Source organism: Scylla paramamosain, unplaced genomic scaffold, assembly GCF_035594125.1.
Source record: "Scylla paramamosain isolate STU-SP2022 unplaced genomic scaffold, ASM3559412v1 Contig74, whole genome shotgun sequence".
NCBI classification, from domain to species: domain Eukaryota; kingdom Metazoa; phylum Arthropoda; class Malacostraca; order Decapoda; family Portunidae; genus Scylla; species Scylla paramamosain.
In genome coordinates, this window is record NW_026973739.1 from 366,744 (window position 1) to 438,832 (window position 72,089).

At 39.2% G+C, this 72,089-nt stretch overlaps 1 pseudogene; it reads right to left on the bottom strand.

Moving 5' to 3' along the window:
* Nucleotides 1-18,822: 18,822 nt before the first annotated feature.
* On the bottom strand, nucleotides 18,823-51,084 carry LOC135098696 (alpha-(1,3)-fucosyltransferase C-like; annotated as a pseudogene).
* Between the last annotated feature and the right edge of the window lie 21,005 nt (nucleotides 51,085-72,089).

Genomic DNA, 72,089 nt, shown 5'->3' on the forward strand with positions numbered 1-72,089 from the left:
AAAACTTTAGATAAGCAGGAAATTAAAGCAATAGGACGGTAGTTTGAGGGATTAGAGCGGTCACCCTTTTTAGGAACAGGTTGAATGTTCTCCTTAGCTGCCTTCCAGGCTTTCTGTTGGGTCTCCTGGAGTTTCCTAACCCAGTGATGGTGGGTAATAGCAGTCTCGTCCGTACCAACTGTGAACCGGTCCTATGGTAGATAAGGCTCCACCCCAAACACCAGATAGTGCGGTGAGAACCCAGTCACAGCATGTGGTGTGCTGTTGTAGATGGCAGTCAGGCTAGATAAATACCTAGGCCACTGCTCCCTTTGCTCTTTACACAAAGTAGCCAAGATACTACTTTGGTACGATTGAACCGTTCACATACCCCATTACCCTGAGGATGATATGGGGAAGTCCGGGAATTTTCACTTGATAGTGCATGGACAGCTCTTGCACTAGCTGCCCTTCAAAATTCCTACCTTGATCACTATGAATTTGCTCTGGGCACCGAAACCGGTTAAAAATTTCCTCTACTAAGATTTTACCTACGGTGGTTGCCTTCTGATTCTTGGTAGAAAAAGCTAAAGCAAACTTGCTGAACACATCTGTTATTACCAGTACATTCTCCTTCCCATCTGTAGCAGGCTCAAGCACTGTAAAATCCATGGCCAAGACTTCCCAGGGTCGACTAGCCTCATTCGTTCCCAGGCGAGTCTTTGCCATGGGCCACTCCTCTTTTGCCATGGCACATGTCTTACACCCAACCACATACTTTTTTACATCCTCATGTAATCCTGGCCAAGCAAATTTCCTGTTGATTAAGGCAGTAGTTCTAGCTACCCCCTGATGGCCCCATTCGTCATGAGCTCCCCTCATCACCTCCTTTCTCTGTCCCTTAGGTAAAACTTCTCTCCATTTGCTGCGGTTCTTCTTATTTCCTGCCCAATAAATCATTCCATCCCTCATAAACAACTTCTGCCTCACTCTCCACAACTGTCTGAATTCTTCTGATTGCAGCAAATTTCTTATTTCCCTCACATGCAGCCTGCCAGCCATTTGTATCTATAGTTTGCCCAGCACAGGACAAGCCTTCTGTGCATCCCTCATCTGTTCTACCTGTACCTTGTCCCACACCTTCATTACTGCTACTCTTGCTGATGGAGCACTCTCCCACACCTCCCTTAACTCTTCGTCTTTTCTCCTTTCCACTTCATGTGGTCTCCTTGACAGCCCATCTGCATTGCTATTTTACTTTCCTGGCCGATACCTCACATTAAAGTCAAACCTCTCCAAATCTCCCAACCATCTGCTCTCCACTTCCCCGAGCTTTGCTGTCTTCTAATGCACCAAAGGATTGTTATCTCTTAGCATCACAAATTTTCCCCAACCAAATAGTTCTTAAACTTCTCCATCGCCGCCCACTTCAAAGCTAGCACCTCTAACTTCCGTGAGCTGTAGTTACTAAAGCTCCTTTCCGATTTTCTGAGGCCCCGCCTATCATAGGCAACTGGATACAACTTCCCTACATACTCCTGAGAGAGTACTGCTCCTAAGCCCTCAAAGCTTGCATCAGTCTCTACCACAAACTATTTCTCATAGTCTGCATTTTTCAGCACAGGCGTGTGAGTCAACTTTTCTTTTAACTGTGCAAAAGCACGAGCCTCTCTCTCTCTCCTCAGTACTTGCTTACATCTGCCTTAGAATCCCCACTCATCAGTGCATGAAGTGGTGCAGCAGCTATCTTTGCAAACCCCTCAATAAATCGCCTATAGAATGAACAAAAGGCCACAAAAGCTCTCATCTCTCTTACAGTACGGGGGGTTGCTCACTCTTGAATTACCTTGATTTTCTCTGGGTCTGTGCTAAGCCCTTCCTTGGACATTATATAACCCAAATATTTAACTTGGGATTTGAGGAGATGACACTTTGATGGCTTCAATTTCAAGCCATACTTCCTAAGAAGTTCAAACATCACTTGCAGCCTATCAAAATGTTCCTCCACATTCCTAGAGAAAATCAAAAAGTTATCCAAATACACAAGCATGGTGACAAAAATGTTATCAGTAAACACGTGCTCCATGAAACGCTGGAAGGTAGCTGGAGCATTAGTGAGCCCCATGGGGCAGCGCACATACTGGTAGTGACCAAAGGGGGTTACAAAAACTGTCTTGGCTCGATCCTCTTCTCTCACCCTAATCTGATGGTAACCTGCAGCTAAATCAAAGAAGGAAAAATACTGTGCTCCAGCCACAGCATCCAGGGTTTCTTGAATACGTGACAAGGGAAAAGCATCCTTCACTGTAACCTCATTTAACCTCCTGTAGTCCACACAAAGTCTCAGGGAATTATCTTTCTTCCTCACTAACACAATTGGAGCTGCATATGGGCTCACACTCTCCTCCACAACTCCCTGTTCTTGAAGGCCTTTAATATGTGCTTTCACCTCTGCCATGCACTTTGGGGGGATGTGACGGTAAGGTAACCGTATAGGCACATCAGTGGTCAAGTGTGTCTCATGTTCAACACCTGTTGCACAGCCTAACTCTTGCTCATCCTCCACAAACACACTCCGGTACTGGTACAACAACTTGTCTAATGTTTCCAACTGTCCCATCTGTAGCTGACTGTTGTTTACATGTACTCCCAACTGTTGCCTAAACTTGGCAAGCATCTCTGCACTCTGTACTGGCACTTGTTCTGTCAATAAGCTTGCAACTTTCTTCTTTTTCACCTCACGATCATATGAAATTGTAGCTATTTTCCACTATGGCCTCAACTTCACATCCACTTTTCCCACATTTGCCACTGCCATCCAACCTCGCCCTCTTTCCATTGTAGTGTAACTTGGAAATACACATATTCCCTCTGGCACCCAGTACCCATGCCCATTTTCCAGGGGCTCCAACATTACACTTTCATTGTCCACTTCCTGCAGCCTAGGCACAAACACACTAATTATTTTCCTTGTTCCTACTGGGATCACCAGATCCTGCCACTGTTGCACCACAGCCCAACCCAAAGGTTGCTGCATTACACTTGAGTTAGTTTCTACAGCCTTCGCACACCTACTCCATTTTCTCTCTAGCTCTCCAAAACTCTTTTTCTTCACAGAACTCCACTCTTGCACCCACTCTGCCAATACATTCATTCCCAGCAACAAGGGTAACTGGGTCCCCTGCACCACACCACCTCCCTGCACTGTACACTTAACAAACAAACCACAATTTTTTATCACTTTCCCTTCCACCACTAAATCCACTAGGACATAACCCAAGCAATGGATGGCAGTCCCACTTGCATCTGTAATTTGCGAATTTGCGTCATGCAACACAACTCTCCCTGGTAAGAGATGATTGATATACCACTCCTCAGTGACCAGACTAACCTCTGCCCCCGAGTCAGCCATAGCGTCCACTGGTACACCATTAACAGTTAAAGTGAATATCGGGATTTTCCCAAACAATTTGCTTCTCTTCGCCTCTTTGCCAGCTTCACAAGCACCTTTCACAATATTATTTACTGCCTGATCTTGACATGGGCCCACATCTGGCCTCAAGGGTTGACCCACTTTCCTCAAGGCATCCCTTTTCCCTGTGTCATATCCTTCCACTCCCTAAACTTAGTACACTGAAACCCTAAATGGCCCTGCTAGCCACACAGAACACAGCTGAGGTTCAGCTAATTGTTTATCCTGACTTCGTGATGATGGTCGAATTTCTTGTTTTCTTCTGGGCTAATGTGAAAGATGTTCTCCCAGATTTGCCTAAATATAGGTTTTTTTCTCGGTCTCTGAATATATTTTTTTGTTGTTTTATGTTGTAAAGAGTAAGGTATTGGTCTTGCTGCCTTTAAGTTTCTCTATATTTTTCCAGAATGCCAGGGGTGTTCTGTAGAGTTTGGCTGTGTGTTTTAGTTTATTTTCCCGGTTTTTTGTTTTGTTCTCTTTAACATTCTACCATGAAACCATTTTTAATAAATGATTGATATCTAGCAGGGGTCCAATCTTGTAGAATTGCTGTACATTTAATGTAGTGAAGGTATATCTGTAACGCTTTGATGTTTTTATTGTTGATAGGATTAATTATTGTTTTAGGTATATGTTTCTCCATTGCATTTTCTATTGTTTTGAATCAGGTTTCGACTGATTTGTCTATTTGAGTAGTGTTTGCTTTTTCTGGAGGGATGGAATTGTCTGTGTTACTTGAAATTTCGTTTTGGAATTCTCCTCAGTTGGCATTCTTTATATCATATTGAGGTTCTGTTTTTATTTTTATCGCGGATGCTGTGATGGTTAGTAGCATGGGTATGTGATCTGATGTTGTGTTTGGTCCGGCCTCTACGTTGTGATTGTGATATGTTTTATTGTTGCTTAAAATTATAGCCGGTGTCGTGCTGCTTGTACTTGATGAGTATGTTGTAAATTGTTGTCCTAGGTGTTTTAGAGTGTTGTTTTTTATCATAATTTTGAGTCCTTCTCCTACTTTATTGTTATAATTGTCTACTAATATATGGTGTTTTGCATTAAGATCTCCTAATAAGTATGTTGGGTACTGATTCATAGCCAGTTTGTGAAAATCTGGGAAGGGAAGGTAGGGTCGTCTTGAAGGGAGGTACGTTGTTACTACATTGATTGGATCTATGTTAGTGTCTACGGTGACTTGTAGCGTGTCTGTGATAAAGTCGTCTATTACTCTGTGTTTGATATATATATATATATATATATATATATATATATATATATATATATATATATATATATATATATATATATATATATATATATATATATATATATATATATATATATATATATATATATATATATATATATATATATATATATATATATATATATATATATATATATATATATATATATATATATATATATATATATATATATATATATATATATATATATATATATATATATATATATATATATATATATATATATATATATATATATATATATATATATATATATATATATATATATTATTTATTTATTTACGTATTTATTTTTTGCCAAGGGCAACAAGAAATCCAATAAAAAATGCCCACTGAAATGCCAGTCCCATAAAAGGGTCAAAGCAGTAGTCAAAAATTGATGAATAAGTGTCTTGAAACCTCCCTCTTAAAGGAATTCAAGTCATAGGAAGGTGGAAATACAAAAGAATTCAAGAAACTCCAGAGTTTACCAGAGAAAGGGATGAATGATTGAGAATACTGGTTAACTCTTGTGTTATAGAGGTGGACAGAATAGGGGTGAGAGAAGGAAGCAAATCTTGTGCAGCGAGGCGGCGTTGGGAGGGGAGGCATGCAGTTAACAAGATCAGAGGAGCAGTTAGCATGAAAATAGCGGTAGAAGGCAGCTAGAGATACAAAATTGCGGCGATGAGAGAGAGGCTGAAGACAGTCAGTTAGAGGAGAGGAGTTGATGAGACGAAAAGCTTTTCATACCACCCTGTCTAAAAAAGCGGTAAAAGTGGAGCCCCCCAGATGTGAAGCATACTCCATACATGGATGGATAAGGCCCTTGTACAAAAGTCAGGAATTGGGGGGGGGGGGGTGGATGAGAAAAAGTGGTGGAGACGTCTCAAAACACCTAACGTCATAGAAGCTGTTTTAGCTAGAGATGAGAAGTGAAGTTTCCAGTTCAGATTATAAGTAAAGGACAGACCGAGGATGTTCAGTGTAGAAGATGGGGACAGTTGAGTGTCATTGAAGAAGAGGGGATAGTTCTTTGGAAGGTTGTGTCGAGTTGATAGATGGAGGAATTGAGTTTTTGAGGCATTGAACAATACCAAGTCTCTGCCCCAATCAGAAATTTTAAAAAGATCAGAAGTCAGGTGTTCTGTGGCTTCCCTGCGTGAAATGTTTACCTCCTGAAGGGTTGGACGTCTATAAAAATACATGGTAAAGTGCAGGGTGGTATCATCAGCGTAAGTGTGGATAGGACAAGAAGTTTGGTTTAGAAGATCATTAATGAATAATAAGAAGAGAGGTGGTGACAGGACAGAACCCCGAGGAATACCACTGTTAATAGATTTAGGAGAAGAACAGTGACCGTCTACCACAGCAGCAATAGATCAGTCAGAAAGGAAACTTGAGATGAAGTTATAGACAGAAGGATAAAAGCCGTAGGAGGGTAGTTTGGAAATCAAAGCTTTGTGCCAGACTCTATCAAAAGCTTTTGATATGTCCAACGAAACAGCAAAAGTTTCACCAAAAACTCTAAAAAAGGATGACCAAGACTCAGAAAGGAAGGCCAGAAGATCACCAGTAGAGCGGCCTTGATGGAACCCGTACTGGCGATCAGATAGAAGGTTGTGAAGTGATAGATGTTTAAGAATCTTCCTGTTGAGGATAGATTCAAAAACTTTAGATAGGTAGGACATTAAAGCAATAGGACGGTAGTTCGAGCGATTAGAACGGTTACCCTTTTTAGGAACAGACTGAATGTAGGCAAACTTCCAGCAAGAAGGAAAGGTAGATGTTAACAGACAGAGCTGAAAGAGTTTGACTAGGCAAGGTGCAAGCACGGAGGCACAGTTTCGGAGAACAATAGGAGGGACCCCATCAGGTCCATAATCCTTCCGAGGGTTTAGGCCAGCAAGGGCATGGAAAACATCATTGCATAGAATTTTAATACGTGGCATGAAGTAGTTAGAGGGTGAAGGAGAGGGAGGAACAAGCGCAAAGTCGTCCAAGGTAGAGTTTTTAGAAAAGGTTTGAGCGAAGAGTTCAGCTTTAGAAATAGATGTGATAGCAGTGGTGCCATCTGGTTGAAATAAAGAAGGGAAAAAAGAAGAATCAAAGTTATTAGAGATATTTTTAGCTAGATGCCAGAAGTCACGAGGGGAGTTTTATTTTGAAAGGTTTTGAAACTTTCTGTTAATGAGGGAGTTTTTGGCTAGTTGGAGAACAGACTTGGCATGGTTCCGGGCAGAAATATAAAGTGCATGAGATTCTGATGATGGAAGGCTTAAGTATCTTTTGTGGGCCACCTCTCTATCATGTATAGCACGAGAACAAGCTGTGTTAAATGAAGCTTTTGGAGGTTAAGGTCGAGAAAAAGAGTGAGGGATGTAAGCCTCCATGCCAGACACTATCACCTCTGTTATGCGCTCAGCACACAAAGACGGGTCTCTGACACAGAAGCAGTAGTCATTCCAAGGAAAATCAGCAAAATACCTCCTCAGGTCCCCCTAACTAGCAGAAGCGAAACGCCAGAGGCACCTTCGCTTAGGGGGATCCTGAAGAGGGATTGGAGCGATAGGACAAGATGAGATTGTGATCGGAGGAGCCCAACGGAGAAGAAAGGCTAACAACATAAGCAGAAGGATTAGAGGTCAGGAAGAGGTCAAGAATGTTGGGCGTATCTCCAAGATGGTCAGGAATACGAGTAGGGTGTTGCATCAATTGCTCTAGGTCGAGGAGGATAGCAAAGTTGAAGGCTAGTTCACCAGGATGGTCAGTGAAGGAAGAGGAAAGCCAAAGCTGGTGGTGAACACTGAAGTCTTCAAGAACGGAGACCTCTGCAAAAGGGAAGAGGGTCAGACTGATTCTTCTGATGTGTTTTGGTGGTGGAGGTGTTCTGTCTATGTGTAATCTTGATCGTAGTTTCCTGAAGTTTGCCTCATCTGTACATTTCCAGCAGCCGTGTAAGTCGGTTTCATCATTTTTGATGTAATCATATACTGTGTTTTCTATGTAACTATTGTCTTTGACTACTTAACTTCCAAAGTGGAGCACATTCTGACCCTCTTCCCTTTTGCAGAGATCTCCATTCTTGGAGACTTCAATGTTCACCACCAGCTTTGGCTTTCCTCTCCCTTCACTGACCATCCTGGTGAACTAGCCTACAACTTTGCTATCCTCCATGACCTAGAACAATTGGTGCAACACCCTACTCGTATTCCTGACCGTCTTGGAGATACGCCCAACATTCTTGACCTTTTCCTGACCTCTAATCCTTCTGCTTATGCTTCTCCGTTGGGCTCCTCCGATCACAATCTCATATCTTTATCTTGTCCTATCACTCCAATCCCTCCTTAGGATCCCCCTAAGCGAAGGTGCCTCTGGCGTTTTGCCTCTGCTAGTTGGGGGGACCTGAGGAAGTATTTTGCTGATTTTCCTTGGAATGACTACTGCTTCCGTGTCAGAGACCCGTCTTTGTGTGCTGAGTGCATAGCAGAGGTGATAGTGTCTGGCATGGAGGCGTACATTCCTCACTCTTTTTCTCGTCCTAAACCTTCTAAACCTTGGTTTAACACAGCTTGTTCTCGTGCTATACATGATAGAGAGGTGGCCCACAAAAGGTACTTAAGCCTTCCATCACCAGAATCTCATGCACTTTATATTTCTGCCCGGAACCATGCCAAGTCTGTTCTCCAACTAGCCAAAAACAGAAAATGTCAAATCCTTTCAAGATCTAACTCCCCTCGTGATTTCTGGCATCTAGCCAAAAATATCTCCAATAACTTTGCTTCTTCTTCTTTCCCTCCTCTACTTCAACCAGATAGCACCACTGCTATCACATCTATTTCTAAAGCTAAACTCTTTGCTCAAACCTTTGTTAAAAACTCTACCTTGGACGATTCTGGGCTTGTTCCTCCCTCTCCTCCACCCTCTGACTACTTCATGCCACCTATTAAAATTCTTCGCAATAATGTTTTCCATGCCCTCGCTGGCCTAAACCCTCGGAAGGCTTATGGACCTTGATGGGGTCCCTCCTATTGTTCTCCGAAACTGTGCCTCCGTGCTTGCACCTTGCCTAGTCAAACTCTTTCAGCTCTGTCTGTCAACATCTACCTTTCCTTCTTGCTGGAAGTTTGCCTACATTCAACCTGTTCCTAAAAAGGGTGACCGCTCTAATCCCTCAAACTACCATCCTATTGCATTAATTTCCTGCTTATCTAAAGTTTTTGAATCTATCCTCAACAGGAAGATTCTTAAACATCTATCACTTCACAACCTTCTATCTGATCGCCAGTACGGGTTCCGTCAAGGCCGCTCTACTGGTGATCTTCTGGCTTTCCTTACTGAGTCTCAGTCATCCTCTTTTAGAGATTTTGGTGAAACTTTTGCTGTTGCCTTGGACATATCAAAAGCCTTTGATAGAGTCTGGCACAAAGCTTTGATTTCCAAACTACCCCCCTACGGTTTCTATCCTTCTCTCTGTAACTTCATCTCAAATTTCCTTTCTGACCGTTCTATTGCTGCTGTGGTAGACGGTCACTGTTCTTCTCCTAAATCTATTAACAGTTGTGTTCCTAAGGGTTCTGTCCTGTCTCCCACTCTCTTCTTATTATTAATTAATGATCTTCTAAACCAAACTTCTTGTCCTATCCACTCCTACGCTGATGATACCACCTTGCACTTTTCCACGTCTTTTCATAGACGTCCAACCCTTCAGGAGGTAAACATATCACGCAGGGAAGCCACAGAACACCTGACTTCTGATCTTTCTAAAATTTCTGATTGAGGTAGAGCAAACTTGGTATTGTTCAATGCCTCAAAAACTCAATTCCTCCATCTATCAACTCGACACAACCTTCCAGACAACTATCCCCTTTTCTTCAATGACACTCAACTGTCCCCCTCTTCTACACTGAACATCCTCGGTCTGTCCTTTACTTATAATCTGAACTGGAAACTTCACATCTCATCTCTAGCTAAAACAGCTTCTATGAAGTTAGGTGTTCTGAGACGTCTCCTCCAGTTTTTCTCACCCCCCCCCAGCTGCTAACTCTGTACAAGGCCCTTATTAGTCCATTTATGGAGTATGCTTCACATGTCTGGGGGGGTTCCACATATACTGCTCTTCTAGACAGGGTGGATCAAAAGCTTTTCTTCTCATCAACTCCTTTCCTCTGACTGACTGTCTTCAGCCTCTCCCTCACCGCCGCAATGTTGCATCTCTAGCTGACTTCTACCGCTATTTTCATGCTAACTGCTCTTCTGATCTTGCTAACTGCATGCCTCCCCTCCTTCCGCGGCCTCGCTGCACAAGACTTTCTTCTTTCTCTCACCCCTATTATGTTCACCTCTCTAACGCAACAGTTAACCAGTATTCTCAATCATTCATCCCTTTCTCTGGTAAACTCTGGAACTCCCTGCCTGTTTCTGTATTTCCTTCAAGAGGGAGTTTTCAAGACACTTATCCACCAATTTTTTACCACTGCTTTGACCGTTTTATGGGACTGGCATTTCAGTGGGCATTTTTTTTATTAGATTTTTGTTGCCCTTGGCCAGTATCCTTCCTACATAAAAAAAAAAATGCCCATTTATATCTTCCTTTATCGAGTCCTTCTTTGAGTTTTTTGACGTTCAGGGGTTCTTCAGGCCAGCCATTTGTTTTTGAAGTAATAATTGCCAGTCCTATTTCCTTCCCAGTGATTTCATATTCCTTATTCTTTGATCGTGGTGCTGATTTTGATGTTTCTTCTTGTAATGTTACTTCTGTTTCTGATTGTTTTTCGATGCTTCCCTCTGCCTCTTCTGATTCGTTTTTGAATACCATTTCCATTATTTATTTACTTATTATTTTTTTTTGCTTTGTGGTGTCTTAGGTATTTTTATGATTCGTTTTTGAATACCATTTCCATTATTTATTTACTTATTATTTTTTTTTGCTTTGTGGTGTCTTAGGTATTTTTATGGATGGTAAGTTATTGCTCTTGAGTGTCTCCTGTAGTACCTCGAATGATCCTGGTTCTCCTATGTTATTTAAATGTGCGTGTGTTTTTATCAATGTTCATGTTGAGTGATGGTTCAGTGAGTGTTGAGTTCTTGAATGCTTCGCTATATGTTTTTGACAATGTAGCTTGTTCCGGGTTGCTTTTCTTCTTTTCTTCAACTATCTTTTTCCTCGCGAGGCATCTCATTCCCTGTGTTCTCCGGAGCAACTGATGCATTTTTTTTTATTTCATTAAGACAGATAAACCAAGTATGTCCTTGTCCTCCATATTCTGAGCAAATTTTATATTCTTGTTACATTGATTTGTGTGATGGTCTTCCATTGCGTAGCACTTCATGCAGGTGTTTATGTGAATATATGTTTCTTCCTTGATTTGGTGGGGTGGGACAGACATGGAGAAAAGTAGTATTCCCAAGCTTTGTGCTTTTCTTGCCGTTGTTGATTGTTGATAGTGATTTTGATAGTGTTTGATTTTGGGAACTTAAATATTTATTCAATATCTTCTTGGGAGATTCATTCGTTGTTGACTGTGATCTCTTCTTTTTTGTCCTGTGTGTTGTATTTTAGTATATGTAATTGTCTAGTCTTGTCATGATAATTGATCTTTTTGCCTTCAGTTCTGGACGAGTTATTGGGTTGTAGCCTTTTTCTTTGAGTTATTTCATGATTTCCTTTGAAAGAATGTTTTCTGTGTCCTCATCGGTTTTAGTGAGGACGATAAATCCGTCATGATTGGAGATGATACGTGTGGCGTAGATTTTATCCGATGAAACTGTAGGAGGGTAATGTTGTGTTTCCCCCTCTTGTGTTTTTTTTTTTATTTATTTAATTTTCACCCTTGCCATGTCTCTTGGTTGTTACATGGAAATATAACCTTCCTACAAGGGGCCAAGGCCCGACACACGAACACAGCTAATCAAAGAAAATGAAGAAGCCTGCATAAGCAGTTCAGTTTGATGACCCAGCTACTAGTAACCGTCGTAGCCACCCTGAATTGCGCCTGACGCTGACAGAGAGTTTGCCCAACCAGACCTGGTGGCTTACGGCAGTCCTCTGAGGATCGATCCACTTTGTGCAAGCCGCAGGGTTTACCTTCATCACCAGGCGGACGCTAAGGGCGGAAAGGAAGTACAGTAGTCGGACAAAAGGACTGTACAGGGGCGGGCTCACGACCAAAAGGGAGAGCCCCGAGACACAAGTATAGTTGATTGGCGGTATTAGTCGTCACCAAATCTCCACCGTAGTACTGGTACTGCCTGCTCTCTCACTGTGAGAGTGTAGTGGTGAGAGAGCGTTTGGTGTAAATAGCGGTCTCGGAGGTTGCTTTGATATTTTGTTTATTGGTTTCTTGAATCAAGTGTGTTCGTGTTCGTGTACGAGTATTGTTGTTGTGCAGGTTGTGTCTTTGAGAGTTTATCATTTTGCGTTTGATGTTGTTACCACTTGTGTGTAGTGTTTTGTTAATTGGTTCTATTTTAGCAAGTGTATGTAGTTCTTCTGTATTCTTGGTGAATGGATACTTTTCATTATAGGCAAAACGAAGTGCTTCGTTTTGTTTTCTTTGTAGTTTTAGTATCTGAGAATTTGATAGAGCATTCAGAGCATAGGTCGGGTATGTCAGTATTGTTAGTACACACACTTTAACAAGATGTAGTTGGATGTTGGTGTCTAAGAATTCGAATCTCCTGATGGTGTTTAAGGCTATTTGTGCTTTATTCGTGATGTCTTTTATATGTTTTGTGTCCATTTACTTCCAGTTTAAGCCCCAAAATTTTAGCGCCTTTGCGTAGTGTACGTTCTTCCCATCTATGGTTACTGGTTCCATTTATCTCATTGTTATGGGCAATAGTGTGAATTTTTGTGTATTTGTTTTGATTTTCTATTTTTTTTTTTTCGTAAATGTTGATGTTTTTTTTTTTATTTCTCTTTCCGTTATTTTTGCTAACATCTTTTTTTAATTGCCTGTGTATGTGATTATTTGGGTGATATCATCTGTGTATTGTATATTTGTGCTGTCTGTGATTGGTGCTGGAATGTCGTGGGTATAGATGGTGTAGAGTGTGGGTGAAATACTACTGCCTAGTGGTACCCCGCTGTGTAGCTGGAATGGTGGTCCTGAGTAGTTTTTTTTAAAGGATATTGAGGCTGTCCAGTTGTCTAAAAAGCTGCATAATAACTTGTTAAAGATGCTGGGTAATTTTATTTGGCTTAATTTAAACTTTAATCCAATTTGCCATACTTTATCGCATGCCTTTGAGACGTCCCTTAGTGCAATGCAACATTGATTTTTATCCGAAAGCAATTTGATATTAGTTCTATTGTCATTGCTATTGCTGTGTCAGTTGATCTTGCTGTCCTGAAACCATGTTGGGAGTCTGGTAAGATTTTATTGATTTCAAGAAATGTTCTGGTTCTTTTGTTAATAATTTTCTCGAAAATTTTTCCGGATACTTCTAAGCGTGAAATTGGGCGATAGTTAATTGCGTCAGTTGATGGTTTGTTCTGTTTTGGGTTGAGTATGATTTTGGCATGCTTAAATGGCTGCGGAAAGCATCCCATGGAGGGAGCGATGTTGAAAACTTTGGTAAGTATTTCGAGCACGTCATCTGGTAATTTTTTTTTTTTTTGATGTTGTTTTATATATTTTTGTTTCCCCAGGTGTGTTTTTTTTTATTGTTTTATTTTTTTGTTTTACTTCTTGTGTTGTAATGGGAGCATTACAAGTAGCATTAGTAAGTAGCATTGGATAGATTGTATGGGTTTCCTTGTGGATTAGGTATTGTTTAATCATTGTTGTATTCGAGGCAGTTATTAACTAGAATTTCCGCATCTACATCATATTGTAGGTTTTCTGTATTACTTATTCTAAAGACATTGCTCCAAATGTCTCTAAATATTTCTTCTTCTTTTTTTTAACTTTGTATATTTTTTATATTGTCTCGACTTAGATATGGCTTAGTATTAAATTGACTGCCTTTAAGTGTTTTTATTTTTTGCCAGAATTTTTGTGGGTGAGTATAAGTTTGTTATTTTTTTTTAATCTGTTTTCCCAGTTCATTTTGTTCTGTTCTTTGCATTCGTTTATTATGTTTTATGTGGTTTTGTAAGCGGTGTATGGTGTCCAACCATATTTGACACTATTTTCTAAAAGTTGTTTTGCCCACCATTGCAGTTATTTAATTTTTTAGTTGTAAATTGGCTTGATAAGTGTTTTATGTGTGCTTATATATCGTTGGCCCCTCCGTGATTGGCTGACGCGCTGCTGCTCCTCTCGCCAATGACTGCTTCCTGCCTACAGTCTCATCCCAAGTACCAGCTCCAGGGTTGCTAACCCGATTCAGCTGATCGTACCAAATCGGGCCAACAAAACGTACGAAATCCAGACAAAATGTACCCACTGGAAAGTGAACAATATATATATATATATATATATATATATATATATATAGAGAGAGAGAGAGAGAGAGAGAGAGAGAGAGAGAGAGAGAGAGAGAGAGAGAGAGAGAGAGAGAGAGAGAGAGAGAGAGAGAACAAATGCAAAGTACTTAGCGTAGGTACAGGAAACCCATACAGTAGGTACACATTAAACAAGGAAACTCTGGTAGGTACACGATACGAGAAAGATTACGGAGTTATAGTTTGTTCTGAACTCCGGCCAGAAACAGGGCAAATAGGGTATTAGGATTAATTTTTAGGAGTATTAAACGTACAAGGCCCGAAGTAATTTTAAAGTTATACTTGGCGCTGGTCAGACCTTATCTAGACTACGCTGTGCAGCTCTGGTCCCCTCATTACTGGGAAATATAGGTCTATTAGAATCAGCACAAAGGAGAATGACTAAAAAGATGCAGGGGATGAGGTGTATTCCTTATGAGACGAGGTTGAAGCTGTTAAATTTACATTCTTTAGAGAGACGTAGGTTAAGAGAAGAACTGATTGAAGTCTTTAAGTGGTATAAGGGTTATAATAAGGGGGATGTAAGCAAAATTCTTAGGATCAGCAACCAGGATAGAACGAGAAATAATGGATTCAAGCTTGAAAAATTTAGGTTTATGGAAAGAAACAGGAAGAAATTGGTTCTCAAATAGAGTGGTACATGAGTTGAACGGACTCAGTAATCATGTTATTAGTGTTAGGATATTAGGGAGCTTTAAGAGAAGATTAGATGGGTTTATGGATGGGGGTGATAGGTGGAAATAGGTAGGTATTTTTCACACGGGGACTGCCACGTGTAAGCCTGGTTGTTTCTTGCAGCTTCCCTCATTTCGTATGTTCTTATGTTCTTAGAGAGAGAGAGAGAGAGAGAGAGAGAGAGAGAGAGAGAGGGAGAGAGAGAGAGATTTGCTGCACACACACACACACACACACACACACACACACACACACACACACACACACACACACACACACACACACACACACACACACACACACACACACACACACACACACACTCACACACACACACCTTCAAATATCACATTTACGTCAAATTCATGAGTAGAAACAAGGTGAGTACAATGGGACTTTTGAGTCGGAAAAAAAAAAAACACGAGCCGAAAAACTTTAAACAGACGATTCCCAAGAGAGAGGAGGCCCCCCCATGCACCCATCATCTAAAATATCAGTGGAACAGGGTTTCTTACCTTTGGCTAGAGCTGTATATCATTGTTTTCGTGCCTCTGTTGATGGTGTCCACTTGCAACTCATTTTAGTAATAATCTCCTGGGAGGGTTCCCAGGTTTTGCAATTCTTGTCATGAAGCATACATTTGCTACGAATCAGTCCATTTAAAGTTTTTGGAGTCGTTATGGGTTATTGGACTTAATGTTGGTAACTAGGGGGAAAAATAAAAATCTCTCTGCTGCAGCAGATGAGTGAGGCAAAGACACTAGGTTCAGCATAAGTTTGGTGACATTTAGGAACATCACCACACTTTCCTCTTGAAACAGCATACCAGAATGTTTCAGCGTCCTCCGCTGCTTCACTCAGAGCTGGCAGCCCACACGAAATCTGCTCTCGCCATTCTCTAGTCAGGTCTTCATGGGCACTGTCTTGAATTATGTTTGGAAATTTGATTGCCAAGGGTATGACTTTGAAGAGTATGCCAAGGTTATGACTTTGAAACTTTGGATTTCCTTGCTGCACATTAGATGGATCTAATGCTTCAAGCAGTTGCAAGTTACGAAGCGGATTAGAGGATAGGAAACGTTTCAGCATCTGCTACATAGAAACTGAGTGTCCTCACATGAAACTGCTCTAAATCTCTTTTGCAAATATGAGAAGAGTGCTCTAGGAGAATGCTTTTTGTCACTGCTCAAGGGTATATGTTGAGACTGAGTCAGTAAATAGACTGAGATAGTTGGAAGGATCAGATATATTAACATGAGTTAGTTCAAAATTTTTAAGTTTCTCTCTTTTCTTGAAATTACTTAAGATGCCTTTAACGCTGCTACAGACTGATATGCGAAGTTTGTGTATTCTTAGGGATATTGCCTGGAAATCAAGGTTTTACTTTATAAACTCCAGGCAGGATGTATGCCAAAAAGACAAAGTACATTTTTGCTATTGGGTTAATTTTTGTAATATTGCAGCAGCAGATGTCATTCCATCTATTGCAGGCCTATGTAAAATATAGCTTTAGTGTAAGCCATAGCTCTAAAAGTCTTTTTACTACTTCTCCTAAGGAAAGCCATCTAGTGCAGCTAGGGTGCAATATTCTATGAGGTGATACATCCGTAAATTTCTGAAATTCTCCATATTCTGAGAATCTTTTAGGGCTGTTCATGATGTAGGAATATATATTCAGAGCTAATTCTTCAAACCTTTTTAGAAAGTTCCCCACATTCATTTGAGGCACAGAGAGCCATTGGGTGGCAAACGCAGCCTTGCACAAACAGTGATGTTTTTTTCTCGTTTTACCGGAGTTAAGACTCCTCCCTTTTCTCCCATCGTTACACTTTCATTATCACCGGCAAATTCAATTTAATTTTCAATAGGAATGCTTGATTTTTTCTGAAAATACCTTGAACTGTACAACTTTTACCTCAAGTAAACTTAAAAAAGTGATCACATGGTTTCTGAACATTAAGGTCAAAGAACCGAGCAATCAAGACAAGGTACTTTTGTGTAGAAAGATCCGTGGACTCATCAATGATGAGATAAAATTTTGTGCCCTTCAGACGAGCAGCAAGATCTGATTAATAAGTATTACACAACGATAACTGTGGCCTTCGTTCTGCTACATTTAACAACACTGGCAATTTTAGAGTCTGGAGTCACATTAGAAATAAACCAAGGAAAATTATCCATTATAGATACAGATAAGTTATGGTCTGCAATGAAGGAGCATATCTTAATCTCTGAGGTTGTAACTTGCTTTTCAAAGTTTGCTGATACAATTGGTTGAAAGAAACTGGTGACTCTTTGACACTTCTTTTGCAAGTATACTTTTTCTTGTGTTTCTCGGTTGACCGATGCCTCTCCAGTAATGTTACATTGCCTGCTATTCCACAATGGCATGCAGTTCACAATGCCTTATTTGGGTTCCCCTTACTCTGAATCATCCAAGAGGAAAATTTTGGGTCACTGAGCCATTTGATTTCAAATTTATGATCACATGTGATTTTTTTTTTTTTTTTGTCTGAGGACCACTCATCACTGTCCGAATCAACTGGTGTAGTACTTCTTTTTAGACTCATGTTAGCAACTTTTCATTAAACCTGAAAGCAAAAGCATTATAAGTAAATCGTGTGTAGTGCATCATGTATTATTTTATTTCTTCGTGCAGTAAACTGAGTATTTTTAACAGTACTCTACGCACATTCGATATGAAACATAAACTGTTGTGATACAGACTCAAAAGATTAAATTATTCGATCAGTTATCGTCAAAGGTGCACGTTATATTTAGCACCATGTTTTTTTTATTTATGTTTGTTTCATTCTCAAGGAATATTGTAAACTGATGTAGTTATCAGTTAAAACAGTATACAATGTTTAAGGATCAGGAGTTCATGTGACATTTTCTTGAGACCATAGGAGAATATGAGCTAGATGTCGTCACCCTCTGGCAACATAATCCAGGTGAATGAAAATCGACTTTCCAAGAATACCGGCCTTGTTTTGGTAGTGATTAATACGCCTGGCTACGAATCTGCGGGCCAGGATTCGAATCCTTGGTAGCCGGCGCACAGTCCATGCACCCAGCTGTTCACCCTTAACTTTTGCATTGGGCGATAAATAGGTAAATGGGGGAAGGTAAACTGAGGCACTCCGAATGCCACTCTAACCCCGTGTCCTGGGGGTTGAGTGTTCTTACCAGCCACAGGCTCAAAGGGTAATTTAACGTGACGGAGATGAGCACCGACGCCAGGCGTAGCCGCTGCTTATGATCCCTATCTTTTATCAGAGTTTGAATCCGTTATTTTTTGTTCTATCCTGGTTATACCCCTTGTTATATCCCTTACACCACTTAAAAGACTTCTGTCAGGTCTCCTCTTAACCTACGTCTCTCTAAAAAATGAAAATTTAACAGCTTCAATCTCGCCTCTTAAGTATTACTTTTCATCCCCAGCATCCTTTTTGTCATTCTACTTTGTACTGATTCTAATAGACTTATATCTTCCTTGTAATGTGGGGACAAGAGCTGCACAGCGTAGTCTAGATAAGATCTGACCACGCTGCAGAGTGTCGGTTCAGGTATTGCGTAGGCGGAAAACAGGCGCTCTCTCTTGGCTTCACTTGTAACTGGCATCGCAGTGTGGCGTAGACGGGAAACAGGCGCTTTCTCTCTTTTGGAGGCCGCCACAGCTCCTTATATAATGTCGGTCCCTCCGTGATTAGCCAGCACGCTGCTGCTCTCCTGACTAATCACCGTCCATAACACTTCTGGCCTCTCCAAGCTCATGCAATGCAAGCTCATTCATCATTGCCAATGCCTATCTTCACTACGTGGCAGCACAGTGCTACTAACGTCACCCCGTTGCAACACTATTAAGAAGATTTGTGCCCCAATATTCCCTATTTTTTATTTATTTATTTATTTTTATTTTTTTCAGTTAAAGTGGAGCCTAGAGGTAAAATAGAGCTTTGGGAATTTATTAAACTGTGGTTAACGATATGAAAACACAATTGAAAACTCAGTTACAGTTTATAAAAATAATTGAAATAAGACGTCAATAAGACAAGAATGCGGTTGGAGATCAGATAAATTCAGCCGGAAAACTAGTGGACTCTGAGGTTCTATTAATTGTGTCAATATTTGCGGATGTGCTTCCTACGGCCCTCGGCACTCTCCCACCACCGGCGACACCCACTGCTCCGCACGAACCACGACTGAATGTCTGGGTAGCTGCCATTCCCGTCTCTGCCCCTCACCGCCTCCATAACCTCAGCCTGCTCCATAGGGTTCCTGTCAACACAAAGAAGATGAAAAGATCGTTAAAAAAGAGAGCATGGACCAAGATTTTGTAACGCTTTCTTCTCTTATAAGAAAATATTCACATTTTCACCAAGGGAAACATAATATTAGTTGTGTTCTAAAGGATGTTTTCTTAGGTTGATGATGCGGAATGCTTGCCATTGTATCACTAAAGCCTTGGCAACCCCCTCGAATACACCTGATAACATCCATTTAAGTCTTCTAAGAATAGATGAGATATAATGTTGAAAAGTTTGAGAATGTATTAAGTATGAAAGGGACCTCGAAAGGTTTGAAAATATGGACTGTAATTTGAAAGAATTTTGCGCCTCACCGAGACTACATTCAAAAGACTCTGGTTGAGCTTATACGGATTTTTAAGGGAGTTTTTATAGCTAAAGTGACAGATTAGCAAGATTTCTACATTATTAACAACAAAAACACTCTTAAGAAGACAGTAAAGGAACCCTGTGGCCCTGGAAAATAGTTGTGTTGAAGACAAAAAGCCTTTTCTGAATACTGGCCTATGAATAACGGTAGAGACAGTAATAATGAGCAATGAGAGAAATGAGAAATAAGGGAGGCGGCGTGCATGAAAGTTTAAAAGGAAAGATAAATACGTACATGCGTGATATGATAAAAAACAAAAAAACATGAAAATAATGAGCAAGGAAGTAAACAGTAAAGCGAGAGAAGGAAGACAGTGTTCGAATGGTTGAGAAAGGCAAAGAACATGGACGATAGGAAAGGGCATAAGGATAATTACCAGAGGAGAAGAGGAGAGAACAAGTTATTATGCAGAGTAAGGAAGGAAATAGACAATGAAAACGATAATTAAGCAAAGAAAAACTGAAGCCAAACACACACACACATACACAATAATGATAGACACGAGAAAAATGGAAAACATGATGTTTTGAAAAGTAAAGTAAAGAACGAACAAGACAATAAACACAATACAAAAGACAAAGAAAAGCATAAACTATAATAAAAAAAAATAAAATTGTTAAGTAATTGCAATAAACTATCAAACATTCAAAATAGAAGGAAATAAAAAGAAAGAAAATAAATATTGACAGACAATGGTTAACTCGAAGAAAGCAAGAAAAATGTAGACTAATGAGGCACAGCTGGTGGGTGAAGAAAGTGATGAGGATGATAGGTGGAAATAGTTAGGTATATTTCGTACAGGGACTACCACGTGTAAATCTGGTCGCTTCTTGCAGCTTTCCTTATTTCTTATGTTCTTATGTTCTTATGAGGGATGGGTTGAGGCGGGAAAGTAATGAGTGAGGGCGACGATGTGGATAGGGAGAGAAGGAAGCGGGGTTTAATTTCCAGCTGACCTGCTGGCGTTGGGAGGAGAGAAGCTGGCGGGGTCGTGAAGTTTGGCGCAGAGATCACATACAAGGGGCGAGAATGGGTGACCCAACTCCACTGTGTAGTGCTGCTTCCAGGCGAAGAACCTGCAGCTCACATGAATAGATGGAGAGATAGATAAATTGCTTATTCACCAAAGTTTATTTTTTTTACATAATATGTGTAACATTGTTTTCTTTGGTCCAATTTACAATAACTGATATTTAAAGGTTTTACAATGCTCAATGGGTATTTAATAATAGCACAGGTAACTAATTGCAAACAGATGTCTGACTTTAAAACATTGCTACATTGTATATTTTTCTGATCTGTTATGATGTAAGGCAATCTTCAGCAATATGCGTTTCTGTTTGTACTTGGCCACATAAACACAACCTTTCCTCCATGGGAAAGCGTCCCCACCCACACCTATTCCAGTGGCCTTTCTCCACTGCAAGTGAGTGCGCACTCAGTCTTAGTCTTGTCCAAGACACGTTCTATATTGTTTACTTTTACATCTTTTGTGTAGATGTCATGTAAGGTTAATTCTGGGTTAATTGTTTTATGAAATACTAATGTATTTGACACAGACTTGATTCATAACATTTATCTTCAGTTCATGTTTGGCTTCACTTATATATGTCCTCTGTGTTATTGTGAACCAGGTCATTAATGAACCTGGATACCTAAGGTACCTAAGTGCCATTTCCAATGCGTGTGATAGTGGGTCATCTCTCATAACATTTCTGTCACACCACATCTTGTGGGAAAAATTTCCCTTGTTTTGCCTCAATCAGTGAGCGCTTTGCCGGTAAATTCAGATGTATTATACTCACATTATTATTCTTTGTCTTTCTGATTCCTAGTATTTTTTTTTTCTTTATACACCACTTATAATGCTTTTCTATGAGTTTTGTTTTGTGTTTTTGTTTCTATGAGTTTTGTTTTGATTCACACCCGTTTATCAAAGACGAGGTAACTGCAACATCAAAGCTTTTTTTTTTTTTACTGTAAAATCTACATCATTATTTCTATTAATGAAAGATATACATTTCAAAGTATGGCACATCTCATTATTAGCATGCATCCTAATAGCTACTGAGGGTGATCATTTTCAGTAAAAGGGGTACCCAAATAGATGTAGTGATTACAACAATAACTATTATTATTACATATTAGCGGTTCTTTATCTACATTGGTACCTTTCATAGCCATAAAATTTATCTTGCTGTCGTTAACTGTCATGCCATGTGAGTTGCAGAAATCATGTAGAATTTCAGTTTTTCTTTTCATTCCATCTAGGGTCATCCATCATAACCATAACATGTAATCATGCAAGGAACACCCATGGAAGGACACCGTTGTTTTATTATATGCATCATGATATTGATATATAGAACAAACAATATACAAGATGTAGGTGACCCTGACGCACGCCAACTGTAGCCGCGATTACAGCACTTCGTCTCACACTGTTGGTGCACCTGTATATCGCAGCCAATGCTAAATGCATAACCACAGCACATCTCATCTGCTTCAGAGACATAAACAAATTCAATCTTGGCACGCAGTCATAAACTCTACTAAAATTTACAAACTTAACAAATAGGCATAATTTCTTTCTTTTTCCAACATCCATCAATATCCTCAAAGTGACCAGATGCTGTACACGCACCCTTACCTCCTGACTCCCAGCCCGTTTGCGGTGTGTTACGAACCATTGCTTGAGGTGAGCACACACAATCACATTGTACAGTTTAACTTCAATATTTATCACACTAATGGCTCTAAAGTTGCTTGGTATCGCCCTAGACTTGCGTTTGTATATGGTAAATAACTTAGCTGTCATCCAGTCAGTAGGATAAAAACCAGTCATAAGCAATTTATCAAACAGTGTAATAATAAATATAACCCAAGTAGAAGGTGGCACATTGAAAAAAAAACGGTTGGTACACCATCAGGACCACTGCCATTGTTAGATTTAAGCCTTTTAGTTTGAGTCGTTACCTCGTTTACAATAATCGGTTCATCTAATACAGGTATGGTTACATAAGAACACAGATCGCTAGCATCCAGATATACTGTATTTTGTGAGTTACAGTAAAATCCCTCTTATCCGGAATCAACGGGACCGCCGACATGCCGGATACTTGAATATTGCCGGATACATGAATAAAAGTGAAATTATGTCCACAATCACCACCCTACACTCACGCATCTTACCATAACAAAGATCAGCTGATCGCCTGCCGCGCGTCGCCACCCGCGCTGCCACCTCACACTCACCAACACACAGTTGTAGCATTGGGCCTGTAATTGTGACTCCTTCTGATCTTTTCAAGCTGAACCACTCGTATAACACTTTGTCCATCATTTCACCACGCTGATACTGCAGTGTGTGACGATTTTCCGCTGCCTTTGGGGTGTCGGTGGCTTTCATGTAATCCCGCAACTTTTTCGTTTGGGATTTAATGTCATAAATAGTTGATGAGCCCACACCATATTCCGCCATTAGTTGCTGTCTGCTGTCAACTCTCTCTAATCGTCGACAAATGTCTACCTTCTGCTTATGTGTAAGCACAACACGCTTCCTCTCTTACAACTTTAGGCATGATGAAGGCGTCAGGCGATAAACAGTGCACACGCGGGACTGAGTCACTGAGTAAACACAGTGCAGTGGGCCGCGGGTGGCGCAAAGCAGGGCGCTCTGGTGGCGAGGGGACAAAGTATGCCTCGCGCGGGAATTTTAATCGATTTTATGAGTACACATTGATTTTTTTATTGATTTTAAGGCTTGGGGAAAAATGTGCCGGATACTTCAAGCTGCCGGATATTCGAATGCCGGATGAGAGGGATTTTACTGTAAATATTTCCTCAAAATGATTTATAAACATTTCATCGTTAGGTATGGGGTCAGTTTTGTTACAACTGTCTGTAATATTACCACGCCAATTTATTGTTTGCCATCATTTTGCGTGATCATTATCATCTAACATTCTTTCCCATCTACTTTCTTCACCAATTATGTACTCGCTCCACATGGATGTATATTATTCTACTGGCTGACACACAAGTGTACAAAGTATCAGCTATGTTTGAGGTCATTATATCTATATCTTCATTAATATTGTGTTACAATATTCACATTCACAATCCACTCTTCCGAACTGCATTGGTCGTTTAACTTGCTAACTACCTAGTGCTAGTGACGAGCTATATGTGTACTTTGCGACGTGCGTACCTAGCTCTGTTGCCCCTGAGGTGAGCATTTCGAGGCAAGGGTAAGATAGCTGCAAGGTAGCAACAATTGGTGCATGGTCAGAGGGTAAGGATTCATTATAACACATATCAAAATGTTTAACGAAATTCACATGGCTTTCAAGACACAATACATGTATCCAATTCGGATACCGACTCCCGTCGCTTCCAAAACGTTTTCTTACTCTGGAAATATGCATCTGAAGTTTGCAAGTTATTGATTACTAATAACTGCTCTTTAGTATATATTCCTAAGATCGCTGTTGCATTATCATTTGGTTTTGACACGTTGTTGGGGCGGCATGGTAGGAATACCTAGCTGCACCCATTCGCCTCGGTAGTTCTCTCACCAAGGCGGGTGAGAGAACTACCAATCATTACAAATTCTTGATTATGTTCACTGGTCTTGACTTTTCTTGAATATTGCTTAACTGTGCATAGCTAAAATATTCAGGCGCTCGCTTTTTAAACATCGTATTAGTAATTACGAAGCAGCAAGCCCTACGGTCGTATTTAGTTTCACTAATCCCACGATAGCATTCATTAAACACTGGATGCAAGCCCCAATGTCGGGTTAGCAAATACTAAGCTTTCTGCATAGTTTGGCAGCTCTGGTTCTCTCAGCAACGAAGAAAAGTTGCCGAATTTTGTTATTTCTCATTTACTAGATCGAATTTTGCATTTTCCTTCCACTTATAGCTAAAGAAAGAGATGATCTATATATGCCTTCAGACTCATCGTACAACATATAACAGGGAAGAAATCTGTGATTGTGTGATGTTTGGAGCGATCGAAGAGTAGCTTGATCAGAAGAGGAGGGTGGATATATTTTTGGTTTATAATATAGTTCATAGTGAGCGTTTCACACTGAACGCATATGTGAAGACGCGTCAGTTATTCTCTTGCACTGTATTAAAAGAAACGTGAAAATCCATCTACTTTAAAAATTTGAAGTGCACGCTCTTATGTCGCAAGCAGAATCGCCGTCCAAGTGGATTTAGAACACTTGATATCTTGGAATTATAATAGTATTGCTGATGTTTTCTTTACCCTCGTATTAATGAATTGTGATCGTGTTTGCTCTTAAAGCAATATCATTAAAAAATAACCTCAAATAACAAAACTAAACCTAAAAACCTAACTAAATCTTAAGACTTGCTGTCAGCATTATAAATAATTTACTTCCATTCAGGTATAAAGCGCAGGATCAGGGAATGCTGTGAACTTATATCATTAAACCCAGTTGTCACCTCACTGAATGTTTCCCTTTGTGTCTCACAACACAAGAGGACAATCAGTGCCTGAGCTCTAATGACAACTATCTTCCTTCACACAAAACTACAAGCACCTAATTGCTCACACACCCTTCACTCAAAATTCGAAATGATCATGGCGACTCCTGAACCAGCCTCTGAATTCCCATCTGGGGAGGGGACCACAAATGTCCCCAGGTCAGACTGCCCTTCTGACGACGACCCTAAGTTTCTTGACACCCCCCTCAACTTTTTATTCATCAACTTCTGCAACATTCACGGTCTTAGATCTAAATTTCAATCTGTAGAACACCACCTCTCCTCTACTAAGCCTCATCTTTTCCTCACTGAAACACATATGTCTGAGGCAACTGACAGTAGCCCTTTTTTCCATTCCCTCCTACCTTCTCTATCCTCATCTTCAATCCTAAGCTAGTTGTTTCGTCTATGTGCGCAACAACTTAACCTGCTCTTGTGCCCACACTCTTGAATCTTTCGAGTTTTCCACCATCTGGTTACGACTACAGAGTCACTGTCAAACTAAATTTATCTGTGCTGTATACCTCTCACCTAACTCCTCTGATTATAAGAAATTCTTTGAATAATTAACTTCCAAAGTAGAGCACACTCTGACTCTCTTCCCTTTTGCGATGATCTCCATATATATATATATATATATATATATATATATATATATATATATATATATATATATATATATATATATATATATATATATATATATATATATATATATATATATATATATATATATATATATATATATATATATATATATATATATATATATATATATATATATATATATATATATATATATATATAATAAGTTCTTTTCTTTTTGCTATTTTTATCATTATCACCATTACTTATCATTTATATATTTAATTTTTATGCACGACGCCTCTCGTTCCCCTTTTGTTTTTCGATCACTCCTTATGTGGCGTCACGCGCCTCACGGTCAGCGGCCGTCCTCTGGGCCATTAAGGTTTATTCTGTACTTGGCAGTCTTGTTATTATACCTTCATATATTTTGTACAGCGTTTGCTCTTATCCCTGGATAAGATGCATTAGTGCATGTGCTAGCGCAAAACCCTAGCATATATTTGGTGTTTTATCCTATATAAAAGTACTATCAGAATTTACTCAGTACAACGAAAAACATCTCCAATAACTTTGTTTCTCCATCTTTTTCCCCCTTTACTTCAACCTGATTGCACTACTACCATCTCAACTATCTCTAAAGCTGATTTTTTTTTTTTTCTCAAACCTTTTCTAAAAATTCTACCTTGGATGATTCAGGGTTCGTTCTTCCCTCTCCTCCGCCCTTCACACTACTTAATGTTACCCATTAAAATCCTTCACAGTGATGTTTTCCATGCCCTCGCTGTCCTAAACCCTCTGAAGTCTTATGGACCTATGGGGTTCCTTCTATTGTTTTCTGAAACTGCGCCTCCGTGCACCTTGCCTGGTCAAACTCTTTCAACTCTGGCTCTCAACATCTATCTTTCCTTCTTGCAGGAAGTTTGCCTACATTTAGCCTGTTCCTAAAAAGGGTGACCGTACTAATCCCTCAAACTACCGTGCTATTACTTTAATATCCTGCCTATCTAAAGTTTTTCAATTTATCCTCAGCAGGAAGATTCTCAAACATCTATCACTTCACAACCTTCTATCTGATCGCCAGTATGGGTTCCGTCAAGGCCACTCTAATGGTGAGCTTCTGGCTTTTCTTACTGAGTCTTGGTCATCCTCTTTTAGAGATTTTGGTGAAACATTTGCTGTTGCCTTAGACGTTGATAGCGTCTTGCACAAAACTTTGATTTCCAAACTACCCTCCTACAGCTTCTATTCTTCGCTCTGTAACTTCATATCAAGTTTCCTTTCTGACCGTTCTATTGCTGCTGTGGTCGACGGTCACTGTTCTTCTAAATGCATTAACAGTGGTATTCCTCAGGGTTCTGTCTGTCGTGTACTCTCTTACACTATGTAACAAAATTTTTCATCAGCGTAGGAATGGATAGGACAAGAAGTTTGGTTTAGTAGGTGATTGATGAATGATAAGAAAAGAGTGGATGACAGGACAGAACCCTGAGGAACACTACTGATAATAAATTTAAGAGAAGAACAGTGACCGTCTACCACAGCAGCAATAGAATAGTCAGAAAGGAAACTCGAGATGAAGTTACAGATAGATAGAAACCCTAGGAGGGTAGTTTAGAAATCAAAGCTTTGTGCCAAACTCTATCGAAAGCTTTTGATATGTTCAAGGCAACAAAAAAAGTATCAAAAAAAGCTCTAAAAGAGGATTACCAAGACTCAGTAAGGAAAGCCAGAAGATCACCAGTAGAGCGGTCTTGACGGAACCCATACTGGCGATCAGATAGAAGTTTGTGAAATGATAGATGTTTAAGAATCTTCCTGTTGAGGATAGATTAAAAAACTGTAGACAAGCAAGAAATTAAAGCAATAGGACGGTAGTTTCAGGGATTAGAACGGTCACTCTTTTTAGGAACAGGCTGAATGTAAGCAAACTTCCAGCAAAAAGGAAACTAGATGTTTAGAGACAGAGCTAAAAGATTTTGACTAGGCAAGGTGCAAGCACGGAGGCACAGTTTCGAAGGACAAAAGGAAGGACCCCATCAGGTCCATAGGCATTCCGAGGGTTTAGTCCAGCGAGGGCATGGAAAACATCATTGCAAAGAATTTTCATAGGTAGCATGAAGTCAGAGGGTGGAGGAGAGGGAGAAACAGGCCCAGAATCGTCCAAGGTAGCAGATGTGGTAGCATTGGTGCCATCTGGTTGAAATAAAAGAGAGAAAGAATGAGAAGCAGCAAAATTATTGGATATATTTTTGGCTAGATGCCAGAAATCATGATGGGAGTTAGACCTAGAAAGATTTTGACAACTTCTGTTAACGAAGGAGTTTTTCGCTTGTTGAAGAACAGACTTAGTATGGTTCCGGCCAAAAATATAAAGTGCATGAGATTCTGGTGATGGAAGGCTTAAGTACCTTTTGTGGGCCACTTCTCTATCATGTATAGCACGAGAACAAGCTATGTTGAACCAAGGTTTGGAAAGTTTAGGTCGAGAAAAAAGAGTGAGGAATGTACGCCTCCATACCAGACACTATCACCTCTGTCATGCGTTCAACACACAAAGATGGGTCTTTGACACAGAAGCAGTAATCATTCCTAGGAATATCAACAAAATACCTCCTCAGGTCCCCCCAACTAGCAGAGGCAAAACGCAAGAGGCACCTTTGCTTAGGGGGATCCTAAGGAGGGACTGGAGCGATAAGACAAGATGCAAATATGAGACTGTGATTGGAGGAGCCCAACGGAGAAGAGAGGGTGACTTCATGAGCAGAAGGATTAGAGGTTAGGAAAAGGTCAAGAATGTTGGGAGTATCTCTAAGACGGTCAGGAATACGAGTAGGGTGTTGCACCAATTGCTCTAGGTCATGGAAGATAGCAAAGTTGAAGGCTAGTTCACCAGGATGGGTAGTGAAGGGAGAGAAAAGCCAAAGCTGGTGGTGAACATTGAATTTTCCAAGAAATGAGGTCTCTGCAATATGGAAGAGATTCAGAATGTGCTCCACTTTGGAGGTTAATTAGTCTAAGAGGAGTTAGTTGAGAAATATACAGCACAGATAAATTTAGTTTGAGAGTGACTCTGTAGTTGTAGCCAGATGGTGGAAAACTCGGAAGATTCAAGAGCGTGGACACGAGAGCAGGTTAAGTAGTTGCGCACATAAACGCAACATCCAGCTTTGGATCGAAAATGAGGATAGAGAGATTAGGAGGGAACAAAAAAAGGTCTACTGTCAGTTGCCTCAAACACCTGAGTTTCAGTTAGGAAAAGAAGATGAGGTTTAGAAGAGGAGAGGTGATGTTCTCCAGATTGAAAACTAGATCTAAGACTACGAATGTTGTTAATGAAGAAAAAGTTGAGGGGGGTGTCAAGACGCTAAGGTTCTTCGTTAGAAGGGCAGTCTGACCTGGGGACATTTGTGGTCCCCTCCCCAGATGGGGACTCCGAGGCTGGTGTAGGTGTCGCCATAAATTTTGAAATTTTGAGTGAAAGGTGTGTGTGTTATTAGGTGCTTGTGGTTTTGTGTGGAGGAAGAGAGGGTTTTGTGTGGAGGAAGAGAGGTCTTTAGAGGGCAAGCTGTGACTGCCCTCTTGTGTTGTGAGACATAAAGGGTAACGTTCAGTGAGGTAACAACTGGGTTTAACGATAAATTTATAGCACCCTTTGATCCAGTGCTTTAGACCTCACTAGGAGTAATTATCGTTTCGGCAGGTGCCTACTGCCTCCTCCTCCTAATGTGGTGTGAACCTGCTGATCACTCAATTGAAATTCCATCTTCCATTGTACCAGTAACACATAGTGCTTATATTCCTATACCAGCTCTTCCAGAAAGAAGTCAACAATCAGAAAAAAAGCAGCAGGTCAGAAGATCAGCGAAACAGAGAGGAAGACTGTGAGATCACATATACAGTTGTAGTAGAGAGGAATTCTCACTACCCAAACCAAAGAGACCTCAACGACCTATTCAGAGATCTTGTTTTGACAAAGTCAAATGGTGAGCTTTTGATTTCAAGGTTGAAGGAATAAGATTTACTTGATGACAATGTGCAAGTGACCAGCCAAAGAAAACGTCATAAACATTTCTCCAGCTTCTTTGCAAAGGAAGACAGGCTGTGCCGCTTGTATCAGGCTTGTTTGATGCTACTGGAATTCCTTGCAATGAAGATGAATGGTGATTCTTCATTGGCAGCTCCTTCAAAAGACTGGAAGCTGTATTTCTCCACAATGGAAACAGGAATCCATCTCTGCTTCTTGCTTATTCTCTGCATCTTAAGGAGGACTACAGCAGTGTGAAGCTTCTACTGGAAACTTTGAGCTACAAAAACTATGACTGGGAAGTTACTGGAAACTTCAAGATGGTGGCTTTCTTGATGGGACTGCAAGGAGGTTTTATCACGAATCCCTGTGTTCTTTCCCTTTGGGATAGTAGAGATAAAGCAGCACATTACCAGAGAAATCACTTGCCTCCAAGGACTGACACTACAGTGGAAGCACACAATATCGAACATGAGCCACTGGTGAATCCTCAAAAGGTTTTGCTTCCTCCACTACACATCAAACTGGGCCTTACTGAACAGTTTGTTACTGCTCTTGACAAGAAGCCTGCTGCCTTCACATACCTTCGAGACTTCTTTCCTAAGCTTTCAGAGGCAAACGTGAAACCTGGTATTTTCATTGGACCACAAGTAAGGAAAATTATGGAGTGCTGAAAATTTCTACAGAAGCTCACAGAAAAGGAGAACAAACTTGGAAGTGTTTCATTACTGTAGTACAGGGCTTTCTTGGCAACAACAAAGCTGATAACTATATGGAACTGATTTAAGCTTTAGTAAAAAGCTATGGTGAGATGGGCTGCAGAATGTCCTTGAAGGTCCATATCCTTGATGACAACTTCAAGGAGAATAGGGAGCATATTTTTTTTATCATATGGATTTATGTATTTTTATGTCCAAAAATGGTGACAATGGTGAAATTTTGCTATTTTGGGCACAAAAAAATCATTCTAAAGTCACAAATGCAAATTTGACAGAAATTCTGGACATTTTCTACTGTTTTGCAATGAAAAGAGTTGGAAAATTTTGTCAAAGACAAAAATAGTTTTGCATAATGTTATTCATTAATGATCTAAAACAAACTTCTTGTTCTATCCACTTCTGTGCTGATGATATCAACCAGCCGTTCAACGGCTGGTTGATATCATCAGGACGTTCAACGTCCAGCCGTTCAAGAAGTAAATAGTTCACGCAGGGAAGCTACAAAACGCCTGACTTCTGATCTCTCTAAAATTTCTGATTGGGGCAGAGCAGCAAACTTAGTATTGTTCAATGCCACAAAAACTCAATTCTTCCATCTATCAGCTCGACACAACTATTTAGACAACTATTCCCTCTTCTTCAGTTCCAGTCGACTGTCCCCTCTTCTACACTCAGCATCCTCGTTCTGTTCTTTACTTATAATCTAAACTGGAAACTCCATATCTTATGTCTAACTAGAATAGCTTCTATGAAGTTAGACGGTTTTTCTCAACCTTCCTGCTGGTAACTCTGTACAGGGGCCTTATCCGTCCATTTATGGAGTATTTATGGAGTTTCACATGTCTGGGGGGTTCCACTCTTACCGCTCTTCTATACAGGGTGCAATCAAAAGATTATCATCTCATGAACTCCTCTCCTCTAACTGGCTGTCTTCAGCCTCTTTCTCATCGCTGCAATGTTGCATCTCTTGCTATCTTCTACCGTATTTTTATGCTAATTGCTCATCTGATCTTACTAACTGCAAGCCTCCCCTTCTCCCACACAAGACTTTCCTCTTTCTCTCATCCCTATTCTGTCCACCTCTCTAATGGAAGAGTTTAACCAGTACTCTCAATCATTCATCCCTTTCTCTGGTAAACTCTAGAACTCACTGCCTGCTTCTGTATTTCCACCTTCCTATGACTTGAATTTCTTCAAGAGGGAGGGTTCAAGACACTTATCGCTCAGTATTTGAATGCCGCTTCGGGCCCTATTCTGGGGCCGGCATCTCTTTGAGCTTTTTTTTTTTTTTTTATTATTATTATTTATTTATATTTTTTTATTGAATTTGTGTTTCCCTTGTCCACCGTACATAAAAAAAGTAAATAAATATATAAATAAATAAATAAATAAATAAATAAAGGCTACAAACGCAGGCTGTCAAATGCACTTCAACGTGGCATTTCGAACGCCGAAATCTAGTTATTTACAGGATGTATACAATTTTTCTTTCGAATATGAATACTTTGGTACATTTTGAAATTTCTAACATAACTTTCCGTTGCATAGGGCTGCTAAATATCATTGGGATTTGCTGTTGGGGAGGGGTAGTTCTCCCAAGCATTTCCAATGTGATTTTTTCGGGTTTGGTCGACCTAACTTGAAGTGTGGAGCTGGAAAAGTGTTAAAAAAAAGGCTACATTGGTATTAATAAATAATAACACAACGTTTAAAAAAGCGAGCCAGAGTCGGATGGAGGTACACAGCACTCCTGGTACATACATTTTTAAGCCACACCTGACCTGCTCTAGATACATCAACATCAAACACGCACTTCCTCAAGCAATTCCTTATCAACACACAAGATCCACCTCGATTGCTACTTTCTGTTTTACAACTACAGTATGAAACGTATCCTGGAAATAAAACAGCTATGCTCGTTTTTATTTTGTTTGAATAAATAATATCATAACTATTTAAAAATTACTTCACATGTTACCATCTTTCCATCATTACATTGTCTTTATACAACACCTGCTTACTAAAGTAAAGGCGAATGTTGCATCCCACATTTGATGACTTTCTCTTCTCTTCCTCTGCATCTCTCATCCTCTTCCATTCCCTCCTTACTCCTGGGTGTGAATCCTTTTCATGTATATCTTCTTGTTTGGTTCTTGCATATCCTTCAACCTTGACGCTCTCTCTAACATTCTGTCTCGAATGGCCATAGAGTCAACTCGAGTAGTGGGCGTAGCCTGCCTCTTGCCCGCGCTGGTTGACCCAGCCTCTGATACGACCGGACCACAGCGTCAGGCGTGGCTTCCACAGCACTTCATTTTTTTTTTTTTTTCAATTTTGGCGTCATCACTAGTAGCATCATCGAGTGCCACTTGCTCATCCAGTACTCCAACCAGAACCAGATTCGTCTCCTCCTTCTACCTGTGGAGCTGCTCCGGGAACAATTGATGGGGCTTGATAGCCAGACTGTTTTCTCAGTCGTATCAGTCAAATCCATTTTCTTGGCCTTGATTTTGTTTTCAGCAGAAATCATCACACGACGAATGTCAGCTAACGTAACGCATCTATAATCTTATGTGGCTTCTCGTCTTGCATTATCATCAATAATGCTTCATCGCTGCTTGCCGCCAATATTGCATCAATGAGTTCTTTTGTCACTTTGTTAAACTGGTGTTTTTACAACTTTCTGAGATCCACAATATTTTTGCCCGACATTATGTAGTATGATATTAAGGCTGTAGACTTTCTGTTGGTGTGAAGTGGTGACTTCACAGCGTCTTCATTACCATGTAAACGAAGGCATCTTACGATATTAAAGACCCAACACCCCTACTATGTTTGACATTGCCACTTTACTTTTACTGTCCTTATGCGTAGTTATACTGATCTCAAATGTTGGGTGGTCAGGAAATACTAAATAATCCCTTATTCATGGGTAGTTCTGTCAGACCATTGTTTACATGTCGGCCATGTCTGCAATACCTCCCATAATAGGTACATAATACATAATACATAATAGGTACGTAAGTATAGGGTAAATCGTACATCATAAGTTCTCTTTCCTCACCACTATATTTTCTAGAAATATTTCACCCACAAGATTTCCCCAGTAAGCAATTTCGTCTAATGAGTTAGAAATCAAATTAGATTGGTTTAAGTTAGGTTATATTAGATTAGGTTCGGGTAGGTCAAGTAAGGTTAGATTAGGAGCTATTTTAGGTGAACTTTCTATTGAAGAATCCTCCCGGATGGAGTTTCTAAAGTAGAGCAAACAAGTGACCTGCCATGCCTGTACACACCTGGTGATCTTATTAATCTCCACATTCCTAACGCAAGAGTCAACCGGTATAATCTTTCATCCCTTGTACTGGTAAACTGTGGAACTTCCTGTTTGTTTCTCCATTTCATCATGCCTTTGACATGTACTGTTTCAAGAGAAAGCTTTCAAGACACTTATCTTCAAATTTTGGAAACTTGACCACACATTTTGAAGACTAGCACCTTAAGTGGGACTTTTCTTTATAGGCTTTTTCATTGCCCTTGGCCAAAGTCTCTCTCTAACATAAAGAAGCGCCTTAAATCAGTTTTGAAGCAGTTTTACGGAAGAACCCATATTCCGTTTTGAGCGACCTTGTTAACGTGTTACAACATTCCTAAATTAAGGTCGTCAAATATAGTTGCCCAAAGTGAAGATGTCACATTCCACACAATGTTTAAGACCCTCATCGGCCTATCGCCTTGCAGAGCTTTTAACGAAAGGCATTTCATGAGTCTGTATGTGAGTGTCTACTTGATTCGTAGACGTAATATTCACTGAACTTTGTGGCATCAGTACGTGGGCCTCCCGCACACTGCCATGCTAAGAAACACAACGAGAAGAATAGCTGCACACTCTCTGCAAACCCAACACATCACGTACATGTCACCATAAACCTGCACCAGTAACACTACTCGTGACTCACCTGTTGTAAGCATCGCGGTCGTTTGCCACTTCCTTGAGGTACTTGGCGAGGTGTTTAGGGGAGGGGAAGGCGAGGGCGTCTACGTAGGAGTGAGGAGGAGCAATGTCCTCGTAGGGTCCGCCTCCCAACACTACGGGAACCACCTCCAGCGTCAGGGCTTGATAGAACTTTTCCGTGATGTAATCCAGGCCTGAATGGAAGCTGATGGTGGATGTGGCGCTCTCTCTCTCTCTCTCTCTCTCTCTCTCTCTCTCTCTCTCTCTCTCTCTCTCTCTCTCTCTCTCTCTCTCTCTCTCTCTCTCTCTCTCTCTCTCTCTCTCTCTCTCTCTCTCACACACACACATACGAGTACACACACACTCACAAATGGCGTTCTCGAAGGCCAAGTAGAACATGTACTTCTCGATTTCGTTGTTGCATTTGGTCTGGTTGAATGTTCCTATGGTCATCAAAAAAAGGCTCTTGCCACACTTCTTAGTCCCGCATCTCCCGAACACATCCACGGCCATGTGTCTAACAGAAGGTAAACAGAGTTTTATTATTGTTATTATTAATATCATTATTATTAATTATTATTATTATTATTAACATTATTATTATTATTATTATTAGTAGTAGTAGTAGTAGTAGTAGTAGTAGTAGTAGTAGTAGTAGTAGTAGTAGTAGTAGTAGTAATAGTAGTAGTAGTAGTTTAGGTGAGGGGAAGACCTCACCTTATAAGTGTGGTGATGATAACAATAACATTGTACGAGTATTATTGTGAGTGTTGATATTGTTATCGTTGTTAGTTTTTTTTTTTTTTTAATGTAGGAAGGATACTGGCCAAGGGCAACAAATATCTAATAAAAAAAGATGCCCATTGAAATGCCAGTCCCATTAAAGGAGCAGCAGTAAGCAGTGGTCAAAAATTGGTGGATAAGTGTCTTGAAACCTGCCTCTTGAAGGAATTCAAGTCATAGGAAGGTGGAAATACAGAAGAAGGCAGGGAGTTCCAGAGTTTACCAGAGAAAGGGATGAATGATTGAGAATACTGGTTAACTTTTGCGTTAGAGAGGTGGACAGAATAGGGGTGAGAGAAAGAAGAAAGTCTTGTGCAGCGAGGCCGCGGAAGGAGGGGAGGCATGCAGTTAGCAAGATCAGAAGAGCAGTTGGCATGAAAATAGCGGTAGAAGACAGCTAGATATGCAACATTGCGGCAGTGAGACAGGGGCTGAAGACAGTCAGTTAGAGGAGAGGAGTTGATGAGACGAAAAGCTTTTGATTCCACCCTGTCTAGAAGAGCAGTATGAGTGGAACTCCCCCAGACATGTGAAGCATACTCCATACATGGACGGATAAGGCCCTTGTACAGAGTTAGCAGTTGGGGGGTGAGAAAAACTGGCGGAGACGTCTCAGAACACCTAACTTCATAGAAGCTGTTTTAGCTAGAGATGAGATGTAAAGTTTCCAGTTCAGATTATAAGTAAAGGACAGACCGAGGATATTCAGTGTAGAAGAGGGGGACAGTTGAGTGTCATTGAAGAAGAGGGGATAGTTGTCTGGAAGATTGTGTCGAGTTGATAGATGGAGGAATTGAGTTTTTGAGGCATTGAACAATACCAACTTTGCTCTGGCCCAATCAGAAATTTTAGAAAGATCAGAAGTCAGGCGTTCTGTGGCTTCCATGCGTGATATGTTTACCTCCTGAGGGGTTGGACGTCTATGAAAAGACGTGGAAAAGTGCAGGCTGGTATCATCAGCATAGGAGTGGATAGGACAAGAAGTTTGGTTTAGAAGATCATTAATGAATAATAAGAAGAGAGTGGGTGACAGGACAGAACCCTGAGGAACACCACTGTTAATAGATTTAGGAGAAAAACAGTGACCGTCTACCACAGCAGCAATAGAACGGTCAGAAAGGAAACTTGAGATGAAGTTACAGAGAGGAGGATAGAAACCGTAGGAGGGTAGTTTTGAAATCAAAGCTTTGTGCTACACTCTATCAAAGGCTTTTGATATGTCCAAGGCAACAGCAAAAGTTTCACCAAAGTCTCTAAAAGAGGATGACCAAGACTCAGTAAGGAAGGCCAGAAGATCACCAGTAGAGCGGCCTTGACGGAACCCATACTGGCGATCAGATAGAAGGTTGTGAAGTGATAGATGTTTAAGAATCTTCCTGTTGAGGATACATTAAAAAACTTTAGATAAGCAGGAAATTAAAGCAATAGGACGGTAGTTTGAGGGATTAGAGCGGTCATCCTTTTAAGGAACAGGTTGAATGTAGGCAAACTTCCAGCAAGAAGGAAAGGTAGATGTTGACAGACAGAGCTGAAAGAGTTTGACTAGGCAAGTTGCAAGCACGGAGGCATAGTTTCGGAGAACAATAGGAGGGACCCCATCATGTCCATAAGCCTTCCGAGGGTTTAGACCAGCGAGGGCATGGAAAACATCATTACGAAGAATTTTAATACGTGGCATGAAGTAGTCAGAGGGTGGAGGAGAGGGAGGAACAAGCCCAGAATCGTCCAAGGTAGCAAAGAGTTCAGCTTTAGAAATAGATGTGATAGCAGTGGTGCCATCTGGTTGAAGTAGAGGAGGGAAAGAAGAAGAAGCAAAGTTATTGGAGATATTTTTGGCTAGATGCCAGAAATCACGAGGGGAGTTAGATCTTGAAAGGTTTTGACATTTTCTGTTAATGAAGGAGTTTTTGGCTAGTTGGAGAACAGACTTGGCATGGTTCCGGGCAGAAATATAAAGTGCATGAGATTCTGGTGATGGAAGGCTTAAGTACCTTTTGTGGGCCACCTCTCTATCATGTATAGCATGAGAACAAGCTGTGTTAAACCAAGGTTTAGAAGGTTTAGGACGAGAAAAAGAGTGAGGAATGTACGCCTCCATGCCAGACACTATCACCTCTGTTATGCGCTTAGCAAACAAAGATGGGTCTCTGACACGGAAGCAGTAGTCATTCCAAGGAAAATCAGCAAAATACCTCCTCAGGTCCCCCCAACTAGCAGAGGCAAAACGCCAGAGGCACCTTCGCTTAGGGGGATCCTGAGGAGGGATTGGAGTGATAGGAAAAGATAAAGATATGAGATTGTGATCGGAGGAGCCCAACGGAGAAGAAAGGGTGACAGCATAAGCAGAAGGATTAGAGATCAGGAAAAGGTCAAGAATGTTGGGCGTATCTCCAAGATGGTCAGGAATACGAGTAGGGTGTTGCACCAATTGGTCTAGGTCATGGAGGATAGCAAAGTTGTAGGCTAGTTCACCAGGATGGTCAGTGAAGGGAGAGGAAAGGCAAAGCTGGTGGTGAACATTGAAGTCTCCAAGAATGGAGATCTCTGCAAAAGGGAAGAGGGTCAGAATGTGCTCCACTTTGGAAGTTAAGTTGTTGTTTTTGTTGTTGCTGTTGTTGTTGTTGTTGTTGTTGTTTTTGTTGTTGTTGTTGTTGTTGTTGTTGTTGTTGTTGTTGTTGTTGTTGTTGTTGTTGTTGTCGTTGTCGTTGTTGTTTGTTTGTTGTTGTTGTTGTTGTTGTCGTTGTTGTTGTTGTTGTTATTATTATTATTATTATTATTATTATTATTTTTATTATTATTATTATTGTTATTATTATTATTATTATTATTATTATTATTATTATTATTATTATTATTATTATTATTATTATTTATATTATTATTATTATTATTATTATTATTATTATTATTATTGTTATTATTATTATTATTATTATTATTATTATTATCATTATTATTATTATTGTTATCATCACTATGCATCATCATCATCATCATTACCATCCTGTTCTTCTTGTTTTTGTTTTATTTTTGTTCTACTTTATTTTTATTATTGTTATTATTATTATTATTATTATTAGTTGTAGTAGTAGTAATAGTAGTAGTAGTAGTAGCAGTAGTAGTAGTAGTAGTAGGAGTAGTAAGAATAGTGCTAGCAGTTTTTGTTTTTATCAGTTTATCAGTTTAGTTAATACATAAAACAAATTCTATGTGCAGTGGAAACGTGACGCGCAGAAAACGATACAATATGAAATGAGATGGTCCGAACGTAGTACATATAATTTAATGGTGAATTCGTACTTTCACATATGTATATGTTCTGAAAAGTCACAGTGTATGTGTGTGTGTGTGTGTGTGTAGTAGTAGTAGTAGTAATAATAGTAGTAATAATAGTAGTAGTAGTAATAACAGCAGTAGTTGTAGCAGTAGTAGTAATAGTATTAATGTATTAGCATCACACACACACACACACACACACACATATACTCACTTGACCATCTCCTTCACGAACAACTCCCTGCGAGATTCCGTGTTACAGTGGCTCACGGTCCACGCCGCTAACAACCTCTTCGATTTGCCAGCCCAATAGTCCTTCTCTGTCAGGAGAGACGAGTGACCTTGAGTTGGTGTGGCGGTGAGATAGGCTAGGGACTGAATTACAAAAAGAGAACTTGGTGATGTGGGAATGAAATAAGGAAAGAAGGAGTTAATTAGGAAAAGAAGTAATGGGCTAAGGAAAGGAGTGAACTAGGGAAAGAAAACTTGAGGGGGTGTGGGAGCTTATTAAGGAAAGAAGCAGTGAATTAGGGAAAGAAGTAGTGAATTAGAGAAATAATTAATACATTAATAAAGGAAGTAGTGAATTGGAGAAAGGAATTAATTAGGGGAAGAGAAATTGAAATGATGTGGAAGCGAATTAGGAAACTGAAAAAATGACGTGATATGGGGAGAAACGAAGAAAAATTACCTTTAGTTTATCCTGCTTCTTGAGACCACGTCCCTCTCCGTATGTGGGTCAGTAGTGACTACAGCAACACACAGTTTTCAATTCATTCATTATTATTTTTCTATGTAACAGAGAGGCTAGCCAAAAAGAGAACAGATAAAAGAAAGAAAGAAAGAAAATTGCAAAACCACAAAGCTCTTCCGTAAGTTAAATAGAAACATTAGGACTGATGATCAGATAACTTCTGAAGAGTCTTATTATTTTTGTTTTCAAACAGTAAAAAAAAAAAAAAAACACAGGAAAAGGATGAAAGAGTAAAAATAATGCATCAGCAGCAGCGGCAGCAGTAGCAACAGCAGTCGTGGTGATATTCTGGAACTCCCGCCTGCTTGTTTCTGTATTTCCTTTCTCCTATGACTTCATTTCTTTCAAGAGGGAGGTTTCAAGATAATTATCTATTTTTTTTTCTTCTTTTCTATTAATCTGTCTGACAACTCTATGGGAACTGGCATTAAGTGGTCCTTTTTTTTTTATTCAAGATTATTTTTGTCTTTGTTTAGTGGCCCTCTTGCATAAAAAAAAAAAAAAAAAAAAAATATATATATATATATATATATATATATATATATATATATATATATATATATATATATATATATATATATATATATATATATATATATATATATATATATATATATATATATATATATATATATATTCTTGTTCTTGTTCTTGTTCTTCTTGTTCTTGCTCTTGTTATTATTATTATGTGGCAGTATTATTATTATTATTACTATTATTATTATTATTATTATTATTATTATTATTATTATTATTATTATTATTATTATTATCATTATTATTATTATTAGTAGTAGTAATAGTAGTAGTAGTAATGGTAGTAGTAGTAGTAGTAGTAGTAGTAGTAGTAGTAGTAGTAGTAGTAGTCTAAGTAGAGCACAGCCACTATTGACTCTGCACTGACAACTTGACCACTGGTCCAGATCCGGTCATATCTCACTCTCTTGAGGATGAATTGTGTACTGTACTCACCAAGGTGGACGGGAGCGGCGCGAGGCAGCAGCTGGCCGTACGGCACCACCACATCGGAGTCTCGTCTGTACAGTATGTCATGGTCCAGTTGATGACTCCGTTGAGACGAGCCAAGTTCACCCTACTGACCACCGCTGCAACACACACACACACACACACACACACACACACACACACACACACACACACACACACACACACACACACACAAACACACACACACACACAAACGCACACACACACACACACACACACACACACACACACACACACACACACACACACACACACACACACACACACACACACACACAGACACACACACATACACGTGACATTAGCATTACTGTGCAGGTATGTTCACGCCCAACAAAGTTTCTCACACTTGTTATGAGCGATGAGCCCATGGATATTTGAAACATTTGAAACATTAACAACTAATGAAATACAGCAACATTAGTTTGCAGTACTGAAAGACAATCAATGTCAGACTTTGAATTTTGATAGAAATAATAAATAAATTACAAGAAATAAAGTATGAATATGCTACAAAAAACGAGTACACTTATTATGTTAACGGATATTTCATCAACATTGGTCTTTATTTTCTAGGCGTGTGATAACACTGACAGTGTTAACAAAACTAATAAGAGGTATAAACATAGTTTTCATAATTTCCGTTCAGGTAATCAACGGCATTTCTGTTAGTTGAAGGTTTGATTTGCAATGTCATCATTATCTTCCTTGAAAATTCCTGTAGCTTGATTTAGACTTCTGAGCAGAATTTTTTTACGTCTTTCAGTAGATATTGTGTTTGGTGCCAAAAATCTATTGATCTTATTCTTAATACTTTTAATTAATGAACGCTAGACGACGCTGGCGTTTTCAAGTGTTTTCTTGGTCTGATAGATATTTTAACGAGCATTTTGCCTTCTCAGTGTGAAAAACACTCACGAGAATTCGACAGATAATTTCTATGGCTACTGAAAATAGTTTTTATGGGAGCGTTCCTAAACACGGGCCCAGACATACGTGACACACGCTTTCCTTTGGTCACGTTCACACACGCCTCTTCGACAAATAATTGACGAAGAAAAAGGCAAAAAGGTTATACTTTGAACAAAACTGATTTTCTGCTCGAAAGAAGTTTTCAAATTCTCGAGCACTACAACGAATCGAGTTCTTTAGAAGTTCCAGACCTTAAACCTTTAACTTAACAAAATCTGTAAACGAGATTCTTGTATCAATTAAATGAAGAGTGAGTGCTATAAACAAGAATAAGATGTTTCTTAAAAAAAGAAAAAAAAAAAAAGATAATGGAAATAACTTTAGCCTAATTAATTTCTCGGCAAACTATGTCGTCATCTACATAATGAAGGGAGCAATAGTGAAATTTATAAAGTAAATGAATCTGAACTTAAACCTAACCTAACCATCAGATGAAACCGCGAATGTAATTTTAATATAATTCGAAAGAAAACACTTACTGTAAGGGGATTCAAAGGAGAGGAATATCCACGGCTGTCCTGGCAGGCGGGTCTCAGGGAGGGATAAGGGTTCCATGTCTCCTTGGTGAAAGAGCACAGCGGAGGCAGAGTCAAGGAGTCGGTGGTCGTACACAAGCTCACACCTGCTTTCCGGACACTGGCGGGACACCTGCCTGATGGGATGCACTAAATACGGCAAGGTCTGGAATGGCGGCGGTGATGATGGTAATGCTTTGGGAATGAAATTGAATCTAGATTATTATTCTTTCCTTTTATTATACGCCTCCATTACTTCTGCCTCTAGGGGAAAATTTTACTTATTCTCCAGGCTTCAGTGTTTTCGAACCTGAATAGCCGACGTAAGTAATGTTTCTTTCCTCTATCCGGAATGAATCGGGTAATAATATCGGAAATCTTATAAGTATTGAAAACTGCAGGCATTGGTGGTAATTAATTCCCGTGATACAGCAATGTCAGAACAGTAGTGTGTCCGACAGAACAAAACATGCGATATAATCTGACAAAATGGAAAAGCAACTGGTTTATTTATTTTTTTTCTAGTCAGGTTTTGTAGGAATACATCAGCACATCAAGGGAATCGGGATTAAAATGAGACGCTAAACACAGCAGAAGTAAGTGCCACAGGTCACTGGACTTCTGGTCACGAGTGTACGAGTTCCGTCAGGTGCCTCCGCTTTGTCACTGCTCTGCTGTGCATCTCACTAAGTGTCTATCGCACATAATATTTCCACACGCTTTTCTTTATGATTTTTCTAATTACCAACGGATTCAGAGAGAATAAAAGACACCATGTGGTTAACGAGGAAAAGGATAGTGCTCTCTGCTCTTCGTCTTTATGGGAAGAAGTAGGAGTGGTCATGTGAGGCTGAACAACTCTTGGTTAGTTGTTATTGTGCTGAGGGACTCAAGTCGCTACTCACATAAAAAAAAAAAATAATAATAATGATAACAACAAATGAACAAATAAATAGAAAAAAGGGAGGGAAAAGAATCGGCTGTAACCTTCATTTCACATGAGTGTTTCTCACCTGAAAAAGATTCGCTCCCAGGAGGAGCTCTGCCCTCCCCAAAACGATGTCCAGATGAGGATGCGCTTGTGTGGTGGACACGCCGCACCCTCGCCCCCAGTCAGTGCTTCGCCTGTCGGGGGTAGTCCCACCACGCAGCTGGGCGGGCACGCACACACACACACACACACACACACACACACACACACACACAAGAAGTAACGTGTTACCATAACCATAATGATAATAATATTAGTGATGAAACTAAATAATAACAACAACAGTAGTAACAGTATTAAGTGGAAAGTGGTGATGAATACTTAATGAATATGAACATATATATATTTATATATATATATATATATATATATATATATATATATATATATATATATATATATATATATATATATATATATATATATATATATATATATATATATATATATATATATATATCCATCCTGTAATATCCTTATCAAAATATAATTTTTCCAGCTATGCACCTCATGTCTCTTGCTTTGAGTGTGTGAACACTTTACGGAGGAGAATTGAGAATAGGTGACATCCTGTCCCGACGAGGTACCAGGAATGCTGGTGACGGTGTCACTAAGCCTCCCAAAGATAAGCATTAAGATTTAAAAAAAAAAAAAAAAAACTTGGAAGGCACAAAAATCACTGACGAAGAGTACCACAGAAAGCGTAGGGAATTACTCAACGAAAATGAATCATGAAAGACTTAAGTCTTTAGGCTACCACTGCTTGCTGGAGTGTTCTAAACCAGGGGGGGTCTTTAGTAACCAGTGGCGTGAATCAAACTCCAATTCTCGTAATGTGATCTATATTCTGTAGTACTTGAAACTGTCCAATTCTTTCTTACGTTAATGACAAATTACACCGTTTGAGATAATATGAAAGTCCTAATATTGTCGTGTATCAACATCAGTCGCCGCTCACCCTGTAACCTGACGCTGACCTGACGCTCGGAACAAGATATATACGTATTTTTAATATTGCGAAGTTAATCAGCCATCAGGAGATGTTCTGTTATCGTCAACAACTTCGGCGACTGATCCGAGCAAAGCAGCAGCCATAATTGCTGCAACAGACAAATGCAGCAGAAGGCAGTGTTGGTGCGGCAAGTGCCTCCCGGGAAACACTGAACGAAGTCTTTCTAGTCGTGGATGAGCGAGAGGACGCAACTCGCGTACTTCCTCCTACGGGGGACGCTACGAGCTTGAACGGCTGTTGGGCACTGGACATTCGTATGCTTATTAATGTGTGATGAACGGTGGAGAGATATAGCAATAGGATGATGAGAGATGTAGAAGTAGTGTGGCTGGATATGGTAGCCAAACAAGTTGAGTATGCAGAGCAGTATGTAAAGCAGTAGCCGAGTCGAGTTTGCTGAGAGTGTTATAGTCTGAAGTGTTGGCAAATCATCCAGATACGCAGTTCCCTTGTACGATATAGTGACAAACTGGGTTGTATATCAGAGCAGACTCACTCCACATACGGCGGCGAGAGCATTCTCTAGTATCTGTACATATCTTTATATAATTATACAGTTTATACATATCATACATAAAGAACAAAACCTTGAAGACTGTTACTCTCTCTCAACAACACATGCCCACGCATTTGTCTTACACAGCGGTCACTGGCTGCTAATATTTCCCCACAAACTGCGCAGCCAGATTATTTATTTTCTTATTATTTTTTTGTGCAGGTAAATTTATTACGAAATAGACAGCCAAACAGACATGGCGTTGTGCGCCTTACCCTCGTGGAAGGCGAGCACTCTGCATTGTGTTGATGGAAAGAAATCCACATAGCGTTCCCAACGTTACGGTCACCATCACCATCAGCACAACGTAGCCTCTTCGCATTTGCACCTGCATGCAATACATCACCGCCTCGAATAATCTCGTCTGGGCGACTCTCAGGTGTGGAGATAATCAGTGAGGCTCGAAACCGCGATGTTTCCACCTGGAGCTGAGCAATAGACAGAAAAGGAGCTCACTACTTGTCCATGAGAGAGAGAGAGAGAGAGAGAGAGAGAGAGAGAGAGAGAGAGAGAGAGAGAGAGAGAGAGAGAGAGAGAGAGAGAGAGAGAGAGAGAGAGAGAATAAATCACCAGTAATATGAAAACCTCCGTTTTTTCGCATCTTAAAGAGAGCTCGGGGGAGTCTTTGAAAAGTTATCTCCTCCATCACAGTTTTCATTCCACTCACAAAGGTCTTCAGTAAACTCCGCAAGATGTCTGGGAAGTATTCTACACCTGTTTTATCCCATAATGGTGGGACGGTGGAAGACTCTAAGAGAGTTGCTGACCTGTTTGCTGAGCACTGTGCTACTGTCTCCAGAAAGCATCCAACTGCACCTAAGGCACTTCATCGTTGACACTTGGAATCAGTTAACGGACATTTTGTCTCCCCTGGTGGAGAGTCTTATAATGTCCCTTTTTCTTTGTCTGATTTATTCATTGCTTTGTCTCAGTGTCATGATTCATCCCCAGGTCCCAATGACATCCCATATTTCTTTATGCATCATATATGCGATGAAGCTTTTTATCTTTCTACTTGACTTTATTTGGAATACCAGTGATTTTCCATCTTCTTGGGGTGTGGCTGTAATTATTCCCATTCAAAAGCCTGGAAAAGATAATCAGCTAACGACCAATTATCGCCCCATTTCTTTAACTTCATGCATTTGTAAGTTGCTGAAAAAGATGGTGAATATCAGACTTATGTGGAGAAAGGTAATTACTTGTCACCTGTTCAGTATGGATTCTGGATAATGGAATCTACAATTGATGCTTTATTGTCTCTGGAATTTTCCATATGTGAAGCATTTGCTAATAGGCAACACCATGTCACAATAATTTTTTTTTTATTTAAAGAAAGCTTACGACACAGACTGGCGTCATGGTATTTTACTTAATTTGTTCGAGTTTGGTCTCTGTGACCGTCTCCCTATTTCTATACAACAGTTTTTATCTCGTTGTTTTTTTGTTTTTTTTTACGGTCATGGGTTGATGGCGACCTACCAAGAGTTCGTCCACTAGAAGATGGCATGCCGTAGGAAGTATACTTAGTGTCACACTATTATAAACTATTATAAACTATTATAAACACTATTATAAACTCTTATAAACTTCCGAAAGGAGTTCGTGCTAGCTTATATTTCGATGAAAGCTGGTCTTTTAAACAAATTATAAATTACCTTTTAAGTGTTCTTTTATTGATTTTATCAGTCATATAGTATTGGGCAGAAGTTTATCCTTGTACTGGGAAGAATATGGAGGCAAGTGAGGAGCGTAACGAACAACGCTGGGTATTGGGGTCAGTGAGGTAAATGTCTTGGGAACGTAACGAACAACGCCAGATATCTGGGTCAGTGGGCTCAATATCCTGGACACGTAATGAACAACGCCAAATATCTGGGTCAGTGGGGATCAATTTCCTGGACTCATAATGATCAACGTCAGATATCTGGGTCAGTGGGCTCAATATCCTGGACACGTAATGAACAACGCCAAATATCTGGGTCATTTGGGGTCAATATCCTGGAAACGTAATGAACAACGCCAGATATCTGGGTCAGTGGGGTCAATATCCTGGAGGCAGTAGACACCTACCGAAACGATAATTACTCCCAGTGAGGTCTAATGCACTGTTCAGGGGGTGCTGTGAACTTATCATCAAACCTAGCTGTGACTTCACTGAACGTTTCCCTTTATGTCTCACAACACAGGGGGGCAATTACACCCTGCCCTCTAAAGACAACTCTCTTCCTCCACACAAAACTATAAGCACCTAATAACACACACACACTTCACTCAAAAAAAAATTAAATGATCATGGCGACTCCTACACCAGCCTCGGAGTCCCCATCTGGGGAGGGGAACATAAATGTCCCCAGGTCAGACTGCCTTTCTGTCGACGACCCTAAGTGTCTTGACACCCCCCCTCACCTTTTTCTTCATTAACTTCTGCAACATTCGCGGTCTAAAATCTAATTTTCAATCTGTAGAACACCACCTCTCCTCTTCTAAACCTCATCTTCTTTTCCTCATAGAAACTCAGGTGTCTGAGGTAACTGACAGTAGCCCCTTTTCTGTTCCCTCCTACTTTCTCTATCCTCATTTTTGATCCAAAGCTGGATGCTGCGTTAATGAGCCCAATGACTTAACCTGCTCTCGTGCCCACGCTCTTGAATCTTCCGAGTTTTCCACCATCTGGCTACGACTACAGAGTCACTGTCAAACTAAATTCATCTGTGCTGTATACTTCTCACCTAACTCCTCTGACTATAAGAAATTCTTTGACTACTTAACTTCCAAAGTGGAGCACATTCTAACCCTCTTCCCTTTTGCAGAGATCTCCATTCTTGGAGACCTCAATGTTCACCACCAGCTTTGGCTTTCCTCTCCCTTCACTAACTATCCTGGTGAACTAGCCTACAACTTTGCTATCCTCCACGACCTAGAGCAATTGGTGCAACACCCTATTCGTATTCCTGACCGTCTTGGAGATACGCCCAACATTCTTGACCTTTTCCTGACCTCTAATCCTTCTGCTTATGCTATCACCCTTTCTTCTCCGTTGGGCTCCTCCGACCACAATCTCATATCTGTATCTTGTTCTTGTCCCAATCCCTCCTCAGGATCCTCCTAAGCGAAGGTGCCTCTGGCGTTTTGCCTCTGCTAGTTGGGGGGACCTGAGGAGGTATTTTGCTGATTTTCCTTGGAATGACTACTGCTTCCGTGTCAGAGACCCGTCTTTGTGTGCTGAGCGCATAACAGAGGTGATAGTGTCTGGCATGGAGGCGTACATTCCTCACTTTTTTTCTCGTCCTAAAGCTTCTAAACCTTGGTTTAACACAGCTTGTTCTCGTGCTATACATGATAGAGAGGTGGCCCATAAAAGGTACTTAAGCATTCCATCACCAGAATCTCATGCACTTTATATTTCTGCCCGGAACCATGCCAAGTCTGTTCTCCAACTAGCCAAAAACTTCATTAACAGAAAGTGTCAAAACCTTTCAAGATCTAACTCCCCTCGTGACTTCTGGCATCTAGCCAAAAATGTCTCCAATAACTTTCCTTCTTCTTCCCCTCCTCTATTTCAACCAGATGGCACCACTACTATCACATCTATTTCTAAACCTAAACTCTACGCTCAGATCTTTGTTAAGAACTCTACCTTGGACGATTCTGGGCTTGTTCCTCACTCTCCTCCACCCTCTGACTATTTCATGTCACCTATTAAAATTCTTCGCAATGATGTTTTCCATGCCCTCGCTGGCCCAAACCCTCGGAAGGCTTATGAACTTGATGGGGTCCCTCCTATTGTTCTCCGAAACTGTATCTTCGTGCTTACACCTTGCCTAGTCAAACCCTTTCAGCTCTGTCTGTCAACATCTACCTTTCCTTCTTGCTGGAAATTTGCCTACATTCAACCTGTTCCTAAAAAGGGTGACCGTTCTAATCCCTCAAACTACCGTCCTATTGCTTTTATTTCCTGCCTATCTAAAGTGTTTGAATCTATCCTCAACAGGAAGATTCTTAAACATCTATCACTTCACAACCTTCTATCTGTTGCCTTGGACATATCAAAAGCTTTTGATTTCCAAACTACCCTCCTACGGCTTCTATCCTTCTCTCTGTAACTTCATCTCAAGTTTCCTTTCTGACCGTTCTATTGCTGCTGTGGTAGACGGTCACTGTTCCTCTTGTAAATCTATTAACAGTGGTGTTCCTCAGGGTTCTGTCCTGTCACCCACATTCTTCTTATTATTCATTAATGATCTTCTAAACCAAACTTCTTGTTCTATCGACTCCTACGCTGATGATAACACCCTGCACTTTTCCACGTTTTTTCATAGACGTCCAACCCTTCAGGAGGTAAACATGTCATGCAGGGAAGCCACAGAACGCTTGACTTCTGATCTTTCAAAAATTTCTGAGTGGGTTAGAGGAAACTTGGTATTGTTCAATGCCTCAAAAACTCAATTCCTCCATCTATCAACTCAACACAACCTTACAGACAGCTATCCCCTCTTCTTCAATGACACTCAACTGTCCTCCTTTTCTACACTGATCATCCTCGTTCTGTCCTTTACTTATAATCTGAACTGGACACTTCACATCTCATCTCTAGCTAAAACAGCTTCTATGAAGTTAGGTGTTCTGAGACGTCTCCGCCATTTTTTCTCACCCCACCAGCAGCTAACTCTGTACAAGGGCCTTATCCGTCCATGTATGGAGTATGCTTTACATGTCTGGGGCGGTTCCACTCATACAGCTCTTCTAGACAGGGTGGAATCAAAAGCTTTTCGTCTCATCAACTCCTCTCCTCTAACTGACTGTCTTCAACCTCTCTCTCACCGCTGCAATGTTGCATCTCTAGGTATCTTCTACCGCTATTTTCATGCTAACTGTTCTTCTGATCTCGCTAACTGCATGCCTCCCCTCCTCCCGCGACCTCGCTGCACAAGACTCTCTTCTTTCTCTCACCGCTATTTTCTCCACCTCTCTAACGCAAGAGTTAACCAGTATTCTCAGTCATTCATCCCTTTCTCTGGTAAACTCTGGAACTCCCTGCCTGCTTCTGTATTTCCACCTTCCTATGACTTGAATTCCTTCACGAGGGAGGTTTCAAGACACTTATTCATCAATTTTTAACTAGTGCTTTGACCCTTTTATGGGACTGGCATTTCAGTGGGCATTTTCTTATTGGATTTTTGTTGCCCTTGCCCAGTGTCATTCCTATATATAAAAAAAAAAAAAAAAAAAACTTAATGAACAACGCCAGATATCTGGATTAGTTTGGTCAGCGTCTTGGTACGAAACGAACAACGCCAAACACCCAGGTCTCGGTCAGTGGGATCAGTACCCCTTCACTTTGAATTAAATTAAATTAAATAAAGTTAAATTAAATGATACATTGAAATATCTACCCTCTTATTTTTATAATTTAAGGTTTTGATGTTTTATCCCAATTCGCTTTTTATGTTTACTTTTTTATTGTTTTTTTTTTTTTTTTCACTATAATTATAATTTTGTTTTTAATATCAATATTTTATACTGCAATCTTTGGTGTTTTTATAGTTCTGTAGCGGTGTCATATGACTGCGATGTTGTGGCGCAATTACCAAAGTCAATCAGTCAATTCTCAGTGGGCTACAACTCGAAAATTTCATTTCTCGGCCTCGAAGACTGTTGCCACCTCTATGGTGTTGAACATGACCCAAACCTGTATTTCTATGAGAGAAGAATCTGTTGTGTGGAGAAAACTTATATTTGACAGTCGCCTTATGTGGGTACCTAACCTCCATTATCTTAAGTTAGCTTGTAAGAAAACTATGCCATTCAGAGTTTTGGCTCATACCTTTTGGGGCGTTGACAGACATACCCTCCTCTTCTTGCACCGAACTCATATTCTTTCTAAGCTGGAGTATGGCTGTGAAATTTATTAATCTGATACTGAGGTTCAACTTCGCGTGTTGGACTCGCTGCACCATGCCGGTGTTCGCATGGCAACTGGTGCATTCCGCTCAGCCTCAATCCCTAGATTACTGATGGATGCTGGTGTCTTTCCATTGGATTTGTGTTGGCAGTCCTCATTGTTAAGGTGCCGGTATCGAGTTCAACGTCTTCCCAAATCCGTTTCTTGTGTGGACGTCTCCCACGATTCACTTCCCAACTATTTGTATCTCACCCAAGTTTCCGTAAACCTTTCGGTTTCAGGGTTGCATCTGCTTTGGTGGCATTAAATGTAACTTCCGTTTCTGTATGTACCTGTAGGTTTCCTCACATTTCTATCTTTGGTCCTACTATTCTTAATAAGAACTTGTTACCAGATTTTGATTTCACAGCTATTTCACATATTCTAATTCCAGCATTTGTTTACGGATCGTTCAAAATCCGGAATCGATATGGTGTTATCTTCCCACCATTATGCCGAGGCGGTAGCCTCTCCGGTGTTGCTTCTGTTTTTACAGCAGAGCTTTCTTCCATTATCGTTGCTTAAGAATTAGTTTTACCCTTCCCGTTTCATCTTTCACATTTTTTAGCGACTCGTAATTTTATTTTTGTTGTGAAACATTCCAGTCCTTCTTCCCTTCATCCTCTTGTTTTATCAGATCTTGAATGACTTTACCTTTCACAACGTAGAGGTTACCATGTTGGGTTTTGCTGCGTCACACTACATGTTGGAATAAAGGGGAATGAGAAGGACGATAGGCTGGCAAAAGACTGGAACTCGGGTTGCCCCTTTCAGCCCCATTCCATTTCATGATTTATACTCAGTATAAGGATGGCAGTTCTTGCCAGTTGGCAGGGTATATGGGAGGCTTCAGCTGTCACCACTAAGATGGAGAAGATAACTTTCGTTACTATATGTCCGTGGCTATAGGTCCAAGTTCAGGAGCGCCGCTCAGAGACTCCAGAAGGGTCACACATATCTCACTCATGATTACCTCATGTCCCGGGAAACACAACCATTTTGTGATGACTACTTAGTTCCCTTAACAGTGCGACATCTTCTAGTGGAGTGTCCCAGTCTGGTAGTGCTGCGGAAGCAATACCTTTTCTGATGTTACGATGAAGATGCGACTTTCAAGACGTCGCTGATACTCGGGGAGAGGGCTCTCTCAAAAGAAATTATTTCTTTATGTTTATGGAGATGGCTGGTCTTTTAAATTTAATATTACCTTTTAAATAATTTTCTCTTATTACTCGTATTTTACCAGTAATATAGTATTGGGCAGAACTTTTATCATTGCACTGGGAGAACCTGGAGGCAAGTGAGGAAGACACGTAACGAATAGCACGGGGTTTTGTGGCCTGGGTCAGTGGGGTCAGTGTCTTGGGTACATAACGAACAACGCCAGCTTTTTGGGTTAATGGGGTCAAAACTTTGGGTACGAAACGAACAATGCCAGGCGCGCTGTTCTTGGTCAGTATGGTTTATATTCCCTCACTTTAAGTTGAGACATTAGAATATTGACCTTTTTTATTTTTTATTTTTAGCACCAAAGTTTTTGTTGGTTCATCCCATTTCCTTTCATATTTTCTTCTTTTTTTTATTTCTACATACCGGAATTTGGTTTGATCATCAATATTTTAGCCTGTCATCTGTGTTGCTTTGAAAGCTTTGTATCGGTGCCATATAACCGTGATGTTGCAGCGTAAGTCACTAAATCAATCGATCAAACCTTACCATTCGTTGACCTTGATAGAACTGGGGGTAGGACATCCCCCTCCGTGACACTCCTTAAATTGTAATGTGCACAGCAATCAAGAATCTTGATATTGCTACCAGGCACAGTGACTCACAGCTGCACCTATTCCATTATAAGTACGTATTTGAAAATAACGAGGCACTCCTGATTTACTCCTGAGTAAACTGTGAACTTGAAAGAAATTCGACACATCGCTCTATACTTCATGTACACATAAAAACATAAAATTACAAGAAAATAAGGGAAGCAACAGGAAGCCAACAGGCCTACATGTAGCATTTCCTGTATGAAACTTACATTTCTATTTCCGCCTATTACCCCCATCTATAAATCTGTCTAATCTACTTTAAAAACTTTCTAATGACTCATCACTAACAACCTGATTACTGAGTCTATTCCATTGATCTGCCATTCTGTATGAGAATCAATTCCTTCTTAATTCTCTGTTGAAGAAAAATGTTCAAGCTTGTTATATCCTGTTTACAGATCCTGAGAATTCTGCTTATGTCACCCTTTTTACATCCCTATACCACTTGGAGTTCTGTCAGGCCCTCTTTTAAACTACGCTTATCTAAAGAATGTAAATTTAAAAGCTTCTGACTCGTTTCGTAAGGAATACCCATTATCTCCTGTATCCTTTTGCTCATTATGCTCCATTCTGATTAATATAGATTTATATCCTTACTGTGATATGGGGACTATAACTTCACAGAATTGTGTAGACGATGTCTGACCAGTATCAAATATAACTTTGATATTATTTCGTGACTAATACTTTTATCACAGTTACTATCGCTTTATTTTTTTAATTTATTTATTTTTTTTATTTTTTTCGTTACCTGTACTTGTCAGAACTTCGTGATTTATTGTGTACCTACTATGTAGGTTTCTTCTACCTGTTAAATACTTTGCATTTGTAAATATTAAACTGCATTTGCCATCTGTGTACATATATATATATATATATATATATATATATATATATATATATATATATATATATATATATATATATATATATATATATATATATATATATATATATATATATATATACATACATATATATATATATATATATATATATATATATATATATATATATATATATATATATATATATATATATATATATATATATATATATATATATATATATATATATATATATATATATATATATATATATATATATATATATACATACATATATATATATATATATATATATATATATATATATATATATATATATATATATATATATATATATATATATATATATATATATATATATATGTATATATATATATATATATATATATATATATATATATATATATATATATATATATATATATATATATATACTCGTATATATATATATATATATATATATATATATATATATATATATATATATATATATATATATATATATATATATATATATATATATATATATATATATATATATATATATATATATATATATATATATATATATATATATATATATATATATACATATATATATATATATATATATATATATATATATATATATATATATATATATATATATATATATATATATATATATATATATATATATATATATATATATATATATATATATATATGTATATATATATATATATATATATATATATATATATATATATATATATATATATATATATATATATATATATATATATATATATATACTCGTATATATATATATATATATATATATATATATATATATATATATATATATATATATATATATATATATATATATATATATATATATATATATATATATATATATATATATATATATATATATATACATATATATATATATATATATATATATATATATATATATATATATATATATATATATATATATATATATATATATATATATATATATATATATGTATATATATATATATATATATATATATATATATATATATATATATATATATATATATATATATATATATATATATATATATATATATATATATATATATATATATATATATATATATATATATATATATATATATATATATATATATATATATATATATATATATTTACACAGATGGCAAATGCAGTTTAATATTTACAAATGCAAAGTATATATATATATATATATATATATATATATATATATATATATATATATATATATATATATATATATATATATATATATATATATATATATATATATATATATATACATACATATATATATATATATATATACATACATATATATATATATATATATATATATATATATATATATATATATATATATATATATATATATATATATATATATATATATATATATATATATATATATATATATATATATATATATATATATATATATATATATATATATATATATATATATATATATATATATATATACGTTCACTGTCTGCGCTATCTCCTTCACTACCTGCCACAATGACTACTGAGACCACCGCTTCTCCTCATATCACCTTTTTTTTCTAATGCTAGCACAGAGATTGTTCATCAGCTTATTCAGAGAACTGAGGAGGAATGCACTTGAAGCTAAGCCACATATGATAAGGGAAAAAAATAAGGGAAAAATTATAGTGTAGGGTTGTTCTTGATGGCTCAGGAAGACACTCATTCAATCCTGAAGCATTCTTTTTCTTCCACAAAAGAGTAGGTAATTTTTTGCAAAACTGTAAGCATTATCATGCACAGTCTCAGGATCAACAAACATCGTCGGAAAACTCTTCGCGCACTTCCCTGACCAATTCATTATAATCCTCAAATTTTCTCCTTATGTACCTGAACATCGTACAAAACACAAGATATGCTTCACTTATCCTCCTAACTTTGCACTTCCTTCAATTAACATTAAATATGTTTGGTTATTCAATGGAATTATCACAGATGTTACGTGTCATACAAAGCTTTCTTGAACACAGGTGCTGCTGTTAACTCAGAATAAACTAATGAACATTCTCTGCACTTTATATTTCTGCCCGGAACCATACCAAGTCTTTTTCCCCAACTAGCCAAAAACTCCTTCATTAACAGTGTCAAAAATTGTCATGAAAGTGTCATTAAAGTGTCAAAACCTTTCGAAATCTAACTTCCCCCGTGACTTCTGGCATCTAGCCAAAAATATCTTCAATAACTTTGCTTCTTCTTCTTCTTTCCCTCCTCTATTTCAATCAGATGGCACCACTGCTATCACATCTATTTCTAAAGCTGAACTCTTTGTTCAGACCTTTGCTAAAAATTCTTCGCAATGTTTTCCATTCCCTTGCTGGCATGGAAACCCTAAACCCTTGCAAGGCTTATGGACCTGATGGGGTTCCTCCTATTATTCTCCGAAACTGTGCCTCCGTGCTTGCACCTTGCCTAGTCAAACTCTTTCAGCTCTGTCTGTCAACATCTACCTTTCCTTCTTGCTGGAAGTTTGCCTACATTCAACCTGTTCCCTAAAAAGGGTGACCATTCTAGTTTTTTAATCTATCCTCAACAGGAAGATTCTTAAACATCTATCACTTCACAACCTTCTATCTGATCGCCAGTACCAACCTACCCTCCTACGGCTTCTATCTTTCTCTCTGTTACTTCATCTCAAGTTTCCTTTCTGACCGTTCTGTTACTGCTGTGGTAAACGGTCACTGTTCTTCTCCTAAATCTATTAACAGTGGTGTTCCTTAGGGTTCTGTCCTGTCACCCACTCTCTTCTTATTATTCATTAATGATCTTCTAAACCAAACTTCTTGTCCTATCCACTCCTACGCTGATGATATCACCCTGCACTTTTCCACGTCTTTTCATAGACGTCCAACCCTTCAGGAGGTAAGCATTTCACGCAGGAAAGCCACAGAACGCTTGACTTCTGATCTTTCAAAAATTTCTGATTGGATTAGAGCAAACTTGGTATTGTTTAATGCCTCAAATCTCTCAAATCTCCTCCATCTCTCAACTCGACACAACCCTCCAGACAACTATGCTCTATTTTTCATTGACACTCAACTGTCCCCCTCTTCTACGCTGAACACCCTTGGTCTGTCCTTTACTTATAATCTGAACTGGAAGAGTGGAAAGTGAAGAGTAACCTGAGTCAGATTGGACACTTAATTTGTGGCGAAGAAGGAACAGATGATTTGAGGAACAAGGCCTGGGGCAGACGTGGGAAGGATGCCCTTGGGCGAGTCCGGACAGTGAGGAGGCTCTGACAGCTGTCGAGCGTGATGAGGTCCAGGAAGATAACCAAAAATGCTTTGCCGCGGGCACTGGTAGAGAGGGCGATGGGTGGGGGAGTGGCTCGGGGAAGGAGCCACGGACACCCCACACTTCAGGAGAGAAGCAGGAACGGCGAACAGCGAAAAGGACTGGCGGAGTGAGCAGGGGTAGGCGGTGATAAGGTTTGGCGGCAGACAGGTGTGGCCAAAGGGACGAGTCAGGTGTGGAGAGGAGAGGCCAGAGCGGCCAGGAGAGGAGCAGGCTGGAGCGGGCAGGAGAGAGACAACGTGAGTCGATGGTGATTCAATATTTGAGCGTGGTAAAAAATAACGCCTTGCCACCTGTCTGCCATGGGGCGTGAAGTATAAAAGCTTGAAGTATAAAAGTGCTTGAAGTATAAAAGAGTCAAGAGTTCGTGTGTCTTCGATCGCACAGCAACGCTGTAACCACTTGTTCTAGATTGATTTTTACCGTCCATCACTGGATCAGTTTGATGTTACTATTGTTTCTGAGTGATGACTGCTCATCGATTGTTCCGATGTGGATGAAAGTGAAAGTGTCTTGTTTAGTGTGGAGGACCGGGTAGTGAGCTTGGTATTATTGGTAGTGTGCAGGTCGTCGATAGTAAGTTCATGTTTTCCATGTGTGCGAGTAAAAGACACTAATGATGAGAGTTCTACTTCATTCCGTAATGTAGATAATATACACACTTGATACGAGACGAGACAGGTGTTTACAAACATGACGATTGATCTTGTGCTCTCTCTCTCTGAACTGATATGAACTGGACTGCTCGTAAGCTTATGATAAACTGAGCAGTCTGATATGAATTCTCACGGAAGACTGACTGATTGTGATTAGACTCTCTCAGACTCTCTGACTGTGACTGACCGAGACTACCAGTGCGGCTCTATTTATGTGAGCGAAGTGTATAACGAATAAAACTTCTGGGATAAAGAATGACCAATAAGATACCAGGAAAGGAAGTGAAATAACCAATGACCGCGGTCCTTATTTTAGCTAATGTCCAAGGAGGACTCAAAGCGAAGGAAGGTGTTTTACCTAAGAACTGGAAGGAAGGAGTGATTTCCCTTGAGTGGTAGAGAAGGAGGAGAAAGATTAAAAGTAGAATAGATTGGCTGACCATAAGCACACGTGGGATAAATATGTGAACACTTTGTATGTGGAATATATATATATATATATATATATATATATATATATATATATATATATATATATATATATATATATATATATATATATATATATATATATATATATATATATATATATATATATATATATATATATATATATATATATATATATATATATATATGAGACGGTTGCAGGTGAGTACTGATACGTTTTTCAAGCAAGACAGTCTCTTGTATAAATCGATTGATATCTGTACTGACAATTATAGTGAGCATTTATTTCAACTCGTGATACCTCAGTCGTCAGTGTGTTCTATACTTCACTACGTTCACGATTCACCCCACGCAAGATATCCAGGTCGGGAGAGATGCATCGCACAAGCAAAACGATCATATTTCTATTATCTATTATATTATATTATATTATATAATATTTATTACATGGAAGGATATCTTTCAGTATTGTGTGCTTTGTTCTCTGTGTGCTTCACACCGTCCATCACCCGCTCTCGACAGTCCATCACTTCCATACCCCATCGCTTCTGTTCCTTGTGACTCAGTCTCTGTTGATTTGTTCAACTTCCACTTACAGAGAACGGTTATCAGTATCTTCTAGTTTGTGTGAATAGTTTCACTCGTTTCACCATTATTAATGTTCTAAAGGACAAAACTGCAATATCTGTTGGTCACGCGATTATTGACAACATAATTTGTTCTTATGACTCCCCCCGTGTCATTTTTTTTTCTGACAATGGCGCTAAATTGAATAACTCTGTCTTACAGGAGATTTATAAAGAATTTCATATCAAGAAATGTAACATTGTTCCTCACTCACCCAGTTCAAACGGAAAAGTAGAGCCTTGTTAGAAACGTATCCTTCACGTTCTGCGTTATATAGCAGAAGCAAAGCACTCATGGAACGAATGGCTTCCCCAGATAGCTTCTCTATCAACTCAGATATCCACTCCACCATCAACAATTCTCCACATTTGGTTCTGTTTGGTACCAACAAGCGTCTTCCCAATGAATTTCTTCATTGTTTACAATATTGATGACTATGTGAAAGGTCGTCTCCGCGATTTTCAGTTCATTCGTAAGCTTACTCGCGATCGCCTCACTTTATCTCAAGCTGAGATGCTGCGGAAACAACATCCTAGAGCGATAGATATTTCCATTGACGTCGGTGATATAGTCTTCGCCAGAATTCACGATCGCTCTTTTAAATTAGATCCATTGTTCTTTGGGCCACACCGTGTAATCGAATCTCTCCATGGCTACAAAGTAAAAATACTAGATCTCAAAGCCTTAGTAGAACAGATCGTCCATGTCGATCATTTGAAGCGTGTAAACAAAGGGTTTGATGGTGAGCGTGTACATCAGGTATTATCAATTTTTGATTTAACATACCCTCCAAGCGACTCAAGCTTAATGATACACGCACCTTCTTACAAACTGAAACTTCATTCCTACTTAAAGGTTTAATCATCCAGTTTCAGTATCCTGTATATATATTGTGATAGGGAACTACCTTAAGACTTATTGTAAATAAAATGATGATTTTCGAGGTAACAGGTAACTGCCCTTAGAGGAAAGTAATAATTAATTCTGGGTAATGACTGCTATTGTGTTTAGAACTGCCGTGCACGAATTAATTTGGTGTATTTAACATGGGAATTAGCAGCTTTGATGTCTACTTGGTACGCCTGACGGTTGTGGCTGGCAGAAGCAGATCGTGACTGGTGGTGGTGGTGGTGGTGCAGAATGTGCTCCCCGCACCGAGGACGGGGCTTACTCTAAGGTGTTGTATGTTAGGTTTGCTCAAGTGTAAGGTCTGGCTGGGGTTTTTCTATCTAGAATTATTTAGCATTTTGTGTACTTGTAACTTGATTAGATATACTGGTGGTAAATTGCTTTACTTAAGTTGTACCTGTGAAACCTGTTGGCAGTTGGTGATATCGGGTTAAGGCGTCACTGCGTGAATCGCGAGTAATGGTGATGGTGTTTTGTGTTTTCCATGTATCAGGTTAAGGATATTAGATGTAAGTGTTCTCTATACATTCAATTATACTAAAAACTCACGTTTGTTGTATTCTCTCCTGAGTCTTACTGAAATAATGAAGGTTGAAGTGTGAGCCGAACCTAGGGAAAGTTTTTGTTTGGTTTTGTGTATGTGCGCTTAGTCCACCCTCGCCATCTACCTTGCTGGAGGAGTGATGGCGTAACAAATAATGGCGGCCTGTTCGGGATATTTCGCGTTAGTATGTTTGGTTGCTGCTGTTGATTACCTCTTTTTAACTGCTGTGGCTAAATTGTAATGTTTAAAGACTTGGAGCCTTTATGGCTAGTTAGTGATTTGGATTATGGTACATGTTAAATTACTGGCTCTTAATGATTATGAAGTTATATCTATCTACCTTTAATTTGTTTCACATTTAACTTGCATTGTGTATAGTAACTTTTTTGGTGGAGCATTTGAGATTGAGCTCAATGTGAAAAATTTATTTTCAACCCATCTGTTGAGTTATTGCAGACAAGGAAAATAATATAAAGCCGATTAGGTAGAACTAGCTAGTCATTATCAAATAGTGATAATGACTAGCTAGGAGGAAAGTGGAGATGAAAAATGCTGTGTTACTGAGGTTAGTTGATAGCGAAATTCTTGATGAAGGTGCTTTATCCTCCGAGGATAAAACTATCCGACTTCTTGAGTTGGAAGTGGAGAGAGAGAGGCTTAAAGATAGAGAAAGGGAAAGAGAATTTCAGTTGACTTAACTCAAGAAGAAGGCTCAGTTAATGGGTAGAGATGGATATGATCAGAGATAACCCTACTTGAATTTGTGTAAGAATGTGAAATTAGTACCTTCCTTTGAAGAAAAGGATTCAGATGAATTCTTTCAACAATTTGAGAACATTTCAAATTCTTTAAAGTGGCCTAGTGATTATTGGCCGTTGTTAATTCAGACAGCCCTAAAAGGTAAAGATCGCTCTTCTTACTTGTCTTTGTCTGTTTCTCAGCGATCTAACTATACAGTAGTTAAGGAACCCATACTGAAATGTTATGAATTAACTGCCCAGGCTCATGGATAGAAGTTTAGGAACTCTATGAAAGAACCCAGCGAGACTTTCATTGAATATGCTAATTTAGTGAGAAAGCTCAGAGACAGATGGATATCTGCCAGTAAAGTAAGTGCATTTAATGAGGTGCTTGAACTAATTGTACTTGAGCAATGCTTAAGAGGAGTGAGTACCGAAATCCGTATATATTTATGTGAGAAAGAAGTAACAGAACTTAATAGAACTGCAATTCTAGCTGATAATTATAGTTTAATTAATTTTTCTAGAAAAACTCAGTATTCTGCCAAACCAGTCCCATCTGTTCCTCATCAAAGTGGTAAACCAGTATCTGGGAAGGTTAATAGTATTTCCAGTAATCCTGTAAGACCAGAGTCAGGATTCAGTGGTTCACAGTCTGCTCAAAGGAGCAATATTCAGTGGGGAAAGTCAGTGTGTTTGTATTGCAAGAAACGAGGGCACATGCTTGCCAAATGTACTAAAAGACTACACAATCTTCAAAATAAGAGTAATCTGAAGCCAAATGTAAACTTAGCTTTTTTTTTTCCCAGACAGATACTTTTGATCTGTCAAGTGTTTCAGGTGAACCAGTGAGTAAGGATCCTCAGTTGTTTTTCAAACCATTTAAATTTGGTGTATTTTTATTTCAAACTGAAAATAGTGAAACAGTATCTGCTCAGATGATGAGGAATACTGGAGCCTCACATAATATAATTGTAAAAGGGTCAGTGCCTTTCTTGAATGAAACTTATACTGGTGAAAGTGTTGTCATGAGAGGACTAGGTGGAACTATCACTGTCCCCTTGTGTCGTATGTGTCTGAAGTCAGATCTTGTTTCCAAGCCAGTGGTGGTAGGGCTACAGAAATCATTGCCAGTTAATAGCGTATCATTTTTACTAGGAAATTATATTGATAGCAGTCTTGTTGTTCCAGACCCTGTTGTAACTAATAAATCCAGCTGCTGATGTTGAGAAACTGTATCCTGATCTTTATCCCTCGTGTGCTCTCACTTGCAGTCAAGTTAAATGTGAATTGTCACATCAACCTTCAGTGGAGAATGCTGAAAGCTCTAACGAGTTGGGCCTTAATGACATGTTTTCCGAAACAGAGTCACATGGTGATGAATCATTTGATTCCGGAGTAAGCATATATCCTGAATACAGTAGAGAAGTGGAATCAACGGTATCTGCAGAGAAGCGCTAGATGAACAATATCCCTGTTACTCGTGATATGTTGATTAATGCCCAACAAAATTACCCTAAGTTACCTTCTTTTGTGTTCAGAGCTGTTGATATAGGAGAAATTGCAGACACACCTGTATGCTTTTATATCAAGTCATGCAGACTCATGCGTAAGTTTCGACCTCCTAAAGTCCCTGTCAGTGAGACATAGAGGGAAGTTGACCAGATTGTTCTATCCCCTAGTTATCTATTTATTTATATTTTCTTATGTAGGAGGGACACTGACCAAGGGCAACAAAAATTCAATAAAAAAAAAAAGGCCTACTGAAATGCCAGTCCCAGAAAATGGTCCAAAGCAGTGGTCAAAAATTGAAGGATAAGTGTCTTGAAACCTCTCTCTTGAAGGAATTCAAGTCATAGGAAGTGGAAATACAGAAGCAGGCAGGGAGTTCCAGAGTTTACCAGAGAAGGGTATGAATGATTGAGAATACTGGTTAACTCTTGCGTTAGAGAGGTGGACAGAATAGGAGTGAGAGAAAGAAGAAAGTCTTGTGCTGCGAGGCCACGGGAGGAGGGGAGGCATGCAGTTAGCAAGATGAGAAGAGCAGTTAGCATGAAAATAGCGGTAGAAGACAGCTAGATATGCAACACTGCGACGATGAGAGAGAGGCTGAAGACAGTCAGTTAGAGGAGAGAAGTTGATGAGACGAAAAGCTTTTGATTCTACCCTGTCTAGAAGAGCAGTATGAGTGGAACCCTCCCCCCCCAGACATGTGAAGCATACTCCATACATGGACGGATAAGGCCCTTGTACAGAGTTAGCAGCTGGGGGGGGTGAGAAAAACTGGCGGAGACGTCTCAGAACACCTAACTTCAAAGAAACTGTTTTAGCTAGAGATGAGAAATGAAGTTTCCAGTTCAGATTATAAGTAAAGGACAGACCGAAGATGTTCAGTATAGAAGAGGGGGACAGTTGAGTGTCATTATAGAAGAGCGGATAGTTGTCTAGAAGGTTGTGTCGAGTTGATAGATGGAGGAATTGAGTTTTTGAGGCATTGAACAATACCAAGTTTGCTCTGCCCCATTCAGAAATTTTTGAAAGATCAGAAGTCAAGAGTTCTGTGGCTTCCCTACGTGAAATGTTTACTTCCTGAAGGGTTGGACGTCTATGAAAACACGTGGAAAAGTGCAGGGTGGTATCATCAGCGTAGGAGTGCATAGGACAAGAAGTTTGGTTTAGAAGATCATTAATGAATGATAAGAAGAGAGTGAGTGACATGACAGAACCCTGAGGAACATCACTGTTAATAGATTTAGAAGAAGAACAGTGACTGTATACCACATCAGCAAGAGAACAGTCAGAAAGGAAACTTGAGATGAAGTTACAGAGAGAAGGATAGAAGCCCTAGGAGGGTAGTTTGGAAATCAAAGCTTTGTGCCAGACTCTATCAAAAGCTTTCGATATGTCCAAGGTAACAGAAAAAGTTTCACCAAAATCTCTAAAAGAGGATGACCAAGACTCAGTAAGGAAAGCCAGAAGATCACCAGTAGAGCGGCCTTGACGGAACCCTTACTGGCGACCAAATAGAAGGTTGTGTAGTGATAGATGTTTAAGAATCTTCCTGTTGAGGATAGATTCAAAAACTTTAGATAGGCAGGAAATTAAAGCAATAGGACGGTAGTTTGAGGGATTAGAACGGTCACCCTCTTTAGGAACAGGTTGAAAGAAGGAAAAGTAGATGTTGACAGACAGGGCTGAAAAAGTTTGACTAAGCAGGTACAGTCACGGAGGCACAGTTTCGGAGGACAATAGGAGCGACCACGTCAGGTCCATAAACATTCCGAGGGTTTAGGCCAGCAAGGGCATGGAAAACATCATTGTGAATCATTATAATATTTAGCGGGAAATAGTCAGAGGGTGGAAGAGAGGAAGGAATAAGCCCAGAATTGTCCAAGGTAGAGTTTTTATTTTTAACAAAGGTCTGAGCGAAGAGTTCAGCTTTAGAAATAGATGTAATAGCAGTGGTGCCATTTGGTTGAATTAAAGGTGGGAAAGAAGAAGCAAAGTTATTGGAGATATTTTTTGGCTAGATGCCAGAAGTCACGAGGGGAGTTAGATCTTGAAAAGTTTTGACACTTTCTGTTAATGAAGGAGTTTTTGGCTAGTTGGAGAACAGGCTTGGCATGGTTCCCGGCAGAAATATAAATTGCATGAGATTCTGGTGATGGAAGGCTTAAGTACCTTTTGTGGGCCACCTCTCTATCATGTATAGCACGAGAACAAGTTGTGTTAAACCAAGGTTTGAAAGGTTTAGGTCGAGAAAAAGAGTGAGGAATGTACGCCTCCATGTCAGACACTATCACCTTTTTTATGCGCTCAGCACACAAAGACGGGTCTCTGACACGGAAGCAGTAGTCATTCCAAAGAAAATCAACAAAATACCTCCTCAGGTCCCCCCAACTAGCAGAGGCAAAACGCCAGGGGGATCCTGAGGAGGGAATGGAGCGATATGACAAGATACAGATATGTGATTGTGATCGGAGGAGCCCAACGGAGAAGAAAGGCTGACAGCATAAGCAAAAGGATTAGAGGTCAGGAAAAGGTCAAGAATGTTGGGCGTATCTCCAAGACGGTCAAGAATATAATTGCTCAAGGTCGTGGAGGATAGCAAAGTTGAAGGCTAGTTCACCAGGATGGTTAGTGAAGGGAGAGGAAAGCCAAAGCTTGTGGTGAACAATGAAGTATCCAAGAATGGAGATCTCTGCAAAAAAGGAAGAGGGTCAGAATATGCTCCACTTTGCAAGTTAAGTAGTCAAAGAATTTGTTATAGTCAGAGGAGTTAACATAAGAACATAAGAAATAAGGGAAGCTGCAAGAAGCGACCAGGCTTACACGTGGCAGTCCCTGTATGAAAGACACCTACCTATTTCCATCTGTTATCCCCATCCATAAACTTGTCTAATCTTCTCTTAAAGCTCTCTAGTGTCCTAGCACTAACTACATGATTACTGAGTCCGTTCCACTCGTCTACCACTCTATTTGAGAACCAATTTTTCCCTATCTCCTTCCTAAACCTAAATTTTTCAAGCTTGAACCCGTTATTTCTTGTTCTACCCTGGTTGCTGATCCTAAGAATTTTGCTTACATCTCCCTTGTTATAACCCTTATACCACTTAAAGACTTCTATCAGGTCCCCTCTTAACCTACGTCTCTCTAAAGAATGTAAATTCAACAGCTTCAACCTCGCCTCGTAAGGAATACTCCTCATCCCCTGTATCCTTTTAGTCATTCTCCTCTGTACTGATTCTAATAGACCTATATCTTTCCTGTAATGTGGGGACCAGAACTGCACAGCGTAGTCTAGATGAGGTCTGACCAGCGCCAAGTATAACTTTAATATTACTCCCGGCCTTCTACTTTTAACACTCCTAAAAATAAATCCTAGTACCCTATTTGCCTTGTTTCTGGCTTCTATGCATCGCTTCCCTAGACGGAGTTCAGAGCTAACTATAACTCCTAAATCTTTCTCGTACCCTGTACCTACCAGAGTTTGGCTGTCTAATGTGTACCTATTGTGTGGGTTTCCTCTACCTACGCTAAGCACTTTGCATTTATTGATATTAAATTGCATTTGCCATCTATCCGTCCATTCATTCATTCTATCTAAGTCTGCCTGCAAGGCGATGACATCCGATTCTGACCTAATTAATCTACCTATCTTTATGTCATCCGCAAATTTACTAACATCACTACTAATTCCACTATCCAAGTCATTGATATACATTAGAAATAACAATGGCCCTAATACTGATCCCTGTGGCACCCCACTAATTACATGACCCCACTCGGATTTCGAGCCGTTTATTACCACTCTCTGTCGCCTGTCACTAAGCCATGACTCTATCCAGCCTAACACCTTCCCATCTATCCCGTGTGCCCTAACCTTTCTCAGGAGCCTTTGATGGGGTACCTTGTCAAATGCTTTACTAAAGTCCAGATATAAGATATCATAACTATCACCATTATCTACTGCCTCGTACACCCTACTGTAAAAACTTAACAAGTTTGTCAGGCAAGACTTTCCCTTCGTGAAGCCATGCTGTGACTGATTTATCAAGTTATGTTTGTCTAAATGTTCCCTAATGTTCCTCGATATTATTGACTCTAACATTTTACCTACAACTGAAGTTAAGCTGACAGGTCTATAATTAGACGCTAAAGTTTTATCTCCTTTCTTAAAGATGGGTACTACATTAGCCTGCGTCCACATTACTGGTACCTCACCCGACTCCAGTGATTTCCTAAAGACAGAAACTAACGGCTCCCTAATAATCTCTTTACATTCCTTAAGTACTCTGGGATATATTTCATCAGGTCCTGGTGACTTGAACTTTTTTAGCCTATCTATCTCCTGTTCCACTATCTCCCTAGTAATGGAAATATCTGTCAGCTTCTCATTCTCATCTGCTCTAAACACTTGTTCACTATCTGGCATATCTTGCATGTTTTCCTGGGTGAAGACAGTTAAAAAATAATCATTCAGAAGTTTACTAATCTCCTCCCCAGAACTAACCAGCTCCCCATCTGCTGCCTTTAATGGACCTACAGTATCCTTATTCTTCGTCCTGTATACCTGATAAAATCCCTTGGGGTCCGTCTTCGCCTGGCTGGCTACCTTTAATTCATAATTGTCCTTAGCTTTCCTCGTTAACTTCCTGACTGTTCTAACTAATTCATTATATTGTGTCCTTAAAACTTCCTCACCTGCCCTTCATCTCCTATATATACTTCTCTTACGCCCTATATAATGCTTCAACCTAGCAGTCATCCATTTAGGGTCATTTTTTTGTGATCTTATTGTTCTATGCGGGATATTTGCTAACTGACCTGTATGAACTTTATCTACGAAATATTTATACAATTTATCTACATTTACCTCACCTAGTCCCCTCATCTCATCTCCTACCACTCTCTCATCTCTCCACTCCCTCATCTACTCGCCTCGACCTCACCTCCCTCATTTCCGCATGACCTGACATTCCAACATACTCACACCTAGCTCCCCCCTTCCTCTTTCCTCCCCCCTTCCGGACACATCTCCCCTCCTCTTGTCCTACACCCTCACGCCTCACCTCACCTCTCTCATCCTGCCTTATCTCTCTGAACTCCGCCCCTGACCTGACCTCACCCTGCATCCTTTGCCAGTCCACTCCTTGGAGGTACCTTTTTAATTCTTCAAAATCTGCTCTCCTAAAGTCAGGTATTTTACTAGTGTTTTTGTTTCTAACTGTTTCTTCCCATTCTAAATTGTACCTAATTTCCTTATGGTCACTGTTACCTAGCTGTTCTCCAACCTCTACCTGCGTGACTGCTTCCTCCCTGCTAGTAAGAATTAAATCTAGAACAGGTAGTCGTAGAACCCTTGTGGGTTCTACGACTACCTGTTTTAAAAAATTATCCTGAATTACCTTAAGAAATTCCTCTGCTTCCTTGTTACCCACCATCAGACTCCAGTCGATATTCCTAAAATTAAAATCTCCTACCACACATACCTGACTGTACCTGCCTGCTCTATTTGATTCCTGCCACAGTGAGGTGTTCATTTCCTCTGTACTGGTCGGTGGTCTGTAAACTACCCCTAGTACTACTGACTGCGATCCTTCCTTAATATCTACCCATATCGACTCTGCTTTGTTATCTGTTTTAATTCTATTGTTGATACAACACTGTAATGTGTCCCTAACGTAGAGCGCGACGCCTCCTCCTCTCCTGTTTTCCCTATCTTTATAGAACATTGTATACCCATCTATCTTAACCTCTGGATTAAATACTTTTCCTGACATATCTAACCAAGTTTCAGTTAAAGCAATGATATCAAATTTCTCAACGCTCGCTATTCCTCTAAGCAAGTCTATTTTATTCAGAATACTTCTACAGTTTGTGTAGTAAACACTTAAGCTATTTCTCACCATCCCTGAGCTAGCTACCTTTCTAGATTTAACTATTTTGTGAGAGATATACAGCACAAATAAATCTAGTTTGAGAGTGACTCTGTAGTCGTAGCCAGATGTTGGAAAACTCGGAAGATTCAAGAGCGTGGGCACGAGAGCAGGTTGAGTCATTGCGCACATAAACACAACATCCAGTTTTGGATCGAAAATGAGGATAAAGAAAGTAGGAGGGAACAGAAAAGGGGCTACTGTCAGTTGCCTCAGACACCTGAGTTTCAGTGAGCAAAAGAAGATGAGGTTTAGAAGAGGAGAGGTGGTGTTCTACAGATTGAAAATTAGATCTTAGACCACGAATGTTGCAGAAGTTAATGAAGAAAAAGTTGAGGGGGATGTCAAGACACTTAAGGTCGTCGACAGAAAGGCGGTCCAACCTGGGAACATTTATGGTCCCCTCCCCAGATGGGGACTCCGAGGCTGGTATAGGAGTCGCTATTATAATTTTGAACTTTTTGTGTGAAGGGTGTGTGTTTTATTAGGTGCTTATAGTTTTGTGTGGAGGAAGGGAGTTGTTTTTAGAGGGCAGGGTGTGACTGCCCCCTTGTGTTGTGAGACACAAAGGGAAACGTTCAGTAAGGTCATACCTGGGTTTAATGGGTTCACTGCACCCCCTGAACAGTGCTTTAGACCTCACTGGGAATAATTATCGTTTCGGCAGGTGTCTACTGCCTCCTTCTATTATAAAGGTAATGAGTTACAGCTTGCCTATGACCACATAGGAGGGCATCTTGGGGTTAAGAAAGCCTCGGACAAAATCCTTAGGTTTTTCTGTTGGCCAGGAATAGCTTCTGATGTTGCAAAATACTGTAAATCTTGTCATACATGTCAACTGTCTGGTAAACCTAATCAAGACATTAAACCTGTTCCTCTTCACCCAATTCCTGTAATGAATGAACATTTTGCTAAGGTAATAATTGATGTTGTGGGTCCTCTACCCAAAACTAGGAGTGGTAATGAACATCTTTTAACCAGCATGTGTACCACAACTAGGTATCCAGAAGCTATCTCCTTGAGACGTATTACATCCAAATCAATCATACCTGTGTTGACTAGATTTTCACTCAAAAAAAATTTGGATGTACTTAATGAGCCTTGCATTAAGACCGATTATTTATTTCAGGAGCAGAGGACGGAGGTGCATGAGCTGCTGGAAGAATTTAGTGAGATTTTTGCAGATGTGCCCAAACCCAGTCCTGTTGTCCTGTATGAGGTTCGGTGGAAGGTGGAAGGTGGAAGGTTGGTGGAAGGTGCTGTTCCTATCAAACAGTCGCCTTATCGTGTAACTCCTGACAAGCGACAGATCCTGAAAGAAGAAGTCCTGTTCCTACTTCAACATGGTCTAGCACAACCAAGCAACATGTGTACTTGTGGCAAAGCCTGATGGAAGTTTTCGCTTGTGCACAGACTATCGGAAGGTAAATCAGCTCACTCAAGCAGGCAGTTTTCCACTACCTCGCATCGACAACATCATAGACTCGGTGGGGAATGCTGCTCACGTCACGAAGCAGGATCATCATAAGGGATATTACCAAATACCCCTTTCATAGGAGGCCAAGAAAATATCTGCCTTTGTGACTCCTGACGGCCTCTACCAGTACACTTTCCTTCCCTTTGGGATGCGAAACAGCCCGGTAGTCTTTCAGAGGCTAATGTCAGTAGATACCATAGGCCTTGAAGAGGTGAGCGTGTACCTGGATGATCTGGTGGTATACTCCTCTTCCTTGCCTCAACATCTTACAGCATTAAAAGCCCTCTTTCAACGTCTATCAGATGCCAAACTTATAGTGAATTTAACTAAGAGTGAATTGGGGCATGGGCGGATTACCTTTCTGGGACATGAGGTGGATAGAGGAATTGTCGCACCTGTTATAGCCAAGGTGGATGCTATCTGTAACCTACCCGTACCAAGCAATCGGAAAGCCGTGCAACGAATTTTGGGGATGGCTGGCTATTATCGACGATTCTGCCCGAACTTCTCGATAGTTGCTGCTCCACTCACAGATCTTGTCAACCCTCACAAGAAGTTTGTGTGGTCATACGGCATTTGATAACATCTGCTATATACTGGTTACAACGTCAGTCCTGCTATCACCTGATTTTCATCGTCCATTCCAAGTACAAGTGGATGCAAGAGATGTGCTGTACTGTTACAGACTGATGACAATAACATAATGCATCATATATGTTACATGTCAACAAAGTTCAAATCTTACCAAAAATTTAGAGCACCATTGAAAAAGAAGCTGTCGCCTTACTGATGGCCTTAGAAAATTTTGACATATATCTTGGTAACACTAATCAGAATTTTACAGTGTACAGTGACCATAATCCACTGCAATTTGAGTCTCGCATGAGGAATAAAAACCAGCGGCTGACTAGGTGGTGCTTAACGTTACAATCTTGCAATATGGAAATAAAGCACATACGAGGTAAAGATAACCTTATTGCGGATGCTTTATCGTACGCTCCTGACTAATTAAAACAGCAGTGTTTTAACATTAAGGGGAGCGTGTGATAGGGAACTACCATAATACTTATTGTAAATATAATTATGATTTTCGAGTTACCAGGTAACTACCCTTAGAGGAGAGTAACAGTTAATTCTGGGTAATGACTTCTATTGTGTTTAGTAGAGACCTGCCGTGGTGGAATTAATTTGGTGTATTCAACATGGGAATTAGAAACTATAATGTCTACTTGGTACACCTGACGGTTTTGGCTGGCAGAAGCAGATCGGGTGATGGTAGTGCAGAATGTGCTCCCCACACCGAGGACAGGACTTACTCTAAGGTGTTGTATGTTAAGTTTGCTCAAGTGTAGGGTTTAGCGGGGGTTTTTCTATCAAGAGTTATATAGCATTTTGTGTACTTGTAACTGGATTAGGTATATTGGTGGAAAATTGCTTTACTTAAGTTGTACCTGTGAAACCTGTTAGCAGTTGGCGAGATCGGGTTTAGGCGTGACTGCGTGAATCGCGACTAACGGTGATGGTGTTTTGTGTTTTCCATGTATTGGGTTAAACATATTAGATGTAAGTGTTTTCTATACATTTAATTACACTAAAATCTCACGTTTGTTGTATTATCTCCTGTGTCTTGCTGAAATATTGAGGGTTGAAGTGTGACCCGAACGTAGGGAAAGATTTTATCTGGTTTCATGTCTGTGCGCCATACACAGTCCACTCTTGCCTCCTACTTTGCTGGAGGAGTGATGGCGTAACAATGTGTATATTTCTCTTACTTATATGTGTTGTACATGTGTTATATTATATTAGCATGTTTGCCTATTATTACGAAGGTTATCATTCCGTACACTCTTTCTGACATCATATATTATCTATTAATTGCTCTCACCTTACTTCTCTCTTTAGTGTTATGTTCTATTGCAAGGACGTATTTTTCGTAAGGTAAGGCAACTGCATTAGTCTTAATGATTATATATATATATATATATATATATATATATATATATATATATATATATATATATATATATATATATATATATATATATATATATATATATATATATATATATATATATATATATATATATATATATATATATATATATATATATATATATATATATATATATATATATATATGAAATGATGCTCACGTCACGTAGCTGGATCTTCTTAAGGGATATTACCAAATACCTGTTTCAGAGTAGTCCAAGAGGATATCTGCCTTTGTAACTCTTGACGGCCTCTACCAGTACACTGTCCTTCCCTTTGGCGGCCTGTACCAGTACATTGTTCTTTCCCTTTGGGATGCGAAACGCCCCGGTAGTTTTCCAGAGGCTAATGTCAGTAGTTATCTCAGGCCTTGAAAGGGTGAGCGTGTACCTGGATGATCTGGTTTTATACTGCTCTTCCTGGCCTCAACTTCTTGCAGCACTGAAAGGCATCTTTGAACTTCTATCAAACGTTACTTATATATATATATATATATATATATATATATATATATATATATATATATATATATATATATATATATATATATATATATATATATATATATATATATATATATATATATATATATATATATATATATATATATATATATATATATATATATATATATATATATATATATATATATATATATATATATATATATATATATATATATATATATATATATATATATATACACGAATTCGTGAACCTAACGCATGTGGAATGGATATATGCAGTGATGAATAAATAAATAATTAAATAAATAAATAAATAAATATATATATATATATATATATATATATATATATATATATATATATATATATATATATATATATATATATATATATATATATATATATATATATATATATATATATATATATATATATATATATATATATATATATATATATATTTATTTATTTATTTATTTATTTAATTATTTATTTATTCATCACTGCATATATCCATTCCACATGCGTTAGGTTCACGAATTCGTGCCGCGTGTGCCCATGGCTATCCAGTCTATTCTATTTTTAACCTTTCTTTTCCTTCTCTGCCTCT